Here is a 72,089-nt window from a genome sequence, read left to right as displayed (position 1 = left end):
AGTGGTAGATTGTTCTCACCACCGGTTACCCAAGCTGATAATGCTGATGCTGTGGCGAAAACCAAAGGCAAGCAAGCCGTGAATGGGGATACCTCTGCACCCCAGGGAAGTTCTGAGCCCACTTTTGCAAAGGATGTGGACGAGCTTCTGAGAATCATAAAGAAAAGCGATTACAAGGTAGTCGATCAGTTGATTCAGACTCCGTCCAAGATATCCATTCTCTCACTCCTGTTGTGTTCGGAGGCGCACAGGGAGGCACTTCTGAAGGTTCTTAATGCCGCATATGTGCCTCAGGAGATCTCGGTAAACCAACTAGAAGGGATCGTTGCAAATGTTCATATAGGCAACGGGTTGGGTTTTACCGATTCTGACTTGACACCAGCCGGACGCAATCATAACAAGGCTCTGCACATCTCGATGGAATGCAGAGACACCGTGCTATCGCATGTTCTGGTGGATACAGGCTCCTCTCTCAATGTGCTACCCAAGAGAGCCCTGTCGAAGTTAGAAGTAGAGGGTTTGGTCTTGAAACCTTCAGATCTTATTGTGAGAGCATTCGATGGTTCTAAGAGATCGGTGTTTGGAGAGGTAGAATTGCCAATTCTGATTGGATCACAAACCTTCAACACTGTCTTCTACGTGATGGATATCAGTCCTTCCTACAGTTGCCTGCTGGGTCGTCCTTGGATCCATAATGCTGGGGCAGTCTCTTCAACTCTACATCAGAAGATTAAGTTTCCGGTCAACGGACGAATTATCACCGTCTGTGGTGAGGAGGACATCCTGGTCAGTAACCTGTCTACATTCAAGTATGTAGAAGTAGAAGGTGAAATTCATGAGACTCTGTGTCAGGCTTTTGAATCAGTTCAAATCAAGGATGCAACTCTGGTGGAAGAGGTTAAGACGGGTGCCTCTATCTCATCCTTTAAGCAGGCACGAGCCGTGGTGGATTCAGGTATTGCTCCCGGTTGGGGGCGTCTGTTGGAATTACCAGTGAAAGAAGATAAGTTCGGGATTGGGTATCGGCCAGCTCTAACTTCTACAACTTCAACACTTCAGACTCATCAGGGGCCGATCACTTTCTCCAGTGCTGGCATCATTCAGTATGGTCAAGTCTCTGCAGTCAACGAAGAAGAGGGGGATAGTGATTGTGACATTGACAATTGGGTGCGTCCGAAGATCCCGGGTGAAGTCATCAACAATTGGTCTTCTGAAGAGATTATCCAAGTCACTCTTCTTGAAGAGTAATTTTCTTTGTTTATTCATGCATATCCAAGTCTTACGTTCCGCCCAGGGCGTAATGACTCATTGTAGGGCCCATCTATGTGACAATTGCATTTTTATCATAAATAAAGGACGTCTTTTTGCATTCAAATATTTCGTTCCCTGTCTTTCTATTTTTGCAATTTTTCAAAATAAAAAAAATGGCAATGTTTTGTTTAGTTTTCACTTCTTGTTCACACTCATAAGCACATACCATCACTCATGCAGATGCACAACACCGGATCCTATTGATAACGGTTCTGCTATGGCTCGTTTCGACTTTGAAAATCCAATCTTTCAAGCTGAAGAAGAGGGTGATGAAGACTGTGAACTCCCTGAAGAGCTTACCAGGTTATTAAAACAAGAGGAAAGGGTTATTCAACCGCATCAAGAGTCTGTTGAAGTGATTAATCTCGGCACCGAGGACACCAAGAGAGAAATCAAGATAGGGGCTGCTTTAGAAGACAATGTGAAGAAAGGGCTGATTGAATTGCTGCAAGAATACGTTGACATCTTCGCCTGGTCTTATCAGGACATGCCTGGGCTGGACACAGACATCGTGGTGCACCGCTTGCCTCTCAAAGAAGGTTGTCCTTCGGTCAAGCAGAAGCTCAGAAGAACAAGACCAGAGATGGCTGTCAAGATAAAGGAAGAAGTGCAAAAGCAGTTGGATGCAGGGTTTCTAGCAGTCACCAATTATCCGCCATGGGTTGCAAACATCGTCCCAGTACCTAAGAAGGACGGAAAGGTACGGATGTGTGTCGACTACAGGGATCTGAACAGAGCTAGCCCTAAAGATGATTTCCCATTACCTCACATCGATGTTTTGGTGGATAATACAGCTCAGTTCTCGGTATTCTCCTTCATGGATGGCTTTTCTGGCTATAACCAAATCAAGATGGCACCAGAAGACATGGAAAAGACAACTTTCATAACCCCATGGGGCACCTTCTGCTACAAGGTGATGCCGTTTGGTCTGAAAAATGCCGGAGCAACATATCAGCGAGCAATGGTGACTCTGTTCCATGATATGATTCATCATGAAATCGAGGTTTATGTGGACGATATGATTGCCAAATCTCAGACAGAAGAAGAACATTTATTGAATTTGCAGAAACTATTTGAGCGTTTGAGGAAATTCAAACTGAGACTTAATCCGAATAAGTGCACTTTCGGGGTGAGATCGGGAAAATTGCTGGGTTTTATTGTTAGCGGAAAAGGGATTGAGGTGGATCCTGACAAAGTAAAAGCAATACAGGAAATGTCTGAGCCAAGAACAGAGAAGCAAGTCCGTAGTTTCTTAGGGAGGTTGAACTACATTGCAAGGTTCATCTCTTACCTAACAACCACGTGTGAGCCAATTTTCAAATTGCTGAGGAAGGATCAGACTATCAGGTGGAATGAAGATTGTCAAAGGGCTTTCGAGAAGATAAAAGAGTATCTACAGAAACCTCCGATCCTTATACCTCCAGTTCCTGGGAGACCTCTGATAATGTACCTATCAGTGACCGAGAACTCGATGGGGTGTGTATTGGGACAGCATAACGAGTCTGGTCGAAAAGAGCATGCCATATAATACCTTAGCAAAAAGTTTACCGACTGTGAAATCAAATATTCGCAGCCTGAGAAAACTTGTTGTGCTTTGGCCTGGGCTGCTCGCCGACTGAGACAGTATATGTTGAACCATACTACCTTGTTGATTTCTAAGATGGATCCAGTGAAATACATATTCGAGAAGCCAGCTCTCACCGGAAGGGTCGCTCGTTGGTAAATGATTTTAACAGAGTATGATATTCAGTACACGTCACAGAAGGCCATCAAAGGGAGTATTCTGTCAGACTACCTTGCCGAGCAACCGATTGATGATTATGAGCCAATGAAGTTTAAATTCCCTGATGAAGACATCATGTTCCTCAAGATGAAAGACTGTGAAGAGCCAGTTGTTGAGGAGGGACCTGATCCAAACGAAAAGTGGACTTTGTTGTTTGATGGGGCTGTCAATGCTAGAGGTAGTGGAATTGGCGCTGTCATTACTACTCCGAAGGGTGCCCACATGCCTTTCACCGCTCGTTTGACTTTTGAGTGCACAAATAATGAAGCTGAGTACGAGGCCTGTATCTTGGGTATTGAGCAAGCCATTGATCTGAGAATCAAGACTCTGGACATCTTCGGAGATTCAGCTCTGGTGATCAATCAAGTGAATGGTGATTGGAATACTCTCCAGCCTACTTTGGTCCCCTACAGAGATTACACGAGAAGACTTTTGACTTTCTTCACAACGGTAAAATTGTATCATATACCTCGTGATGAGAACCAGATGGCAGACGCACTTGCTACTCTATCCTCCATGATCAAGGTAATTCGTTGGAACCATGCTCCCAGGATCGATGTGATGCGCCTTGACAGGGCCGCGTATATGTTTGCTGCTGAACTGGTAGTCGATGACAAGCCCTGGTATCACGATATCAAGTGCTTTCTGAAGAATCAAGAGTACCCTGCAGGGGCATCCAACAATGACAGAAAGACTTTGAGAAGATTGGCAGGCAGTTTCTTCTTGAACAAAGACGATGTGCTGTATAAGAGGAACTTCGACATGGTTTTGCTCAGATGCGTGGACAGACACGAGGCGGACATGTTAATGCAGGAAGTTCATGAAGGTTCCTTCGGTACTCATGCCGGCGGACATGCAATGGCTAAGAAATTGTTGAGAGCGGGTTATTATTTGATGACCTTGGAATCAGATTGTTTCAAGTATGCTCGGAAGTGTCATAAGTGCCAGATTTATGCTGATAAGGTGCATGTACCGCCGAATCCTCTGAATGTGATGTCTTCGCCGTGGCCGTTTGCCATGTGGGGCATTGACATGATTGGAAAGATTGAGCCGACTGCTTCCAATGGGCATCGCTTCATCCTTGTTGCCATCGACTATTTCACCAAATGGGTCGAGGCAGCGTCGTTCGCGAATGTCACCAGACATGTGGTTGCCCGTTTCATCAAGAAAGAAATCATTTGTCGCTATGGGATTCCCGAAAGAATCATTACTGATAATGGTTCTAATCTCAACAACAAAATGATGAAGGAGTTGTGTCAGAACTTCAACATTCAGCATCACAACTCTTCCCCTTACCGCCCTAAGATGAACGGCGTTGTTGAGGCGGCAAATAAGAACATAAAGAAGATTGTGCAGAAGATGGTCGTCACGTACAGAGATTGGCATGAGATGCTACCTTTCGCCTTGCATGGGTACCGTACTTCAGTATGTACATCGACCGGGGCAACCCCCTACTCCCTTGTGTATGGTATGGAAGCAGTCCTACCTGTTGAAGTGGAGATCCCTTCTCTAAGAGTCTTGTTGGATATCAAGCTAGACGAAGCTGAATGGATTCGGACAAGGTTCAATGAGTTGAGTCTTATCGAAGAGAAGCGAATGGCAGCCATTTGTCATGGGCAGTTGTATCAGAGTCGGATGAAGAGAGCCTTTGATCAGAAAGTGCGTCCTCGTTGTTTCCAAGTCGGAGATTTAGTTTTGAAAAGGATCCTTCCTCCTCAGACAGATCGCAGGGGCAAGTGGACTCCTAACTATGATGGACCGTATATCGTCACCAAGGTTTTTGATGGTGGGGCTTTAATGCTTGCAACTATGGATGGTGAAAACTTCACTTCCCCTGTGAACTCAGACGCAGTTAAAAAATACTTCGCATAAAATAGACCCGCTGGACAGTAAAAAGAGTAGTCCAGGCAAAAATGGGCATCCCGACGAACCAAGAAAATGAAAAGGTTCGGGCAAAAATTAGGGATTAAAAATGAAAAGATCGTACACCCGGTAAGTTGAAAACCTGAAAAGGCAACTTAGGCAAAAATGGGTATCCCGGTGGATTGAAAACCCGAAAAGGGCGATCCAGGCAAAAGTTAGGGATTAAGCGAATGACTGCGTTCTGAGTAGTTCTAAATCCCATCTCGTGCCAATGACTAGAAATTTTTGAAGGATAGGAAACAGTCCAATCACTCTTTCAGAAGGCTGATTATCTGGAGGATCTTGAAGATGAGCAAGTCATAGCAGAATTGGAACCCAATAGAAATCCATTTCACATTGCCATTAGATTAATTTCTGTTTTTATCTATTGTGCGATTACCTCTTTCCAGGGATTGCTTCCTAATGTAAATGCCTATTCAGAGGCCATTAAATCAATAAAATCATGTTATTCAGTATATCTCTGTTTTCATTTTCATTTTACTGTTTTGTTTGCAAAAATGACGTCCGAATTTTTGATAAACATTGCATCATGACACATAAGGGCTTTACAGGTACAGGCTTAATAAACATTTAAAATTGCTGTAAATTTTAAGTGCTTTGGATCGTCTATTCAGAACAGATACCCTCGGGGCATTTCCTTAAAATCTCCTGCAGATGGTCGTGAATATTTTCCCCGGTGAAGTCGCCAACAGACGAATTCAGTGTCTTGACCCTGCAGAGCTGATCAGAGTGTTGGATTTTTCAATCCCCAGCAGTTTCTCACCACCGTACTTCCCCAAGCGGTTGTTTCAAGACATACACTCCCCAGTAGAGTTGACAGTGTCAGACTATATATCCCCAGCGGAGTTGACAGTGCCAGACTGTATCTTCCCAGCAGAAGTGGCTGCTCCTTAGAGTTCGATGCCAGATCGATAATCCCAATGCCAGATCCATGGTTTCTTTCCTTGAAGCAGAACCTCGGTACCGTATCAGTGTTTGCTCCCCCTGCTGAGTCATCTCTCGCAAATCGTGGTTGCTAGAACCATTGTAGCTTTCCTCAGCAGCAGGCTTCCAATGCCATTCTTTCCCCGATCAGAGTCTCGGTATGGCCAGAACACCGCATGGCTAGTCATCTCCCCACAGAGTTCATTGTGGTGTGTATCTCCAGCAGCCTGGCCAGAGCCCAGAGGATGATAATCATTTCCCCAGCAGATCCCCTTGCCTCGGCTTGGCATTCTACCCAGCATTTCGCATCCCTGCATGTAGAATCATATTGCATTGCATCCTTCCAAATCGCGTAGCATTTCCATTTTCATGGAGCATTACGCTATTGAAAAATTCAAACATACGCATGTAAGCATAAAACATTCTCGGTATCCCAAGTGATAAGCTAGAAGTTGTTTCCAGTACTCAGACTGAAGATTGTTCATGACTTACCTTTGTTATCCCCAGCAAGTGTCATTGGCCCATGCGTCGCCTCTATTTATCATTCCCTATTTCTGCCAATGCTGACAGGCATGAAGTTTTCCGATGTTCAGATCGAAGAAGTTTCCGACGTTCAGGTCGATGCAACTTATGGCATTCAGACCAGTTTTCCGGTATCCAGACCGAAGTGGCATTCATGCCAGTTTTCCGGTATCCAGACCGAAGTGGCATTCAGGCCAGTGTTCCGATGTTCAGATTGAAGAAGTTTCCGACGTTCAGGTCGATGCAACTTGTGGCATTCAGGCCAGTTTTCCCGGTATCCAGACCGAAGTGGCATTTAGGCCAGTTTTCCGGTATCCAGACCGAAGTGGCATTCAGGCCAGTTTTCCGGTATTCAGATCGAAGTGGCATTCAGGCCAATTTTCCGATATTCAGATCGAAGTGGCATTCAGGCCAATTTTCCGATGTTCAGATCGAAGAAGGTTCCGACGTTCAGGTCGATGCGACTTGTGGCATTCAGGCCCATTTTCCGATGTTCAGATCGAAATCCTTTCCAGTATTCAGACTGATGAGCGGCATTCAAGCCATGGTTATTTCTGTGTTACCATTTATTTTAGTATCCAGTTTAACATTCTTTTTCGATATTCAGACTGACTCTCACCGTACCAGACGGATTTTTCTTTCAAGACCACCTCTTTGCCGATTCTGACAGACATTGTTACTTCACTTCACTTCAGTGCAAATTTTTGGGCTTTTATTGTATTCAATCCCTTGATACCTCGAAAGCACGAAAGCAGCTGCCATCTTCTTTCCGGGTCTCCAGTTGATTGAATAGGGGCAGCTGTAATACCCCAAAATTTACCCTTCATTTTTCCTGGAAAAAAAAACGAAAAAAAAAAAACGAAAAAAAAAACGAATAAATAAATAAATAAATAAATAATAATTTAATTAATTAATTAATTAATTAATTAAATAAATAAAATAAATAAATAAATAAAATATAATAAATTATTTTGGACTTGGGTCTCCCTCATTTGAGCCCATTACCCACGAAAATCAGTCTATAAATACTGAAGTTTCAGTAGAGGAAAACACACTTGGAGTTACACTTGGAGTTACACTGGGAGATTCACTGGAGAAAGAAGGAAGAGAAGCAAAACCCTGAGGAAAAGATAGTGAGAGAAAAGCCAACAGAGTTCAGAGCAACCTCTAAACCCTGAAAGGAACTCAACTTGTAAACCTCACGGGCGCAACTCAATCAAGCTCTCCAATCAGGTTTGCCCTATATCCATCATCTTTATGCCTTTTATTTGAATGCTCTAAATGTATGAGGTATTATGGGTGAATTTGATACCTCTTTGTGAGCCTTTTGTGAATTTTGATGGAATTATTCATGTGGTTACATTTTGATTTAGGGGCAACTCTGGGTTACCCTATTTTGTTTATTCTAACCTGTCTTGTGTTTCCATGACATTGTTTTCTCTTGATTTCATCCTACTACTCTAACCCTTTGTCGAGTTTTGTGAGGGCTCACATGGCTTTCGCAGAGACACTCGCGTGGTTTCCCACTTTATTTGTGGGATACCCCCTGGAGTTTTATTCTGATTATTCGTGTTGACTGATTTCCTTTGACGGTCCAGCTGGAGACATTTCAGGGTTTCTTGCCCCTTTAACTGCTATAGCTTCGGATCTTTATCCGTGTGGTAATTTTTTCCCTTTCTCATACTTTATCGCTTTCTTAGCTGGAAGACCTCGATAGGAGGCAATGTTTGAGCCCCTTGGTGGCATTTTACTTTGAGATACATGTTTTGTGTTTTGTATTCATATCCCTGCAGGTAGCGCGGTTCCTTCGTCAAGGACTGCCTTTTTGCCCTCGAGCATCCCAAACCCTAAAACCCAAAGCAACACGTTTACTCCTTCTACTACAGGCGAGTAAGTCTCCAAAGGTCGAGCATCCGGTAGATTGCGTAGTAACGTTGTTCGTCCAAAACCCAATCCATAACCCCGTAGTTAGCCGAACTACGGCTTGCTCTGATTCTCATTCCAGATGAGATACGTAGGCATAAGACGCGATGTCTTAGCGAGCACACATCCCCCCAACTCATAGGTCAGCCGAGCTACGAAGACTCTGATTCTCATATTCAGATGAGATACGTATGCAGTGGATGCGACATCCGCGCGAGTCATTTCTCTTAACCTTTTTAGTAAATAAACACGTTAGGTAAACCCACACCCTTTAGACAAAAACTACAAAAGTGGATCCCGTAGAGTACTATGGATGCGTAGGGGTGCTAATACCTTCCCTTCGCATAACCGACTCCCGAACCCAAGATTTGGTTGCGAGACCCCGTCTTGTCCTTTCCTTTTTCAGGTTTACTTCGAGCGTTTCCTTTCCCTCCTTTGGGATGAATAACGCACGGTGGCGACTCTTCTGTCATTCTCTTTCGCCGGTTGTTTTTTTCGCACACTGTATTTTTCAGGTTGCGACACTATTCAAGTGATCAAAAGACCCTTGGTCACTTGATAGGGCAAGTCCCTTATGTTCAAGTTGTATTGGACTTCAAGAGCTCAAGACCTCGAGATTCAAGATCAAGAGTTTAAGACTTCAAAGTAAAGACAATATCTTCACATAGCAGACTTAGTGGACTACTTCTCAAGCACAACAAAGGTCAATAGTTTTCAATCATTATTCAAGTTGTGTGTCATGAGCCTTAAGCAATAGAGAAGGAGTGAGAGTGGAGAATTCCTTAACTCATTCTGAACATCTTTGGGTACAGGGCAAATGACTCAGTTGCTCATCGTATTCACCTCTATTCATGGACTTTAGCATAATTTAAATCAAATGATTGTCAAGTCTCTCTTCATAAGCAACTTTGCATCATCAAGGTCAACAATCAGAATATACTTTTCAACATTTTCCAATCATGATAAGAGTTACACATCATGAGCATTAAGTAACGAAGAATGATGAGAGTGGATCACTCCTTAACTTGTCTAGGATATCCTTGGGTACGAGACAAATGACCTAGTTGCTCAAGGTATTCGCCTTTGTTCATAGACTTTAGTGCAATTCAACTCAAATGATTGGCAAGTCTTCATCATAAGAAGCAGCAAGGAGAGTCTTCTTCAGCAACTTGTAAGTTATGATGAGGATCACATGCCATGAGCCTTAAGTAACAAAGAATGATGAAAGTGGAGCATTCCCTAAGTTGTCTAGAATATCTTTGGGTACTGGACAAATGACTCAGTTGCTCAGGGTATTCGCCTTTGTTTATAGACTTTAGTGTTGTTCACATCCAATGACTACCAAGTCTTTTACATCTATCATTACCACCCTTCATAAGTATTGTACTATCTTTCTTTGGAACCAAATACCATTTTTATTTGGGATTCCATATATACCCTCTTAGGACAAATGAGCAGTGTCCACCTTTGTATCAAGAGTTGTTTGTCTCGTCGGCAAACATTTAATTCTCTATGTTTTCGGACCCACCATGCATTGGTTCATGCCACCTTTACCCTTTGGTTCGAAGTTTATCTTCCCTCATGGGTTCCTGCAATATTATTGTCCTTTTGTACCAAGTTATACTTTTCATCACTGCAGTCATACTTTATCGTTCTTCTTGTTTATCTTGATAATACTTGTTACCTACAAACTTTCTTTTCTTTGTTTCACTAAAGTTCCACAAACTATGGAGCTCTGACTTTCTCATTGCATGGTGAGAATACATAGACACGAAAATGTGAATTCTTGGTGAGCATAATTATTCTTTCTTCTGCCTTAGAGATCCATTCATATCTTTCATGATCCATCATCTATATTCAACCATAACCATTCATCTCAGTGACATACTGTCTCTCTTTGAAACCAAATATCATATCCCTTTAGAATTCCATATATACCCTTTTAGGACAAATGAACGGTGTCCACTTTTGAACCAAGAGTTGTTTCTCTCATTGTTAAACATTTAATTCTCTTTGTTTTTGGCCCCATCATGTATTGGTTCTGTCGCATCGCGCGAAAAACCGGCGGGAAAAGAAAGAACAACAGAGCCGCCACCGTGCGTTATTTATCCCAGAAGAGGGAAAGGAAACGCTCAGAGTAAACCTGGGAAAGAACATGGTCTCGCGACCAAAGAGAATGGGTTCGGGAGTCGGTTATGCGAAGGGAAGGTATTAGCACCCCTACGCATCCGTAGTACTCTACGGGATCCACGCACACTAGAAAGGAAATTGGTTGCTAAACACTGCTCAAACACACACACACACTGGCTGAAAGAAACGCAAGAGACTGACTGAAACTGAACTCGGCAGGATGTCACATCCTGGGCCTACTTAGTCTATCAGGCATAGACATCAGAGTCCAAGTAGTTCGGACTGGGGAAACGACACATGCTCGCTAGGATATCGCATCCTATGCATACGTATCTTCTCGGACGAGAGAAGAATCAGAGCATTCGTAGCTCGGCTGACACGCACACAAACAAACACAAATAGGCAAACGTGGAGCCCGACTGCCAATCACTGGACTTATGTCAGCATCCGAACCTAAACACACGCAAAGAGGCAAACATGGAGCCCAAATGCCAATCACTGGACTTACATTGACATCCGAACCTAAACAACACAACAGATAGATAGGGAGTCTGGGACTCGAGCCTGTAACTGTCAAGCACACACTCAAACAGACAGACGACAAATTGCTAAGGAGTCAGGCACTCGAGCCTAGCAACTGTCAAACAACACACACAAAAAAGAAAAAGGGCGCCCGGAGAGATCAGCTCAATCTCCTGCCTACATACTTCATCTGGTATGAAGATCAGGGCGATGTAGTTCCCCTACGGAGGGATAAAGGACCTAGCCTAACCAGATAACAGAGGGAGACACAACTAGGGAGACTACGACTCGAGCCTAGATGTTATCATGCAAATCATCCCTAAGTTATGGTTTCTAGCTAAATGGCACAAGGGCCAACCTATCCTAAGTATGGCTCACACAGGAAGCAAGCCACACACATACTTAACTTGCACAGGAAGCAAACCAAGCAAAACCTAACTTGCACAGGAAGCAAGTCTAAACTAATCCTAACTTGCACAGGAAGCAAGTCAAATAATCCTATCTTGCACAGGAAGCAAGTCAAACAATCCTATCTTGCACAGATAGCACACGCTATACACAAACAAGTGGCTCAAACAAGGGTTAGGTTTTAGTCAAGGGGTCATATCAACCTCGACAAACAAACCTCTGGAACTGGGTGAATGTTGCTCTTAACCTTGCCATTGAGGGGCTAAGGTGAAGCAGATGAAAGGATGAAGTGAGGATGAGACCTCACAGCTCTTATCCCTGGCCTGGGAGAGCTCAAGACAAGAATGTGTGGGTTCAGAAAGTGGGAACCCTTCTACACATTAAAACTGACTCAACTGTACAGTTGTGCAAGATCTTGGGTTTGTATCTGCAATGCATCAACACAGTGGTGTGAGCAAAGCAGATGACACACTGAATAGTGGGGGATAGATTGCATATCCCTACCTTCCACCAATTGCCTCTTCACTTAGGAGGACTTTGACTCTATGCAAGGACAAAAGTAAACAGTCACAAACATTGCCTCTTAAGGAGGACTTCAGACAGTTGCCTGGCCAAGTAACAGACCAGGTCTTCCAGACTACATGGAGTAAAAGAGACATACCTCAATGCAAATTGCTTATACAAGCAAAGCAAAGCAAAAAAGTTCACAAAGAACTAAGCAACTAAAGCACCTGAAACAGTCAAGCAGATGTTAGTATGCAACTTCAAACAAAACAAACAGAAACAGACAACCACAGTCCATTAGAGGCACATGGATGTGCAAGGCACAAGGCTTAGGGCATGTGAGCCAAGCCACCTACAAAACAAGGGGGTTAGATAACAATATTCAAGCAAGCTCAATCAAAAGAACTGGTCTCAATGGCCATTTGATGGTCAACCTGAAATCACAAACTCAAAGGTGAGTAACAGGACCACTAGGGCAAGCCTAGGGTCAAAAGTGGATGAGAAAGTCAAGACAGCAAGGGGTAAGTATCCTAAATCATGTTCAAACAATTAGGAAACAAAACCAATTAGGTTCACATTCATACCAATCACTATCATCATTTCATGAACCAATTAGGTCAAAGTAGGGCAAACAGAAACCCATAGAAGTCAACAGAAAGACTTGACTCAAAACCAATCTAAACATTTTCCAAAAAAATCAACCAATAAATCATGATCAAACCTAACACATAGCATGGTAAGCATGTCAAATTTCATCCCATTTGGGCAAGTGGAAGGCAGTCAATGAAAATCATGAAGTCAAACCAAATTCAAGCATGCACAAAGAAAGTCAACAAGCAGGGGTCAACTTCAAAAAATCATATCAAATTGAAAACAGATGAGAAATGAATGAGATTAACACCAATGCAAAGCTTGAGATGTCTAGTTATCACATGTCAAATTTCAAGTCCATCTAATAAAGTATGAGAATTTCACAAATGAAATGGGAACATGTGTCACACAAGGTCAACATTTGACTAGGCAGGGAAGAAAAATCTCAAACAAATGGAAAGTAGTTCAAATAAATCCAAGAAAATTCACAAGTCAACTAGACATACAAGAGGAGGCTCATGCAAAAAATCAAGTCATTTGGAGGTCAAGAAGCATGGTAATGAAATTAGGGAAAATGCATGATCATGTTGTGACACCAAATGTACACCTCAACTTCAAAAAATCATAACCCTCAATCCACACATGATAAATGCACAAACTTTATATGGAAATGAAGGTCAATGAGTCTAGTTTCACCACAAAAAGTTTCAAAGTCAAAGGATGCAACATGAGTATCTCACAATTGAAATGGCACAATGTATCAATTTGGCATACATGTTAGGAAACCAATTATTATTTAAAATCCAGCCAGTTAAAATTTAATTAAAAATCACAATAAAATAGAGGACACTCTTGTGAAGATGATGGAAAAAATCTCATGATTTTTGGGTGAAAATGGAGAGAGAAATTAATTGTTGAAGATGAGTGATTAATTGGATGCAACATGAACAAATAACAAGGCATGGCAAGTCAACATAAGTTGACCGATGGCACAAATGTAAATATTGCCTTCACTTATCAAAACGACACAGCATAAGGCACGGCATCCAAATATTTTCATTGGCTGTTACGGGAATGCACAGTAAATGGCCTTCATTCATTAACTAAACCCTAAATAAGCTACAGTAACACGCAGGGAAAAGGAAATTCTGGGCAGCTCAAACTCAAACACGATGAATCTCAGGTCATGAACAACATTCGTGAAAATCAGAAACAAACACACCAAACCCTAGTTCCTACTTCATACTTTATGGACTCAAGAATCAATTGCAACAAAGCGCCATGGTCAGCATGAATCGAAGCAAACAAACTTGATGTCACAAACATAAATCAAAGCTAACTCAACCAAATCTTAATAAAAATCGAAAACAAAAGGTCCAGAGTGTTCATGGCAGTGAGATATACATAAAACAAAACATCATTTCATGAATTTTGAAAATAAGTTTCTAACCTTCAATCCATGGCAGAACTGGGACGATGGTTTTTTAGCTACGAAAAGCATAAACAGCAGTTCCAAAGAGCTCCAGTTGAAGAGTGGATGAAAGAAGATGGCTCAATGGTATTCCAACTTCTTCTAATCATGAACTGTCATGTATGAGTTTTGATGAAGACAAATTCGAAAAGCTTCACAGTGGTCAAAACAAGCTTGCAGTGAACTCTATAATGATGGTATATGGTATTGCAAACAAAGGCAGGTCATGTTCTATGGAGTTTGGGAAGAACTTTGGAAAATGGCCAAAAAATGGATTTGAGAGAGAGTGAGGTTTTGTTCAGGCCAAGTGGTTTGTGTGGCTGCTAGCAGTTGGTTGTGTTGGCAGAAAAATAGTGATGCCAAGGTGTTCAAGCCAGCCTTAGTTTGTTGATTTAGGACTTGACAGGTTTTGTTTTTGACAGCCAGTTGAAAAATGCAAAGATGGATTTTTAGAGTACAAGGTTTTGTTGTGTTGGATGATAGTAGCAGGGTTTGACAGGAAAATTTCCACAGGGGCCAAAGCAAAGTTGCTAGGTTTAGAAGTTGGCAAGGCAATGTTGGAATTGGACAGGTTTTTTTGGTGAGGCAGTCCTGTTATTAAGCAAAGTAAAGTTGGTCTATTGTGGACAAGGTTTGGACAGAAAAATGCACAAACAAAGTGAGAGGTTTTTTTTGAGTTTGGATAGAGTGTGAGAGAGCCAATGTTGGTTTGTTGGTTGCAGGTTTTATGCCATGCTAGCAAGGCAAGGTTGGTCTGCTGGGAGTTTAGACAGATGAATCAAATGCAAGTGATCAAGAGTTTTGGTTGGAAAAATAAGTGAAGGTGTTGTGGTATGCTGCTAATGCTGGGCTGTAGGAACTTGTACAAATTGAGGGTTGCCTGAAGTTGCAGCTCTGTAAGCAGCTGCTGTCATTTCTGTTTTTGGTAGGGGCATTTCTAATGGGGTTGTCAGCTGCATTTGGTTGAACCAGTGTAATAGGGTTTGGAGGATTTTGGGGTCTACTCCAAGACATGGTCGTGGCAGAATCCCCTATATTAGCCTGCTGCACAGGAAGATTGTAAGCTTGTGGCTGTCTTGCAGGAACATAGTAAACCTGATGATGGGGCTGTTGCTGTGAAGGATATACAGGATAGTATGCAGGAATTGCAGGGTTATGATGAATGTAGTGTCCCCCATGTATAAACTGTTGCTGCTGCTGCTATCTTTTCTAATGACAGAAAAACCTGTTTTTAAAACCTGCTATTAACTGTTGTTTTTGGTGGCAAGGCATGGTATGGAGCTGTGGCATTGTGCAGCCAGTAGTCCTCAGAATGACAGGAAAATGTGATCCACAAAATCTGCTTTGTGATGTGGTAAAAGCATGGTTGTGGAAGTATGGTGTGGAATGGTTGCCAAGTACCTTCACTTTCCAAATTTTAAGCAATTAGGACATGGCCATATGTACAATTGATTGTTTGGCTGCATAATGAGGCTTTAATGACAGAAGAAATGCTGCATAATTGCTGTCCTTTTGAGGTACAAGGCAAGGCATGGACAAGTATGGACAAGCATGGTGCATTTGTACCTTTCTTATAATTCAAGCAACCAAGTATGATTCACATGTGCTGCATATTTTGACTTTACAAACACATTCTAAATGACATTTATGAGCTGTTCCAATTGGCCAAATGTTGAAAAAATGTTTGAGTCAAAAAGTCAACTCTTGGTCAAACTTACATTTAAATGAAAAAGGTCAAAAAATGCCATTTTGATTGGTAAAGTTTTGGCTCATGAAATTTATATTTTTGGAAAGAGGGGATCAAATGTGACTTGTAGGAAAAAACCCCACCAAAATTGGCCAAACGGTTTGGGAGATATGGCCCTTTGAAGTTCAAGATTTTCTGAAATCGATTCGATCATAACTTGCCAACCATACATGGGAATTGAGAGTTCTAGGACTTTTTGGAAATGGGAGAACAAGATCTTCAACTTTGATGTTGGGCAAAAATTCATTTGAGGCTTGTATCATGATGTAAGTTTGAGGATCAAAACTTTCCATTTTTGGTAAGTTTCAGTTACAGGCCCAGTTTCCGTTTTGGGAAATTCATGATCTGGCTTCAAATTCTTCCATGATGGTGTTTGGCATGATATATGATGACTATTTGGACATGAATGAACTCCCACAAACCAATTCCAATCATCAAATCTCTGATTAAATGGACAGTTGACCAACAGTTGACTATTAGGGTTTTTGTCTGATTATGCATTGACTGATGAATTCCAAACCCTAATTCCTTGAGAATTTGACTTCAAATGATGTCCTAAGTTGTATGAACTCTTGATTATTGACTATGGTGCCCAAATTCCACAAGAATGACCACCATCCACTGCTTTGACTGACAGTTGACTTTTCTAGGGTTTTTGACTGTCTGTGTATGAACTGCTGACCTCTGAGCCCTCAACCCTTGACCAAAATACTTCAAATAGACCTCCAAGCCATGTGAACTTGTTGCACAAACCTTAGGGCCTTGATTCAATGAGAAATTCCTTTGCTTGCTTGGTTGACTGATCAGGAGATTAGTTTGACCTGATTCTTGATTGCTTGCTCTTGAGGCAACTGAGGGACGATGCAAATGCTATGCAATGGACCATGATATGCTATGACCTAGTATGAAAATGTATGTATAATGGTAGGTGCAAATTTGAGGTGCTACAGCTGCCCCTATTCAATCAGCTGGGAACCCGAACGGATGATAGCAACGGCTGTCAGACTTTCAGGGTAAACAGGGATTGAATACCAAAGAACCGTAGAATTTGCACTAGCTGGATAGGATACAAGAAGAACCACGTCATTTACCGATGACGACTGCAATTGACAGCTTCAGAAAAGCAAAACCATTTACCGATGGTTGGAGAACTGGAAACTTGATATTTACCGATATCAGCTTCAGCACGAACATTTACCGATGGCGGCTGGGGAAAATAAACTTCTGAAAAGCAAAACCATTTACCGATGGTTAAAACTTGATATTTACCGATATCAACTTCAGCCAGACCATTTACTGATGGCTGCTGGGAGACAGATTTCTGAAAAGCAAAACCATTTACCGATGGTTAGAACTTGATATTTACCGATGTCAACCCTAGCAAGACCATTTACCGATGGCATGCTGCAACTGGGAATTCGATATTTACCGATATCGAAGAAAACTGGGCCATTTACCGATGGCGTCTCCACTTGGGGAGGAACAAAATCTTTGTGGTGATACCAGACAAGACGTTTACCGACGACTTCTGGGGATTTTGATTTTATTGACCAGACTTTTACCGATGACTGGGATGAGACTCGATGTTTACCGACATCGAAAGATGATGTTTACCGACATCCAAAAAATGACCAGGCATTTACCGATGACTGGGAATGAGAAATTTATTGGGGAGATACAAATATTTGCAACTGGAAACCAGGTAGGACATTTACAGATGACTCTACTGGGGATTTCTAGCTGGGGATTTATCAGACATTTACCGATGACTGAAAGAAAGACTCGATGTTTACCGACACCGAAGCAATGGCGTTTACCGACACCAAAAAAAATGACCAGACATTTACCGATGACTGGGTGGAGACTCGATGTTTACAGACATCGAAAGATGATGTTTACCGACATCAAAAATGACCAGACATTTACCGATGACTGGAGTGAGACTCGATGTTTACAGACATCGAAAGATGATGTTTACCGACATCAAAAATGACCAGACATTTACCGATGACTGGAGTGAGACTCGATGTTTACAGACACCGAAACAATGGTGTTTACCGACACAAAAAATGATGACCAGACATTTACTGATGACTGGGGAGAATATTCGATGTTTACGGACACCGAAACAAGGGTGTTTACCGACACCAAAAAAAGAAACACACGCGGGTGCTGGCATGACACTTACAGGTATCACAAGAATGACATCTTAGATATGTCAAGGCAAAGTTGACCACTTGATGGGGGTCTCACTGAGGAGAAATAAACTCTCTGTCACCAACGGGTGAGGAAATAAACCTCTGTGGGGAATAAACAATTCTGAATGCTGTCAAGAGCAACTGTAGCAGTCTTGGTGCTGATGTTGAATGAAATGATCCGCCTCTGCCGGGGATACGGTCTGGTGAAGTTAACACATGAATGCATATGTTTGAATTTTTCTATGGCGTAATGCTCCATTTACGAATGGGAATGCTACGCGATTTTTGAGGATGCAATGATTACTACATGCAAAATGCAAATGAACCCTGGCTAGGGAGCCAAAAGATCAGGTACTCTGACTCTGTGGGGAGACTCCTCTTGGGGAAATACTCTGCGGGGAACTCTGCTTGAGGAATGGTAAAGCGACTTTACACCCCTGTCGAAGAATAGTACTGCTGCTGGGGAAGGGTAAACTCTGCTAGGGATATCCTTCAGTCCACAGGTAGGATAAATACTGGAGATAAAATTCAATGAACCTGCCTCACTCGGGGAGGAAATGGCAAATACAGGCCTGCTGGGGATAGGCAATCCTCAGATCTGTTGGAGAATAGGAGGCACTATCCACAGACGTCTTCGCGGGGGAACATAACTACGATAGCTTCCAAACTTGCTTGGGGAAAATATCTGCTGAGGAAACGTCCTCACAGATGCCAACCTGAAAAACAGCACAACAAAATGCCCCCAGGGGATACATGGACAAGATACGCTCAAGTGTCCTCATCATTCAAAATGATTTTCAAATGTTTTATCTTTCTGCAAGCTATTGTGTAGCCTTCATGTTTTTTATATGCAATGCTTATCAAAAAATTCGGACATTTTGCAAACAAAACAGTAAATACAAAAACAGAAAGCTATTTATCTGAATAACGACTTTTATTGATTGAAAATGTGCCTGAAGAGGCAAATACATTGGGAAGCAATTCCTAGAAAGAGGTAATTGCGCACAAAAGGAAAAATCTATCCTAATGGCAATGTGAACACGGCATCCACTATTTCCCAATTCTGTTATAACTCACAGATCATCAGTTTTCCTCCCAACTCCTTGCTTTCTGAGAAGAATGACTGGACAGATCACATCTTTCGAGATGGCAGACGACAAAGCTCGATGAAGTACAGACAACTCAGACTGTAGTCTTCGCTTTATTCCCTAACTTTTGCCTGGATCGCCCTTTCGGGTTTTCAATCCACCGGGATACCCATTTTTGCCTAAGCCGCCCTTGCGGGTTTTCGACTTACCAGGTGTACAGTTTTTTTTATTTTATCCCTAATTTTTGCCCGAACCTTTCTTTCTGTTTTTTTTTGGTTCGCCGGGATGCCCCTTTTTTGCCTGGACTCTTTTATTCTTTTTGTCCAGCGGGTCAATTTATGCGAAGTATTTTTTGACTACATCTGAGTTGACAGGAGACGGAAGATCTTCACCATCCATAGTTGTAAGCATCAAGGCTCCACCGGAGAAGACCTTCTTCACAACATACGGACCTTCATAATTAGGAGTCCACTTGCCCCTGTTATCTGTACCGGGAGGGAGGATCCTCTTCAAAACTAGATCACCAATCTGATAGCTTCGAGGACGCACTTTCTGATCAAAGGCTCGCTTCATCCTTCGCTGATACAACTGTCCATGGCATACAGCTGCTAACCGTCTCTCTTCGATAAGGCTCAGCTCGTTAAACCTTGTTCGAATCCACTCGGCTTCGTCCAACTTGACATCCAACAAAACTCTCAGAGAAGGAATCTCCACTTCAACAGGTAGAACAGCTTCCATACCATACACAAGGGAGTAAGGGGTTGCCCCGGTCGACGTACGTACTGAGGTACGGTACCCATGCAAAGCGAAAGGCAGCATCTCATGCCAATCCTTGTACGTAACGACCATCTTCTGCACAATCTTCTTGATATTCTTGTTTGCCGCTTCTACAGCACCATTCATCTTCGGTCTGTAAGGAGAAGAATTGTGATGTTCAATCTTGAAATCTTTACAAAGCTCTTTCATCATCTTGTTATTGAGATTCGAACCATTGTCAGTGATGATTCTCTCAGGAACTCCTTAACGACATATGATTTCTTTCTTGATGAACCGGGTAACCACTTGTTTGGTAACGTTAGCATAAGAAGCTGCTTCTACCCATTTGGTGAAATAGTCAATCGCAACCAGGATGAAGCGATGTCCATTCGAAGCAGTAGGCTCAATCTTCCCAATCATATCAATGCCCCACATAGCAAACGGCCAAGGCGAATTCATGAAATTCAGAGGGCTTGGTGGTACGTGCACCTTATCAGCATAGATTTGACACTTATGGCACTTCCGAGCATACTTGAAACAATCGGATTCCATAGTCATCCAGTAATAACCCGCTCTCAACAATTTCTTAGCCATTGCATGTCCGCCGGCATGAGTACCAAAGGAACCTTCATGAACTTCTTGCATTAACATGTCTGCCTCGGGTCTGTCCACGCATCTGAGCAAGACCATGTCAAAGTTTCTCTTATACAACACATCATCCTGATTCAAATAAAAGCTTCCAGCTAGCCTTCTCAGGGTTTTCTTGTCATTCTTTGACGCACCTTCAGGATACTCTTGAGTCTTGAGGAAATTCTTGATGTCATAATACCACGGCTTTTCATCACCCACAACAGACTCGGCTGCAAACACATACGCAGGCCTCTCAAGTCGATTCACCGCAACATGTGGCACGTGATTCCACCAATGAACTTTGATCATAGATGACAAAGTAGCCAAGGTGTCAGCCATCTGATTCTCATCCCGGGGGACATGATACAACTCTACTTTCTTGAAGAACGTCAGTATTCTTCTGGTGTAATCTCTATACGGAATCAAATGCGGCTGATTCGTATTCCAATCTCCATTGACTTGATTGACCACTAGAGCGGAATCTCCAAATATATCGAGAATCTTGATCCTTAGATCAATGGCTTCTTCTATCCCCATGATACAAGCCTCATACTCAGCTTCGTTGTTGGTGACGTCAAACGTCAGTCTGGCAGAAAAAGGTATGTGAGCACCTTTGGGATTGATCAACACTGCCCCAACACCATTACCGTTCATATTCACAGCCCCATCAAACATCAGTGTCCACTTGTCATCTGGATCCGGTCCTTCCTCGACAAGAGGCTCTTCGCAGTCTTTCATCTTAAGATACATGATGTCTTCGTCAGGGAATTCAAACATCATAGGCTGATAGTCATCAATCGGTTGCTCGGCGAGGTAGTCTGACAGAATACTACCTTTGATGGCCTTCTGGGACGTGTACTGAATGTCGTATTCTGTTAAAATCATCTGCCAACGGGCAACACGTCCGGTGAGAGCTGGTTTCTCAAAGATGTACTTTACTGGATCCATCTTAGAAATCAATAGAGTAGTATGGTTCAACATATACTGTCTCAGTCGGCGAGCAGCCCAGGCCAAAGCACAGCAAGTTTTCTCGAGCAGTGAATATCTTGTTTCACAGTCGGTAAACTTTTTGCTAAGGTAGTATATGGCATGCTCTTTTCGACCAGACTCGTCATGCTGTCCCAATACACACCCCATCGAGTTCTCAGTCACTGACAGGTACATTATCAGAGGTCTCCCTGGAACTGGAGGTATCAGGATTGGAGGTTTCTGTAAATACTCCTTTATCTTGTCAAAAGCTTTCTGACAATCATCATTCCACTTGATCGCCTGATTCTTTCTGAGCAGTTTGAAAATTGGTTCACATGTGGCAGTTAGATGAGATATGAACCTTGCAATATAGTTCAACCTCCCTAAAAACCCACGGACTTGCTTTTCCAATTTCGGTTCAGGCATCTCTTGAATAGCTTTGACTTTTGCTGGATCAACCTCAATCCCTTTCTCACTGACAATGAAGCCTAAGAGCTTCCCGGATCTCACTCCAAACGTGCACTTGTTCGGATTCAACCTCAGTCTGAACTTTCTCAAACGGTCGAACAGCTTCTGCAAATTAACCAGGTGCTCCTCTTCTGTCTGCGACTTCGCAATCATATCATCTACGTACACTTCAATTTCTTTGTGCATCATGTCATGAAAAAGAGTCGTCATTGCCCTCTGATAGGTAGCACCAGCGTTCTTCAGCCCAAATGGCATCACCTTATAGCAGAACGTGCCCCAAGGTGTAATGAATGTCGTCTTTTCCATGTCCTCTGGCGCCATCTTGATCTGATTGTATCCGGAGAAACCATCCATGAAAGAGAATACCGAGGATTGAGCCGTATTATCAACCAATACATCAATGTGAGGTAATGGGAAATCATCTTTCGGACTCGCTCTATTCAAATCCCGGTAATCGACACACATTCTAACTTTACCATCCTTCTTCGGCACAGGAACGATGTTGGCCACCCACGGTGGATAACTGGTAACAGCCAGAAAACCTGCATCCCACTGCTTCTGAACCTCTTCTTTGATCTTAGTTGCCATGTCAGGACTCGTTCTGCGAAGCTTCTGCTTGACCGAAGGACACCCTTCTCTGAGAGGTAATCGATGCACCACAATATCTGTATCTAACCCAGGCATATCTTGATATGACCAGGCGAATATCTCCACATATTCTCTCAGCATCTCAATCAGCCTCCTCTTGACGGAGTCCTCTAAAGCAGCCCCAATCTTGATTTCCTTTTTGTCGTCCTCCGTACCCAAATTAATAGTTTCCAACTCCTCCTTATGAGGTTGGATGACCCTTTCCTCCTGCTTCAGTAATCTGGCCAATTCTGCAGGGAGTTCACAGTCTTCCTCACTCTCCTCTTCAGCTTGGTAGATGGGATTATCGAAATCATACTGAGCCATAACAGAACTGTTCATAGTGAATGCCGTAAGGTCGCTTCTGCATGTTTGATGCTTTGTTTTAGAAAAAGAGTTCAATAAAGTCACAAAAACAAAAAACATTGCCATTTTTATTGTTTTCGAAAAAGAAAAATGAAAACAAAAAAATAGAAAGACAAGGATCACAAAGTTTGTTCAAAAAAATGTCCTTCATTAATGATAATCATTAAAACATGATGAGGCCCTACAAAAATGAATCACTACGCCTTGGGCAGAACGTAGGATTTTCATGCAAAATGACAAAACAACAGAAAATTACTCTGTCAGAAGAGTAACTTGAACCACTTCTTCAGCCGTCCAGTTGTTGATTGACCCCCCTGGTGCACACGGGCGAACCCAGTTGTCCAAGTTGCAATCGCTGTCACAGTCTTCACTACCGGTTGCGGAAACATCGCCATGATTCATCAGCCCAGCGCTGGTAAAGGTACTCGGACCCGCTTGACCATTCTGCTCTGCTTGGAGAGGCTCATAACCAACGCCAAATTTGTCTTCTTTAACCGGCAAATCCACCATCTTGCCCCAGCCTTCAGCTTTTCCGGAATCAACGACCTCCTTAGCCTGCTTGTAAGAAGTGATTGAAACACCTGGCTTCCTCTGCTCAGCGTACGCCACTTTCTCAAGAGCCACAGTCTCAAACGCCTGGCATAAGGTTTCATGGATCTCGCCATCCACCTCAACATATTTGAACGAGGATAGATGACTCACCAGAATCTCTTCTTCACCGCACACAGTCACAATCTGACCATTCCAGACATACTTGAGCTTTTGATGGAGAGTCGACGAGACTGCCCCTGCTGCATGAATCCATGGACGCCCCAACAAACAACTGTAGGCGGGCTGGATGTCCATAACATAGAAGATGATATTGAAAACCTCAGGACCTATCTTCACAGGCAAGGTAACTTCTCCACACACAGAACGTTTGGATCCGTCGAAAGCACGAACGATCAGGTCGCTGGGGTTAAGCACAAACCCTTCTGCATCAATCTTCCTCAGAATCTGCTTAGGCAACACATTCAGCGACGACCCGGTGTCTACCAATACGTGAGACAACACTGCCCCCTTGCATTCCATGGTGATGTGCAAGGCTTTGTTATGGTTTCGCCCTTCAGGTGGTAAGTCCAAGTTGGTGAAACCTACGCCGTGTCTGGTGCTCACATTGGCCATCACGCCCTCCAGTTGATTGACAGAAATCTCCTGAGGCACGTAAGCCAGATTCAACATCTTCAGCAAGGCATTACGGTGTGCCTCAGAGCACATCAACAGTGAAAGTATAGAGATCTTGGACGGAGTTTGATTCAACTGGTCTACAATCTTGTAGTCACTCTTCTTGATTATCTTCATAAACTCCTCCACATCCTTTTCAAATGACCCCTCGGGCGCTTCTTTCTGGACAGGTTCTTCCTCAACCACAGCTTGCTTACCCTTTGCTCTGGCGAGAGCCTCAGCATTATTGTCCCTCAAAGGCTGCGGCGCGAACAGACGACCGCTTCTGGTAAAACCTCCTGGACCCCCTACATTATCCACAGCCGGACTAATAGTTGCAGGAACTCTATTCGGTAAACCAATTGTCACTGGAGTTTGATTCACTGGTCTTGTCTGACCTTCAGCCCTTCTGTAACTGCGGTGAGCATTATCATACTTCCACGGCACAGCTCTACTATTCTCAACAGCCCTTCTTCCAGATGCAGCGGTAGTAGTTGGAACACTGATGGTTACAGGCACGGGAATGGTAACTGGGGTACCATTCGTTGCGGGTGCACTGACGATCCTTTGTCCACGTTCTTCAGACGGTTTAAAGTAAATGGTGATAGTTGACGCTGTTCCACGATCTTTTACAGCCCTACTGAATTGCAAACAACCCTCATCCATCATATCCTGGATACCGGCCCTTAACTGGTCGCAACCATTCTCAGATTCTGCACAGCCCAAACAATCTTCATCACAGCCCGGGTAGACACCCCCCTTCAGCAGACGGCACTTCACAACTAGCAGAGAAGTCTGAACATCATCCACATTAACAACCAGATCTTCAGCTTCTTTCCCTTCAATATTGTTCACTCTATGCCCACCATGCTGAGGCATAGGGTTGTTTACGACATTAGGCACTGGAGCGAAGTTGATTGCCTTGGCATCAATCAAATCTTGAACCTTGTGCTGGAGAGCTCGACACTTCTCAGTATGGTGGCCTGGTGCCCCAGAATGAAAGTCACATCTAACATTAGCATCATAGCCAGGAGGCAGCACTGTAGGCGGAGCCATTGTACGCAACTCAATCATCCCCAACTTGAGTAGTTCGGGTAATAACTCTGTGTAAGACATGGGCAGAGGATCAAATCTTCTATCAGCCTGCAATTTCTGTCTGGGCTGATAAGGACGTTGCTGTTGTTGTTGTTGTTGCGGTTGTTGAACTCTTGGTTGTTGTTGTTGACGAGGTTGAGGTGCCGGAATAGTCACTGCGGCCACTGGACGATATTGATCTCTGTTAGCATTTGTTCTGTACACACCCCCTCTGTGCTGTACAGCATTGGTCTCTCCTTCTCTACGGCGAGGTGCCCCAGAGAAGGGTTTCTTTAATGAAGACGAGGAACCAGCATCATGGATCCTACCAGCTTTGATCAAACTCTCAGTCCTCTCTCCACAAATGACAACATCAGAAAAACTACCGAATGGGCAGCTCCCCATCCGGTCCATAAACACACCTTGAAGAGTACCGATAAACATGTCTGTCAACTCCCTCTCCAGCATAGGGGGTTGAACCCTAGCAGCCAGTTCACGCCACCTCTGGGCATACTCCTTGAAACTTTCATTGGATTTTTGACATAGACTCTGCAGCTGAGTCCGGCTCGGTGCCATGTCCATGTTGTGCTTATACTGTCTGAGGAACGCTTCACCCAGATCTCTCCAGCATCGGATCGAATCTCTCTTCAATTCCATGTACCAGTCCAAAGAAGCCCCAGATAGACTATCTTGGAAAAAATACATCCACATCTTTTCATCATCAGTATACGCAGAGATTTTACGATAATAAGCCTGCACATGGGTGCGAGGGCAAGAAGTACCGTTGTATTTGTCGAAGGACGGTGCTTTGAACTTGTGAGGGATTCTCAAACCTTCAACCAATCCCATATTAGTAACATCAAAACCAAGAGAATTTTGACTTTCCATAGCACGGATCTTCTCAGCAAGAGCTTCAACTTTACGGTCTCTCTCATTAACCCTTCCCAGAACGTCTTCGTCTTCACTGAGCAGAGAGAACATATCCTCTTGTCTGTCAACAATCGGAACAGGATTACGGGCCGGAGCACGGACTACTCTGGCATTAGCGGCATCTGGAACAATAGGTTGACCATTGATTCGAATACCCCCTAACTCATCACCTACAGCATAGTTGTTGACGGGTACAGTAGCAGCAACATTGTTATCATTGACCGGGCCTCCCTCTGGCGGAGCATGGTTGATCGGTGGATTTGCAGCCTCTTGTCTCTGAACCATAGCTCGAAGTTCTTCTTGACCTTGCGCAACCCCTTGCATCATATTCATAAACTGGGTCATGCTAGCCTTCATCTCAGCCAACTCAGCTTGAAATTGATCCATACTTCTCTGTTGATTCAGTCTTGTTGAGTAGCGGTGCGGACGTTGATCAGCTATCCTGCCTGAACAGGAACCAAGAGTGAGAAGTCACGACCAAGAACACCTGTTATGCAAAATGACATGAGTATGATGCAAATGATGCGTATGATGCACATGATATGCTCATTTCTCAGGCATTCAAAGAGCCTGACCCATCCTGAAAAGGTGGCAACCTGCAGCAACAAGGGGACAAACAGATACAGGGAAATGCTGACATCCTTATACATACATAAGGGTAAAAGGCATACAACCAATGTCAACAGAATATCTGAATAAACAACGTACAAAGAAAAAGAATCCCATCCAACAAGCCTGGAGGTGATTCTCAACAAAAAGATCCAAGAGATGGCCTACACGCAAATGAATCCCATCCAACAAGCCTGGAGGTGATTCTCAACAGAATACAATTAGAGATACAAACTAAGACAGACGGTCTTCAGGAATGAGGGTCTTCAGGTAATGGCACTGGTCGATCAACAGTGAGCATTCCGAACAATCTGGTAGAGGGGTGATCTTCTCCTTCAACTGTCTTCTGAGCTCCAAGACTTCCCCTCCAAGGTGGTCCTCTGATCTCTGTCTCAACTCCATCTCTTTCTTCTTCAACTGGATGTCTTTATCTCTGAGTTGCTTCTCCAAGTCTCTGATCTTCTTCTGATAACTGGCTTCTGCTCTCTGCAGCCTCAGACATTCCCTATGCTCCGCATCTAACATAGACTCCATCTCCTCATATGACCTCTTCTTACCTCTTGCCCTGCTAGCATCCTCTCCTTGCACCTCCCTGAGTTGATGGGCCAAGTGCAGCTTATCAGCCTGAGCTGTGTACAACTCCATTTGAGTGTCTTGCTCCTTCTCTCTCAAACGACGATTCTCCATCAGGGCTTGCTTATAGTGCTCAGCAGGTACACTATCAGCAAGGATCAAAGGTGGTTGCTCTTGCAACGGCTCCATCCTATCGTAGGGTAGCAACAAAGTTTCCACTCTCTTCTTGACCCAATCAGTGTAATCGGGCATAGCAACGGCAAACTTCTTCCCTAAGACAGATCCATCCTTCACACCAATAGACTTCCAAGCTCTTCCGATCTGCTCCAATCTAACAAGGTCATCCTGCTTCTCAAAATACACACTTTCAGCTACCTCAGCCTCAAGTGGTCTTCCCTTCATCACAAACCCCAACTGGCGAAGAGAAAGAACCGGGTTGTAATTGATGCAACCCTTAGTCCCTACGAGTGGCACATTACGGAATCCTCCACAGCTCATAATGACATCCTTCACATCCATCCGGTACGACTGCCATCTGATGTCATAGGAGGTGAGTGACATGACCCTCTGAGTCCACTTAAGAGTGCTCTGGGTATCTACAAATGGTCCACTAGCTGGCAGAAGAGACATGAACCATTTGAATAGGAGAGGTAGACAGCACCTGATGGCTCCTCCCTTACCATGCCTGCTGTGAATGGCATAGTAAGTATCTGCTAGAAGAGTAGGGATTGGATTCCCTCTGATGAAAATGCTGATAGCAGTGAAGTCAATGAAATTTGGCATACTGGGAAATAGGATGATACCATAGATCATGGCAGCTAACTGTGCGTGAAAAACTTCCCAATTCCCCTTTTCTGCTTCAACTCTGGCTATTCTCAGAAGAAACTTCAACGGCAGACCCACGACTCCCCCACTGGGCTTCCAATTCTTACCAACCTCCTCAATACTCAACTGGAGAGCTCTGGCAATCAATCTGAAGTCGACCTCCTTTGGGACGTCCAAGAAGGGAGTCTGATGCTGTACTGGGATACTCAACAGGATGGAATACTCTTCGAGAGTAGGTGCAAGCTGGTAATCCTGGAATGTGAAGCATCTGAGCTCTGGATCATAGAACTGAAGTAGTGTCTGCAGCGGTACTGGATCCACTATCGTCTTCAATACTGTCAAGATGTCTCCATACCGCCCAACGAAACTCTTCAATCGATCGTATGTCACGAGGCTACCCAACTCTACTAGTGGAGTCAATGGCTCACGGTGGAAACTGTAGGAACAGGTCTTCCGCTTCAACTCGGGAACTGTTGCCATCTCTATCAGTAGACAAGCTCGGGAATGTACCTGAGAAATGATATGCATGCAGAGATTAGTTTCTTTTCTTTTTTTTTCTTCTTTTTTTTTCTCAATATTTTTTCAATTTTTTTTTTCAATGCGTTTCTTTTGAAAAATAAATATGCTATGATGCACATGATGCAGACACGGCTGGCTGGTTGTGCAAACTCTGATACTAGGTCGAAGCTTCAGTCAAAATCAGAACATAAATCCAACTTAAGGTCAACTGAACACTGTCTGAACACAAAGTCACCATCAGAACCAAGTCACCAACAGAACCGAGTCACCAACGGTACCTATAATGAAATAACCCTTCCCCACTCACGGGTGTAGTCTAGGCCAGGGTAAAGCTTGAGAGAAACGCAACATAAATAACCTTTCGCAGAATACTGTCATATACACACCCGAAGTATGTAACGACAGCATCCCACCAGGGTCTGAACTGCTCGTGATATCAATGTTCCGCTAAGTGGCGCCATACCACCCGCTTCCCATGAATCACTCTATTCCTAGGTATCCTAGATTGCACTCATGGTCTGGGTATTGGACCTTTTACCTCAACTGACTCTTCCCCCCACACAGAGAGAAACAAACAACCAGCCAGGTGAACAGATGAATAAATGCAAACATTAATGCAAACATAGATGCAAACAATAAACAATGAATGCAAACAGTAAATAATGAATGCAATAAATAAACACAGCACAAAGCAACCAAAACCCTAACCTAGAGAGCGCTAGGAGAGACTCGCTTAGGGAAGATGGACCAGCACAGGTCAACTTCTCTATATTCCCCAGCAGAGTCGCCAGCTGTCGCATCGCGCGAAAAACCGGCGGGAAAAGAAAGAACAACAGAGCCGCCACCGTGCGTTATTTATCCCAGAAGAGGGAAAGGAAACGCTCAGAGTAAACCTGGGAAAGAACATGGTCTCGCGACCAAAGAGAATGGGTTCGGGAGTCGGTTATGCGAAGGGAAGGTATTAGCACCCCTACGCATCCGTAGTACTCTACGGGATCCACGCACACTAGAAAGGAAATTGGTTGCTAAACACTGCTCAAACACACACACACACTGGCTGAAAGAAACGCAAGAGACTGACTGAAACTGAACTCGGCAGGATGTCACATCCTGGGCCTACTTAGTCTATCAGGCATAGACATCAGATTCCAAGTAGTTCGGACTGGGGAAACGACACATGCTCGCTAGGATATCGCATCCTATGCATACGTATCTTCTCGGACGAGAGAAGAATCAGAGCATTCGTAGCTCGGCTGACACGCACACAAACAAACACAAATAGGCAAACGTGGAGCCCGACTGCCAATCACTGGACTTATGTCAGCATCCGAACCTAAACACACGCAAAGAGGCAAACATGGAGCCCAAATGCCAATCACTGGACTTACATTGACATCCGAACCTAAACAACACAACAGATAGATAGGGAGTCTGGGACTCGAGCCTGTAACTGTCAAGCACACACTCAAACAGACAGACGACAAATTGCTAAGGAGTCAGGCACTCGAGCCTAGCAACTGTCAAACAACACACACAAAAAAGAAAAAGGGCGCCCGGAGAGATCAGCTCAATCTCCTGCCTACATACTTCATCTGGTATGAAGATCAGGGCGATGTAGTTCCCCTACGGAGGGATAAAGGACCTAGCCTAACCAGATAACAGAGGGAGACACAACTAGGGAGACTACGACTCGAGCCTAGATGTTATCATGCAAATCATCCCTAAGTTATGGTTTCTAGCTAAATGGCACAAGGGCCAACCTATCCTAAGTATGGCTCACACAGGAAGCAAGCCACACACATACTTAACTTGCACAGGAAGCAAACCAAGCAAAACCTAACTTGCACAGGAAGCAAGTCTAAACTAATCCTAACTTGCACAGGAAGCAAGTCAAATAATCCTATCTTGCACAGGAAGCAAGTCAAACAATCCTATCTTGCACAGATAGCACACGCTATACACAAACAAGTGGCTCAAACAAGGGTTAGGTTTTAGTCAAGGGGTCATATCAACCTCGACAAACAAACCTCTGGAACTGGGTGAATGTTGCTCTTAACCTTGCCATTGAGGGGCTAAGGTGAAGCAGATGAAAGGATGAAGTGAGGATGAGACCTCACAGCTCTTATCCCTGGCCTGGGAGAGCTCAAGACAAGAATGTGTGGGTTCAGAAAGTGGGAACCCTTCTACACATTAAAACTGACTCAACTGTACAGTTGTGCAAGATCTTGGGTTTGTATCTGCAATGCATCAACACAGTGGTGTGAGCAAAGCAGATGACACACTGAATAGTGGGGGATAGATTGCATATCCCTACCTTCCACCAATTGCCTCTTCACTTAGGAGGACTTTGACTCTATGCAAGGACAAAAGTAAACAGTCACAAACATTGCCTCTTAAGGAGGACTTCAGACAGTTGCCTGGCCAAGTAACAGACCAGGTCTTCCAGACTACATGGAGTAAAAGAGACATACCTCAATGCAAATTGCTTATACAAGCAAAGCAAAGCAAAAAAGTTCACAAAGAACTAAGCAACTAAAGCACCTGAAACAGTCAAGCAGATGTTAGTATGCAACTTCAAACAAAACAAACAGAAACAGACAACCACAGTCCATTAGAGGCACATGGATGTGCAAGGCACAAGGCTTAGGGCATGTGAGCCAAGCCACCTACAAAACAAGGGGGTTAGATAACAATATTCAAGCAAGCTCAATCAAAAGAACTGGTCTCAATGGCCATTTGATGGTCAACCTGAAATCACAAACTCAAAGGTGAGTAACAGGACCACTAGGGCAAGCCTAGGGTCAAAAGTGGATGAGAAAGTCAAGACAGCAAGGGGTAAGTATCCTAAATCATGTTCAAACAATTAGGAAACAAAACCAATTAGGTTCACATTCATACCAATCACTATCATCATTTCATGAACCAATTAGGTCAAAGTAGGGCAAACAGAAACCCATAGAAGTCAACAGAAAGACTTGACTCAAAACCAATCTAAACATTTTCCAAAAAAATCAACCAATAAATCATGATCAAACCTAACACATAGCATGGTAAGCATGTCAAATTTCATCCCATTTGGGCAAGTGGAAGGCAGTCAATGAAAATCATGAAGTCAAACCAAATTCAAGCATGCACAAAGAAAGTCAACAAGCAGGGGTCAACTTCAAAAAATCATATCAAATTGAAAACAGATGAGAAATGAATGAGATTAACACCAATGCAAAGCTTGAGATGTCTAGTTATCACATGTCAAATTTCAAGTCCATCTAATAAAGTATGAGAATTTCACAAATGAAATGGGAACATGTGTCACACAAGGTCAACATTTGACTAGGCAGGGAAGAAAAATCTCAAACAAATGGAAAGTAGTTCAAATAAATCCAAGAAAATTCACAAGTCAACTAGACATACAAGAGGAGGCTCATGCAAAAAATCAAGTCATTTGGAGGTCAAGAAGCATGGTAATGAAATTAGGGAAAATGCATGATCATGTTGTGACACCAAATGTACACCTCAACTTCAAAAAATCATAACCCTCAATCCACACATGATAAATGCACAAACTTTATATGGAAATGAAGGTCAATGAGTCTAGTTTCACCACAAAAAGTTTCAAAGTCAAAGGATGCAACATGAGTATCTCACAATTGAAATGGCACAATGTATCAATTTGGCATACATGTTAGGAAACCAATTATTATTTAAAATCCAGCCAGTTAAAATTTAATTAAAAATCACAATAAAATAGAGGACACTCTTGTGAAGATGATGGAAAAAATCTCATGATTTTTGGGTGAAAATGGAGAGAGAAATTAATTGTTGAAGATGAGTGATTAATTGGATGCAACATGAACAAATAACAAGGCATGGCAAGTCAACATAAGTTGACCGATGGCACAAATGTAAATATTGCCTTCACTTATCAAAACGACACAGCATAAGGCACGGCATCCAAATATTTTCATTGGCTGTTACGGGAATGCACAGTAAATGGCCTTCATTCATTAACTAAACCCTAAATAAGCTACAGTAACACGCAGGGAAAAGGAAATTCTGGGCAGCTCAAACTCAAACACGATGAATCTCAGGTCATGAACAACATTCGTGAAAATCAGAAACAAACACACCAAACCCTAGTTCCTACTTCATACTTTATGGACTCAAGAATCAATTGCAACAAAGCGCCATGGTCAGCATGAATCGAAGCAAACAAACTTGATGTCACAAACATAAATCAAAGCTAACTCAACCAAATCTTAATAAAAATCGAAAACAAAAGGTCCAGAGTGTTCATGGCAGTGAGATATACATAAAACAAAACATCATTTCATGAATTTTGAAAATAAGTTTCTAACCTTCAATCCATGGCAGAACTGGGACGATGGTTTTTTAGCTACGAAAAGCATAAACAGCAGTTCCAAAGAGCTCCAGTTGAAGAGTGGATGAAAGAAGATGGCTCAATGGTATTCCAACTTCTTCTAATCATGAACTGTCATGTATGAGTTTTGATGAAGACAAATTCGAAAAGCTTCACAGTGGTCAAAACAAGCTTGCAGTGAACTCTATAATGATGGTATATGGTATTGCAAACAAAGGCAGGTCATGTTCTATGGAGTTTGGGAAGAACTTTGGAAAATGGCCAAAAAATGGATTTGAGAGAGAGTGAGGTTTTGTTCAGGCCAAGTGGTTTGTGTGGCTGCTAGCAGTTGGTTGTGTTGGCAGAAAAATAGTGATGCCAAGGTGTTCAAGCCAGCCTTAGTTTGTTGATTTAGGACTTGACAGGTTTTGTTTTTGACAGCCAGTTGAAAAATGCAAAGATGGATTTTTAGAGTACAAGGTTTTGTTGTGTTGGATGATAGTAGCAGGGTTTGACAGGAAAATTTCCACAGGGGCCAAAGCAAAGTTGCTAGGTTTAGAAGTTGGCAAGGCAATGTTGGAATTGGACAGGTTTTTTTGGTGAGGCAGTCCTGTTATTAAGCAAAGTAAAGTTGGTCTATTGTGGACAAGGTTTGGACAGAAAAATGCACAAACAAAGTGAGAGGTTTTTTTTGAGTTTGGATAGAGTGTGAGAGAGCCAATGTTGGTTTGTTGGTTGCAGGTTTTATGCCATGCTAGCAAGGCAAGGTTGGTCTGCTGGGAGTTTAGACAGATGAATCAAATGCAAGTGATCAAGAGTTTTGGTTGGAAAAATAAGTGAAGGTGTTGTGGTATGCTGCTAATGCTGGGCTGTAGGAACTTGTACAAATTGAGGGTTTCCTGAAGTTGCAGCTCTGTAAGCAGCTGCTGTCATTTCTGTTTTTGGTAGGGGCATTTCTAATGGGGTTGTCAGCTGCATTTGGTTGAACCAGTGTAATAGGGTTTGGAGGATTTTGGGGTCTACTCCAAGACATGGTCGTGGCAGAATCCCCTATATTAGCCTGCTGCACAGGAAGATTGTAAGCTTGTGGCTGTCTTGCAGGAACATAGTAAACCTGATGATGGGGCTGTTGCTGTGAAGGATATACAGGATAGTATGCAGGAATTGCAGGGTTATGATGAATGTAGTGTCCCCCATGTATAAACTGTTGCTGCTGCTGCTATCTTTTCTAATGACAGAAAAACCTGTTTTTAAAACCTGCTATTAACTGTTGTTTTTGGTGGCAAGGCATGGTATGGAGCTGTGGCATTGTGCAGCCAGTAGTCCTCAGAATGACAGGAAAATGTGATCCACAAAATCTGCTTTGTGATGTGGTAAAAGCATGGTTGTGGAAGTATGGTGTGGAATGGTTGCCAAGTACCTTCACTTTCCAAATTTTAAGCAATTAGGACATGGCCATATGTACAATTGATTGTTTGGCTGCATAATGAGGCTTTAATGACAGAAGAAATGCTGCATAATTGCTGTCCTTTTGAGGTACAAGGCAAGGCATGGACAAGTATGGACAAGCATGGTGCATTTGTACCTTTCTTATAATTCAAGCAACCAAGTATGATTCACATGTGCTGCATATTTTGACTTTACAAACACATTCTAAATGACATTTATGAGCTGTTCCAATTGGCCAAATGTTGAAAAAATGTTTGAGTCAAAAAGTCAACTCTTGGTCAAACTTACATTTAAATGAAAAAGGTCAAAAAATGCCATTTTGATTGGTAAAGTTTTGGCTCATGAAATTTATATTTTTGGAAAGAGGGGATCAAATGTGACTTGTAGGAAAAAACCCCGCCAAAATTGGCCAAACGGTTTGGGAGATATGGCCCTTTGAAGTTCAAGATTTTCTGAAATCGATTCGATCATAACTTGCCAACCATACATGGGAATTGAGAGTTCTAGGACTTTTTGGAAATGGGAGAACAAGATCTTCAACTTTCATGTTGGGCAAAAATTCATTTGAGGCTTGTATCATGATGTAAGTTTGAGGATCAAAACTTTCCATTTTTGGTAAGTTTCAGTTACAGGCCCAGTTTCCGTTTTGGGAAATTCATGATCTGACTTCAAATTCTTCCATGATGGTGTTTGGCATGATATATGATGACTATTTGGACATGAATGAACTCCCACAAACCAATTCCAATCATCAAATCTCTGATTAAATGGACAGTTGACCAACAGTTGACTATTAGGGTTTTTGTCTGATTATGCATTGACTGATGAATTCCAAACCCTAATTCCTTGAGAATTTGACTTCAAATGATGTCCTAAGTTGTATGAACTCTTGATTATTGACTATGGTGCCCAAATTCCACAAGAATGACCACCATCCACTGCTTTGACTGACAGTTGACTTTTCTAGGGTTTTTGACTGTCTGTGTATGAACTGCTGACCTCTGAGCCCTCAACCCTTGACCAAAATACTTCAAATAGACCTCCAAGCCATGTGAACTTGTTGCACAAACCTTAGGGCCTTGATTCAATGAGAAATTCCTTTGCTTGCTTGGTTGACTGATCAGGAGATTAGTTTGACCTGATTCTTGATTGCTTGCTCTTGAGGCAACTGAGGGACGATGCAAATGCTATGCAATGGACCATGATATGCTATGACCTAGTATGAAAATGTATGTATAATGGTAGGTGCAAATTTGAGGTGCTACAGGTTCATGTCTTGGCTCCTCCATATGTTGGTTCATGCCACCTTTACTCTTAGATTCAAATACCATTTCCTTTATGGATTCTAACAATACTATTATCCTTTGGTTCCAAATTATACCTTTCTGTCAATTTTACCAAATCTTCTAATTCTTTCCATATTAATTATTTATCTCTATCACTCCATTCATTTCCATTATTCATTATTCACTACCTTCATTCAATATCTTCTACCAATCATTCACTCAGTGTGATATACCCTTCTCTTTGAGCCAAATACATTATTTATTTGAGTTCCATCATGTATCTGCCTTTAAACCGAGAGTTATTTGACTCATTTCTAAACACTTAATTCCTTTTTTTCTTTCGGTCCCACCATATAGTGGTTCATGCCTTGGCCCCACCACATATTAGTTCATGACACCTTTACTCTCTGGTTCAGACTTCATCCCTTCAAGGGTTCAAACCACATTATCCTTTGGTTCAAACCATACCTTTATCACTCTTCTTTCACCTCCCACCATTAGTTCCATGAACTACGAAGCTCTTAATTCCTTATTGCACTATAAGGATATGTAAGCGCGAAGGCCCTAATCCTCACCGAGCACTCTATCTATTCCTTTCTTTTCCCTTTATTTTTCCGCGAGTAATCTTTAGATCACACCCATCCGAGTTTAGAATAATCAAAACAGTTTTTGTTGAGTACAACAGATGTGAGGGATGCTAATACCTTCCCCTTGCATAACTGGCTTCCTTACCCTTTTTCTCTTCCCCGGGGTTTTATCGGTGTTTTTCCTTTACTTTGGTAATAAATAAAGTTTGATGGTGACTCTGTTGTATCTTTGAGTGTGTGATGCATTCAGGCATATTTCCGCTTGCTTCACTGACCAGGCAGAACCCCTACTAATTTTGTTAAAAGCAACAAACAACTCCCAAGATAATAAGTTAGTCCATCCAGTCATATCAAATATACGTAACAACCCCCCTTTAAATAAAATAAAATTTCTATAAGACCACAGTCTAAAAAATTGCTTAACTAAAAAGCTAATGAGAGCCAACATTGAATCTCCTAGTTGTCTTCAAATTCAAGAGCTTGAAGTGTGAGATTAACGAATCTGGTTGATTCTCCAAGCCCCCTTCAAACTAACCATAAATTTCCTGTCAAACCATCTTAGTGACATAGAAAGAATGAAATAAATGTTCCACATCCTTTTCTTCAATGACGCAAAGAGGTAAGACCAAATTATGGACACCTGGAATTTTATTCTATTGATAACAAGATATCAGACAGAATGTTGGAACAATATGTATGACAAGTATAATGTGTAACAGATAGAATAAAGTCATAATATAAATAACACATAAATTAGTAACTCGGTTTAGTGCAAACCTATCTACGTCTATAGGGCATTAACCCAATGAAAGGAAATTCACTCTTAATAGTCAAAAGTACAAATTGGTCTTATTTGAACTCTCCTAGTTCAATGCCTCTTTTCCTAATACTACCCGTGAAATTCGATCCAGGCTACCCCTAATTCTGAGACCTCTCTCACGTTCACTCAAACACTCTTCTAAGTGTTTGGACATTTACAAAATTATATGAGTGATGAAACAAAATTTACTCTTAATAGTCAGAAGTACAAATTAGTCTGATTTGAACTCTCCTAGTTTAATGTCGATTTTCCTAATACTACACGTGAAATTCGATCCAGGCCCTCTGATTCTGAGACCCCTCTAACTTTCACTCAAACACTTTCCCATGTGTTTGGATATTTACAAAAGTATATGAATGATGGAACAAAATTATAACTTAAATACTCTATTCACCTAACTTATAATGAAGGCAAGTGAGTATTTTTTACATAAAAACAAACACAAGACTCAAAAATAATATAACACGCCAAGCTTAGTAGTGTAAGGTTTTAGTCTTCAATACAATGAATGCCTCCTTAAATAGTAACATAATTCTAACTCCAAAGCATAATAGGGTTTAGGTCTTGAAAGTGGATGAACCTTTAAAGTGCAAGAGATTAATCTTCAATAATGTTGATTGCAAAACTTTGATAGATTGAATCTTAAACAAATCTGAATTTCTCAAATCTAAACTTGCTAAAAACGATTCTGAATAAAACTTTATCAAACCAAAACACCCACAAAAAGTCATATATGTGATTGTATATAAAAGGAAACAAATCCTCAAATGTGCGAGAATTACTACATCCAACTTACGTGTGAAGCAACTAAGAGCGAGACAAGATGTCTTACACAATATAAGACATTATACTTAACATGTTTCTTTCTACTTAGAATATCTTGATTACTTAGAAACAAGATGTCTCACGACTTGGGAAAACATATTACTTCACATGTATCCTATGAAATATTGCCAATCATGTGTAATAACAAACTCCCCCATTTAGAAGAAGTTGAGTTTAGAGTGAAGTTAGTCCTTCTCTCTCTAGGTCATCGCGTAAATCAACCAAATCAAACCCTTCATAGTAACAAAACATCACCATGAACTTTGACAAGCACATGAGCGGGTATTATGAGTAGATATAAGTTAACATGAGAGGAAAAAGGCATCAAGATAGGGGAAACATGCATGGGACACTAGTAGTGGAAGGAACAAAGGTTCGACTGAGGATAACAAGATGAGTACTTTCTTTTTCACTAAAATTCCCAAATATTTTGGAGCCAAAGTAATGTATTTAACATTCGAGGATTTTGGAGAGATTGGGGAAGTTATCATCCCTCAAAGAAGAGACAATGGAGGTAAACTATTTGGTTTTGCTAGGTTCAACAATGTCATGGATGAAAATATGATGGCCATAAAACTCGATAACATAATCATCGGCACAAGGAAAATCTATGAAAAATATTCCAAGGTTCAAGAGGGAGATCAGAAGAGATTCAATATAAGGGAAGGTTCATCATCAAAAAAACCAATTGAGAAGGAGATGGAGATACAGTACAACCAAGATAAAAGGAAGAAGGGCTTCAGGGAACACATGCAAATGGAAAGAGGAAGATAAAGGAAGAAATTTGCGCAGATTGTTATGAATAATCGAAACACACAAGAAGTTGTTGATAATATATCAAATGCAAAAAGATATTGTTTGTTCATATGAATTACAAAATAAAGGAAGAAGAAATGGAAAGATTTCAAAAGGCATACGCAGGTGTGGTCGAGACCACAGGGATGACGTACAACTTACAGGAGTATTTCAACATGGAAGGGTACTTTGCAGTTAAAGTAACACCACTTGGGGATACCTTATGTTTGTTAGAAAAATGCAATGAAGGAGAATTAAAAGTGTTGGTTGAAGAAGTGTGAGACTGGATCATGCAGTGGTTCATAGAAACCAGACCATGGTGCCCTGAGGATGTGTACAATGAAAGATTAACCAGGTTGATATGCTATGTAATTCCATGTCATCCATGTTCACCAAATATTTTTAAGTTTATGTCAAAACCGGTGGGAACCTATGTTTATTCAGATGATGACACAACAAAACATATAAAAATGGATGTAGCAAAACTCCATGTAAGGACTAAGTATAGTATATTTTTGAATGAAACATACAACTTAGGGAATTCATATCAAAGTGGTGAAAAATTCACATGGGCATATGTGAAACTCAATGAGGAGTCCTAAAATACGGCCTGAAGGGAGTGTTGATTCATGGATGAGTTTAGACAAAGATGATGGAGTCTGGAAGCAACAATCATAAATTGAGGATCAAGATGGTTCTTTTGTCCAAGGGACAAAAACCAGTGAGAAAAACAAGAGCAAAGGAGATATGGACATTGGAAAAAAGGAATTAATTATCTTTATGAAAGATTCGGCGTCACAATAGGAAGTTAAGAGGGTAGATCATTAGGTTACACAGAAAGAAAAGCAAAACTATGAGCACAACTTTTTTCCTTCACTCGGGGTTTGCCAAATAGAAGAAAAGTCAATTGTGAATGAGAAGATATTGAATGTTTAAGATGATTCCTCAAGCGTCTTCACCCTTACTCACTCTCTCTTGGTACTTCTTATGTCCTCTTTGACATTTTGATATGTAAAATATATGATATCGCTAAGTTACATATGTTGTTTTCTATTTACAAAGGTTGGGTATGTGTGATTTCTTTAGGCAAGCAATATTTTTACTTAATAAATCAAGTTTCCCCATCCTAAAGCAATTATCTGTTATGCTAACCACCTATTGAACCAACACAATCTGCTAGGAAGATTTTGTACTTGTTTGATGAATTTTGATTGTCTTGATTTTCGAGGCAAGCAAATCTACTAATTGGGTGATTCTGACCATATTTGTTTCTAAAGATTTTTTCAATTCAACTTGATTATTTTTCCTCATGTGTTTCTTTTTCACTAAGTTATATAAGTAAGGGAATACATACACATTGCAATTTTTCATAATTAAATTAACAAAATACAATACACATTACTATTTCTCATATGTTTCCTATCAATTTAAATTAACAAGTGTCTTGATTACACTATATAAAATCGCACATTTTAGTCACTTATATCAATGATCATACCTCAAGGTAAACTTCCTGTTCCGGGCCGGTCAAAAGGCTCAATCCACTCCAAATGACCCAATATATAAAAGTCATCATATAACACTCTGACTTTAGTTATTTATTTTTAATTGAACTTACATTAATTTATTTTAGTTATTTTAGTTATATATGTGTCTTATTTGAATTATTGGTAATTTATTTAATTTAATTAATATTAGAGATATTTTAGAGTTGGGAGAAAATATTATTTTTATTAAAATTAAGGAGTGTGAGAGTGAATTGAGTAAGAGCTGAGGGTATGGTGAAAGTTGAAGAAATAATTAAATTAGAGTGTTATTTATTTAAATTAAATAATAGAATTTGGAATTTTAGAAAAATAGTAAAAATAGGGTGTAGGGAGATTTGAGGGGTGAGAGAAGCCATTGATATATTTAGGTTAATTTAAATAGTTAAGTTGAGAAGACTTTTGTATGGTACGTGCAAAAGTTGGAGAAGATGCATAAAGACACGGATCTAGGAGAAACCTTGGAGAACAAGGAATAATCCCCAAAAGCCTAAAGTTTTCATTGATCCTCAAATTTGAGGTAACGGGGGAACTATTCACGTGTGGGTGTTTAGGCTGACGGATAGTGAGGGATTCTTACCCTCATATCTTCTTCTTCTCAACTTTGTATATATGTTGTATGTTTGTGGCCAAATGGTTTGTCCATAATATGGAACAAGTCTTGCAAGTAATTCCATGTAGTGAGGAAGAAAAGGTAGTTTTCTGTTCATATGCTATGAGGTTCATAAGCGGTATGGTGTACTGGTGTCTCAGCTCGTATGGCCATCCAGAGTACCTCTAAGGAGTAGAAGTATTTCATGGAAGTATTAATGAGAAATTATTTTTCCTAATAGTTTGGAGGCTCGAGAGGCATTGAGATTCATCAACTTCGTCAAGAGTTTATGGCAGTGGTGGAGTATGTGGAAAGGTTTGAGGGAATGACTTATTACTCGAATGAGTCATCTATGCACTAGAAAAAGGGTAGAAGATAGACCAATTATACCCAATTTTATAAGGGAGGTCAGGTTTAGGGCAGTCCATCATAGATTATGTGTTAGTGCGAGGCCGTTTGGAAATGTTGAGTTGCCCAAGGAACAGTTGAAAGATGTTCATGTCGGAAGAAGGAGCTATACCTTGGAGCCAGAAAAGAATGTGTTATTCGTATCTTGGTCATAGGTATGTATGATTGATTATCTTATGTTGTATTAGTTATGGAGTATCATACTCCTTTGTTCGAGCAAGCAAGTTTTGTGTCTTGAGAGTCCAAGTATGTGGCAAGCAACTGTGAGCGATCCAAGCTTGGGTACATAACTAAGTGTGGATTGAGAGAAGAACTATATCGCATGAACTCGTAAGTATATGGAAAGAGTTGTCTAGATATGTAACATATGTGTGATGAAGCATATATTAGATGTTTGGTTTGGAAGGGAGTCTAAGTCAGTAGTTATGTGGGGATGTCAAGGTCATCTTGAGTGTGTATTATTTGGTTGTCAAGAGTGGGTACGGCTTATTGAAAGTCCTCTTATTGTTTATCTCCCGAAGTAGTTTTGGGTTGTATGAACCCGGAGCCTAACGTTCACACATTATTGGAACTAAGTGCATCCTGAATCCCATTTTGTATGCCATCGTAGATGTGTGAGTTTGAGAAAAGAGTTGCAAGTTGGATTGATAGAATTTCCTTTGAAATTCCTATAGGTGTGTTTCATAGTTGATCACTTGTATAGATACCAAGGAAGTTATACGCTTGGGGAGCTAACTTATATGAACGATACTCAATGTGAGTGAGTCTTGGGTGTATCACTCTTATGACTATTATAGCCATAATGAGGGAAGTTGGACGAGACTTACCGAGTGGTGATCTCAAGGAGATCAGTTCAGTATCTTACTGATGTGTTGATAAGGTATGGGTGGATAGTCGTAATGTGACATCTGGACAGTTCACTCATATACATGGCATCAGAGATAGACCCCCATGTGAGTAGTATCCAATGTATACAACGCTACCACACCCTAACGGCAGGATATGTGAGTTATCTTCCGATGCAAGAGTAAGGATGGTATGTTCCTAAAGTTTAGCGTATAACTCATATTGAATATTCGTGAGATACAAGTTAGAGTTCTTATATGGTGTGGAGCAGGAGGATCGAAATCACGAATGTTTTATACTTTTATGGTTGTAGTCATATGACTTCTACATATCTATCATTATAGTTGGTGTTGGATTTGTTCTCAACCTTATGTATTGGCGAGAGTGTTATTCCATCAATGGATATTGGCAATGTGTTAGTACTATTTTAGGTGGTAGGCGCTCTTGAGGACAAATATGGTTTTCTATGGAGGCCGTCAATATTGTCTGTGAAATCCCATGTGTTCCACGTTATTAAAGTCAGAATAACACAATGGAAATTGATGGATGGAAGAGCTCAGTAAATTTCATGGAGAATCAAAGAGGTGATTGCTCCTAGGATCATAACTAAGGCGTTTCTGCACCAAGTGGATGATATCTTATTCGAGTCGCGCGAAGGAAGTGAGGCATAAGGTGTGTGCATGCTTAGTATGCAGTATCAGGCAAAGTGAAGTTTGATAAGAATATCAGTAGTTGGGTAGTAAGGTCTCTTAAATTTTTTGAAGAATTTATAAGATAAGAGTCGTCGGTATCACATGTAGGTAAGAAATTAGTGGTTAACACCATGAAGATTTGAGAATGTTGGCTATCCAACCAGAATAAGTTGCAGTGATTATGAAATTTGGTTAACTCAATGCAAGAAAGCGTTAGTCACGGACTCCAGGTAAAACTGTGACCAAACATATCATAATGGCGTATCGAAAAAGGTAAGATGTCAAAATGTTAGAAGTTAATCAAGGATTAGAAATGAAAGGATGGTTAGACCAATAAGGATTTGTGAAGTCACGAAAGAACGAAGATTACCAATAAAGAGGGTTGGAAGTTCGAGTATATCATAGATTTGTAAATCAAGCAATGTCAAGTGTTAACTCAAGTCGGAGATGCAAAAAGTATTTTCATCTTATTACTTAGAAGAAATTCAGGGACAAATTTCAATTTAAGAGGGGGAATATAATATCACATATCCTCTTAATGCTCTATTCCTTACTATTTGGGACAAGTTGGGTTTCTAAATGCTATATTCTTTGTCAGTTGGGAAAAATGAGTAATCAGTAAGCTCGTATGAGACTAGTTGGTAAGATAATACAATTTGGTAATGTTGAAGAGTGACTTTTTGAAGATTTTAAAAAGGGAAAGATGGTTGTTTGTCCACTAGATGACAAATAACCATTCTACATCTCATTATATACTCTATTTTCCATTAATTATCATTATTGGTCAAAGTTGGTAAAGATAAACAGAGAAATAAGATAAGGAAGAGAAAGTGGAAGAAGAGAAAGAAACTCAAGGAAGAAGAAGAAAACTTGGAACAAGGAAGAACTTCACATATTTTCATCTCAGTTTACCATCATCTTCCTTATTTGCGGTGATTTATTAGATAGTTGTATATTTGGGGGGAAATTGAATGAAATTGAGAGTTAGGGCTTTGTGAATCCATGCTCTAATTGAGAAATTGGTTTTGATGCATGATTATCTTGTTGTTTTGCATGTGTATGTGTGTTAAACCATGATTTTGGTGTTATTTAATGCAATATGACGATACATGACGAAGTAGGTGACTTGTTTTCCCTTCATGTTACGCTTTTTCACTTACTAAGTTATGTCATTCTCGCTAAGCAAGAAAACGGCATATTAGGTGAGCGTATCAGTTTCCATTGCAAAAGTTGTTCTACTATACTCGCTAGGCGAGGATATATCTCGCTAATCAAGATAATTTTTTTGAGAGGAATACCATTTTGTTTGACCTCACTTGAGCCTCGTTGGGAGCTTACTAGGCGAAAGCTAGCTTTGAAACCTCACCAGGGCTCGCTAGGCGAGAGTTCTGAAACATTTTATTAATGATAATGAAGTGTGGTTGCATATGTGTTCTAGTATAATATTAAATTCACGGTATGAAATGCTTGGGTATGGTTTGGGTGGTTAAAGGTTGAAGAAAATGGGTTTAAAAGTTCGATTTTGGAGATTTTTTCATGTCGATTTCGCTGAGCAACTGAGATTCTCGCCTAGCAAGATCTGTTGATATGAAATTCTAACAGTATTAAAAATAGTGTATCTTGAATTTCGTAACTCAAAATGAGATCCAGTCGGATGTGTTGGAAAGCTAACCCATATATGAAATAGTATAGTCTATATGTTCTTATTCCACACTAATTACCTTTGTTGGGACCGGTAACCCCCACCATAGGATGATCGGACATGCGCTTACTATGTGGCGTGTAAATGAATTAGCTTAGGCTGAAACATATTGCGTAAAAGATTCATCTAATGCTTATTTAGAAAGTTAATTGAATAACTTGTGATGAAAGCATATCCGAATGCCAAATATTACTTGATTGATGATGTTATACTATCATGTATGCTTATGACTTGTTTCTCTGTTTCCACCATAAAACAGGATTTATAACTCTAATTTATGTGAGGTCGGATACATTGGAAAGTGAGTCAAATGCTCTACCTTTTGGTAAAGAGAAACCATGATTATGTTCCAGTTATTGGTTGGATAATGGTAATGAAATATTATGTGTGGTTCATGTATCATATTATGATGTGTATATGTTGAATGAATAATGAATGAAGCAAGTTGCATGATGATGAGGGAGACTAGACCTAGAGTTATAGCTAGGTGAATAAAATTAGTAAAGATAAAGTAGGTTATGGTAATTAACTTAAGTTGGGATGCTCAAATGTAAGAGGTACATCAGTGTGTACCCGTGAGCGAGTAGTCACGTGAGATGAGTCATCCTATCTATGAAATGCCAAAGGCATGGATGAGGAACAATGTAATAGTTGTGATTCAATGAGATTGTTTAGAAATGCATTGTGATATATTGTGATTGTGCTATAACCACATGAAATTTGTGTATAATACCATGATGGTGGTGATATAATCACATAGAGATTGATGAGAATAAGCATGTGGTGCTTAAAGAGAATAATTGTGTATTTGGGAATAACCATTATTTGTGTGTATCCCAAGTTCGAGACTTATATAAAGTAGTAATTGGGAAGATGAATCATTAAATTAGATTTTGTGACTCGTGTCCATAGTTCGTGGATTTGGATCGGCAGGGGATAAGTATTCCATGCTATGGGAAAGTGTGTGATATGTGACCCTGTTTTGTGGATTCCGATTGACGGGGGAGACAATCCTTATTGTGCAGACAATAGTGACTCGTGTCCATAGTTCGTGGATTCGGATCAGTTGGGGAGAAATTATATGAGGAAGTAGAGATCCGTGACCCGTATCCATAGTGTTAGACGTAGGATCAGTAGAGGAAAAGTAATCTATTGTGCATTCCTGAATAATGATTCATTGAGTTTATATAAACTCATGTTGTGTGTTTTCCATGTGAAGCGTAAATTCATTTAGATGCTTAAGTAATTGTTTTATTATGTAAGTATGCACAAGTAGGATGAAGTTAAATGGCTTAAGTTAAGAATCGATAAAAATTCCATTTAGAGCCGAGTGGACCCATAAGACAAGAGAACTCACTAATATCATCATCTCACCCCACTATTATTGTTGTTGTTTTAGGTAGTTTTGCGCAGGGTAAAGGAAAGGATAAGCTTGCTTTATGATGTTTTTGCAATCAGACTTTTTGGATTGTGATCTTCCGTTGTGGATCATATGGACCATGTCTTTAGATCTTAGTTTTGTTTTGGTACCTTTGTATATCATGTGCCATTTATGTATATTATTTATTTTAGACATGTATATATAACATTTTAGATAGGCTCTTATGTGTATTAGTACCAATTACACGATGTATAATGTATTTTCTAGATGTATATTATATGTAGGTGTTATAATTGGTATCATAGCTTGTTCATTCTCGACTCAACCATGAAACATCATAAGTGAATCAAATCATGCCTCATATCTGTAATTGTCATCATTGTTCTTAATATCATGTGTATTAAACTTATGAGCATGACTGACAAACACATGGGTCTTGGAAAGCCCTGAGCTCTGAATGATGAATTGGAACCAACGCTTGAAAAGAATGGGAATTCGTGGCCACCTTAGTTCTTACAGTTTATGTAGCACGTGATGCAACAAACGAATGGTGGTGTTCAACCACAAGCCACTCTGCAAGTTTCCGCGACTGTAGTTTTCGAGATTTCTTCTAGATGAAACCTCATGGGTTCCAAGGTAGCCTAAACCCATTGAAGGCCCATGATTATTTGTCCTACATGGATAAAGTGTTTTAGATTGTGCCTTGTAGTTAAGATTACAATGTGATTTTTTCTTCGCAGATGATGAAAGGTTATGTCGTAAGGTGGTGGGAAAGTGCTTCAACTCTCATGACTAATTAAGGAGTTCCAAAAGATTGGGATCACTTTAAGACTAATTTTATGGATAAGTATTTTCCAAGTAGTTTGAGAACTCATAAAGACTTTGAGTTCCAGTAGCTCAGACATGGTAACATGTCAGTGATTGCATATGCCAAAACGTTTGAGAACATGGTTGTCTACTCCAGGAAAGTTATGTATGCTCTGGATGAAAAGTGGAAGGTGGACCAGTTTATGTTTGAGTTAAGAGCTGAGATTTCTCACAGTGCCTCTCAGAGAGACTTCACTACTTATGTTGAATTATTAAGGCAATGCTAAGTTGCTGAGGATAATTTAAAAAGATTTCGAGAAGAAGGAAATCAGTATAGGTTTGGTCACAAGAACCAAGGGAGACCAAACCACCAATTTAAGCCTAAACCCTAATCATTTAAGGGAAAGCAGGGACGAAATGCAAGATCTGTTAAAATTGTGTATAAAATTTTATAAGGTGTGTGGTCGAAGGGATTCAGTGTTATCGGTGTCAAGGAGAGGGTTACATAGCTCGTGATTGTCCCTGGAAGAAGGTCTAGGTGCAAGGAAAGGGTATCAGTAGCTACTATACCTTCGAAGCTAAGAAGGACAAGGGTGATAATGATTTGATAGTTGGTATGTGTCACTTGAATAACCACCCTGGCTTTGTATTATTTTATTGTAGGGCCTCAAACTCTTTTATATCAACTCAATGTATGAAACGTATGAGTTTAGAAGTAATTTCGTTATTTCTTCCAATGGTGGTTACTACTGCTACGAATAGTGGTGTTGAGACGCAGTGGTAGTGTAAAAACTATTCACTATCTATAAACAGTTGAGTCTTCCAAATTGATCTTATATGCGTACTGCTTAAGAAGATTGATATGGTATTGGGTGTGGATTGGCTTTCCACCAATTTTGTGTTTATTAGATGCAAGGAAAAAGTAATCTTTATTATAGTCGATGGAGTCACTCCAAATTATATGATAACCATTATGTTAGGGGGTACGATTAGCATGATCAATTTGTTGTTCGATCGTGAAAAGTCCACTCTCTTGATTCTCACCAAGGAGTCAAGAGAGGATGTGAATGTTGCATAAGCTCCTGTAGTCTGGAATTTCCAGAAGTTTTTCCCGAGAATGTCACTTCTCATCCTCTACAAAGGAAAATGGAATTCTCTATTGATATTGTACCAAGAACTGCCCCAATATTCGTCGCCCCTTATCATATGTCACTAGTTGAACATAGAGAATTGAAGAACCAATTGGAAGAATTATTAGATAAGCATTTTGTTTGCCCGAGTGTCTCACCTTGGAGAGCCCCAATGTTATTGGTAAAGAAGAAGGATGGTGAGATGCAGTTATGCATTGACTACAGTCAGTTGAACAAGGTTACCATTAAGAATAAGCATCCCTTACCATGAATAGATGATTTGTTAGATCAATTAAAAGGAGTTTGTGTGTTCTTAAAGATTGATTTGCAATCGGGCTATCATCAAATTTAAGTTAAAAGTTCTGACACATCGAAGATTGCATTTAGAACTTGATATGGTCATTATGAGATCCTTGTGATGCCTTTCGAAGTGACGAATGCACCTGCTGTTTTTATGGATTATATGAACTAGATATTTTAACCTTACTTGGATCGGTTTATAGTGATATTCATTGAGGATATCATTATCTACTCTCGCACAACAAAAACATCAGGAACATTTAAGAATTGACATATATATACTACAAGAGAAGTAACTTTTTGCAAAGCTCAGTAAGTGTGAATTTTGGATGACCGAGGTGAGGTTTCTTGTCATGTTATCTCGCAAGGAGGAGTTGTTGTGAATCCATCTAAGATTGAAGCAATTATTGATTAGGAAATATCATATAATGTCTCTAAAATAAGAAGTTTCTTAGGATTGGCGGGTTATTATAGAAATTTTATCCAATGATTCTCGCAGATTGCCTTGCTGATGACCCGACTCACTCGAAAGGAAATTCCTTTCAGATGGGATTCAGAGTGTGAAAAAAGTTTCTCCAAGTTAAAGGAAAATTTAATTACCATGCCTGTGGTGATAATTCCAGATCCTGGTAAATCACGTGAAGTGTTTTGTGATGCCTATAAGAAAGGGTTAGGAGGAGGTATGCTGCAAAACAGCCAAGTAGTGGCATATGTATCCCGACAACTAAAAACTCATGGAGAGAACTATTTGAAGCATGACCTTGAGTTACTGGTTGTTGTTTTTAACTTAAAGGTGTGGCGTTATTATTTGTACGGAGAACATTTTGAAATGTTTAATTATCATAAGATCTTGAAATACCAGTTTGATCAGAAAGGGCTGAACATGTGGTAGAGAAGATGAATGGAATACTTGAAGGACTTTCATTTTGAATTAAAGTACCATCTAGGTAAAGTGAATACAGTGGAAAATGCATTAAGTTGGAAAGAAATGCATAAAGCTATATTAATGATGTTAGAGTATGATTTGAGGGAAAGGATTCATCAGAGGCAATTGTGTAGATGAGGAGTTGCAACCAATATCAACTCAACCCGGTTTTACTCAGACCACAAATGGGATTCTTTTGTTTAACCAAAGAGTATGTGTTCCAAAAGATATAAAGTTGAAAAGGACAGGCTTAGAAGCATTGCATAAAAGTATGTTTACCATTCATTCGGATTCAACCAAAATGTATCAAGACCTGAGGAAGGATTGATGGTGGTTTGGTATGAAGAAGAGTATCGCCGAGTATGTAGTTGAATGTGTAGTATGTCAACAAGTGAAAATTGAGCACCAAATACCAGGTGGATTATTGCAACCATTATAAATCCCTGAGTGGAAACGGGGTAGTATTTCCATTGACTTTATTGTAGGATTACCGCGTATTCAAGGTGGTTACGACATAATTTGGGTAGATTAACTAAGTCAACTCACTTCCTAGTCGTGAAAACTATGTTAAAATCTATTCCTCTTGCAAGATTGTTTGTTGCGGAAATTGTGAGGTTGCATGGTATTCCCTATAGTATCGTATCTGATAGAGACCTGAAGTTTACTTCAAGATTTTGGGGAGCATTCCAACATGTTATGAGTTCAAATTTATGTTTGAGTATGTCTAATAATCCTTAAACGGGCGTTCATACCGAGAGGATGATTCAGACTTTGGAAGATATGCTTAGGGCGTGTGTGCTTAAAAGTGGAAGAAATTGGAAAGATCTTTTACCGTTAATTAAATTCGCATATAATAATAGTTATCATGTTAGCATTGGTATGACCCTATATGAAGCTCTTAATGGAAGGAGATTTTGAACACCTCTTTGTTCGGCGAAGGTTGGCGATAAAGGAATTTTAAGAACAACAATTATCTAAGACATCGCTGAAAAGATAAAGATTATCTAAGAGAAAATGAAGATGTATCAAGATCGTCAGAAGAGTTAGGCAGACAATAGACAGAGGCCATTGGAATTTGGAGAAGGTGAGCGTGTATTTTTTAAAGTTATTCCAAGATTGAAATTGAAAGGACCTTTCAATTCACAGAAGTTGAGTCCAAGGTATGTTGGGCCATATCAGATCATTGGAAGGATCAGTGAAATAATGTACTATTTAGCCTTACCACCCTCACTCTCCAGATTGCATGACGTGTTCCATGTATCTCAGGTTCGAAGATTCATTCCTAACTCTCTGCAGTCTATTCTTCGAAATAGTGTTGAGGTAGAAGCAAATCTTTTGTTCAAACCTCAACCCCATCAGATTATGGATCGTGAAACAAATATATAAAGTAACAAGTAGATTCCTCTTATCAAGGTTCTTTGGGAAGGATCGCACCCGGGTGAAGCTACTTGGGAGCTAGAGTCCGGGATACGAGAAGCTTATCCTTATCTATTCCAGGTAAATCTTTAAAATTCGAGGCATGACAACATAACTCGTACCCGCGGGTATCCACCCAAACCCGCCCCGAAGTTGACGAAAAAACCCCGCTTTGACTGAGTTTGGATTTTCACCGATTAAAAAATACGGGGACGGGTCGGATAATGGGGACATTAATACCTACCCCGGACCCACCCTTAAATTTGTCCCGTTTATTTTATTATGTACATTATTATTTAGTTTTTATAATTTAGAATATTAAATATGTGGTCAATGTTCTAATTTTTTTATTTGTATTAATTATTTAAAATATTTGAAATGTATATATGTAATTTTTTGAGATTGTTTTATTTTATTATTTGTAATATAATTTGATTTTGGAAAAAATAAACATTTCTATAAAAAAAATTGATTTTACTAAATGGATGGTGGCTAGGCGAGGATACCTTAACCCAACCATACCCGTTAGGAACGAGTTTGGGTTTTAATTATCCATCCCCGTTGGAGTTTGGGGCAGGGAACTATTATTGTTTGGGGATTCGGGTGTGAGTTTGGGGGAGGTAAAAATCGTCCCCGATCCTTGTTAGTTGAGACAAATTGAGTTCCTAAATGCTCTATTATTTGTTAGTTGGGACAAATAGGATAATTAGTGAACTCAGATGAGTCTAATTATTACTCAATTTCATTGAACTTTATTAACTTGTGAAAGAAATGTCATATTGGTAATATCTATAATTGGTCAATTGCTCACTAGAAGAGAAAAAGATAAAGAAAAAAAGAAAAGAGAAAGAGAAGAGAAAAAGAGGAAAATTTGGAAGAAGAGGAAGAAAGCTTGCATTAACAAGGATTTCAACTCAATCTCATCATATTTTTGTTTCAAGGTGGGTTCCTAGTTAGACATATCTTTGGTGGAGAAAATCCATGAAAAGGAAATTAGGGTTTGTGTGTTTTGTTATGAGCATGAAATTAGTGCTAATGTTTGAAGTTCTTATATTTTGCATGCTTGCTTGTGAAAATCTATGATAGTTGGTATTGGATTGTCTATCATGATATTATGTGTTATTGATTGATGCTTATTTCTCACTCTATTACGTTTTCTTACAAGTTATGTTTTGGCATTCTCGCTAGGCGAGGGAACTGCTCACTAAGTGAGCGTATCAGTTCCAATGCAGAAGATGTTCTGCAATTCTTGTTAGGCAAGGAAAAGTCTCGTTAAGCGAGACAAGCAGTTTTGAAGGAAAATGACATTTTAGATTCTCTTGCTTGAGGATTGTTGAGAGCTCGCTAAGCGAGATCTTGCATGGACGCCTCACATGAGCTCGTTAAGTGAGGAAGAGTGAATTTGCAGCTTTAGGCTTTCTACCTCGCCTCTCTTGGAACTCGCTTTGAGCTCGCTAAGCGAGGGTCCTGATGTTTTGAAAAGTACCTTGTTTCCCTATTTCCGCCATAAAATGGGAATCGTAACTCCGATTGATGCAATATCTGATGCATTGGAAAACTAGACTAATGATCTACCTTTTTGGTAAAGAGAAACCATGCTTGTGCTCCAATATTAATTGGATAATGGTAACGAACTTTATGTATGTTCCATGACTCATGTTATGATGTGTATGAATTAAATGATTAATGTAATGAGAAAGTTCCATGATGATGAGTGAGAGTAAACCCAGGGTTATAGTTAGGTGAATGGAATTAGAAACATGACTTAGGTTATGGTAAATAACTTAGGTTGCGATACTCGAATGTAAGAGGTGCCTAAGTGTGCATTCATGAACGAGTAGTCAATAGAGGTGAGTTACCCCATCTACGAGAATGGCGAAGGCATGAGTGGAAAACAATATCATAGTTGCGATTTAACTAGCTTGTATGGAAACACATTGTAATATTGTGATTGTGATAGAATCACATGGTATTTATGATATCAACCCATGGTGATTGTGATATGATTACATGGTGTTTGGTGATAAGATTCACACGGGATTAATGAACTAATTGTGTATTCGGGAATAACCCTTATTCGTGTGTATCCTGAGTTTGAGAGTCATATAGAGTAGTAACCAGAAAGACAAATGATTATTTGGTGGATATCGTGACTCGTGTCCATAGTCCGTAGATTCGGATCGACCTGGGAGAAGTATTCCATGCTATGGGAAAGCCTGTGAACCATGACCCTATTCCGTGGGTTCTGGTCGATCGGGGAGACATTCCTTGTTGTGGGGACAATCGTGACTCGTGTCTATAGTCCATGGATTCGGATCGGCTAGGGAGAAATTGTCCGAGGAAGTAGAGACCAGTGACTCATGTCCATAGTCCTAGACATAAGATCGGGCGAGGAAAGATATTTTGTTTTGCATTCCCGAATAACGATCTATTGAGTTTATGTGAACTCACGTTGTGTATTTTCCATACGAAACATAAACTCCCTTAGATGTTTAAGTCTTTGTTCTATTGTGTAAGTACGCACAAGTAAGACGAAGTTGAATGACTTAAGTTAAGAATCAATAAGAAATCGCTTTAAAGTTGAGTGAACCCATAAGATAAGGGAACTCACTGATATTATTATCTCACTCCACTATTATTATTGTTGTTTCAGGTAGTTTTGTTCAGGGTAAATGCAAGGATAAACTTGCTTGATGATGTTTTGGCGATCAAATTTTTTGAATTGTGATCTTCCGTTGTGGATAATGTGGACTCTGTCTTTAGATTCTAGTTTTGTTTAGGAACCTTTATATATATCATGTTTCCTTTATGTATATTATTTCTTTTGGACATGTATATATAACGTTGTCGGGATGATCTTTTGTGTATCAATATCAATTATAATATATATATATATATATATATATATATATATATATATATATATATATATATATATATATATATATATATATATATATATATGAGATTAATTGCTATGCACTGTCAGTGTAAAAAAAAATTACACCGTAAATACATCGCAATCATCCGTTTGTGTTATTTTACATGTGATTATAATAAAAGTCAAACTTCTCTAACATATCAATGGTTGTAATTAACTGACAGTGTAAAATATCTTTACACTGTCAGTGCATTTCAATTAAACTTTTATATATATATATATATATATATATATATATATATATATATATATAGAGAGAGAGAGAGAGAGAGAGAGAGATAGATAGAGAGATATAGAGAGAGACTAATAACATATTGTGGTTAATGATGATATTAGTTAATAACACAATCTAATATTTGTGTAACAAATAAATATTTGTATTTTTAAGAAAATATACTCTTTATTATAAAATAGTATATTTTGGGGGAAAAGAATTGTTTGTGGTTATTTGTAAACGGCGTATTATACGGTCTAAGTGTAAAATATTGTGTCAAGCACTACTGAATAATAATAGCATAGAACTGCTTATAAGAATCATACAAAAATAGAATAAGACCTTATGTGTAGCTGTAAGTAATGTAAGGATAACATCATCTTTACTAAAATATCCTCCTCCCAAACATTATCTCAAGCAAACTAGTTGAACACCCTGAACCAAAACTATCTTTCTGAAGATAAGTTTTCCACAGTGAAGAACTAGGCTTCACCATGACTTGCCTCCACCTCCACGCTTCATTGTTTCCCATGCATGCAAAACTCAAACAGCAGCAACAACATCATGTAGGGATGGAGCATACTACAAAACTACTCTGGGGTGAGCCAAGCATGACTAATCCACATTGCAAGAGCTTTTCTTCAGCAAGTTCATTGAGGACCAAGGCAATTCCAGATTTCATTGTTGTTGCTGCTACTTCTCCGCCCAAACCCCGTGACCCATCTACCTTTCTTCCAATAAGGTTCGGGTTTTTCTATCCCTTGTTTATGGTGTCACAGTTCATTAATTATAGAAGGTATAACAAGGTGAAAACTTTAAGTTGTTTTGTGCTCATGCTTTTGTTTATACATTGCAGTCTCCTGCTTGTATCAGTATACTTCATATCAAATTTCGTCGTGCCGGATATTCTTACCAAATATTTTGGATTCGATAAAGTGAATGAAGAGAAGAAGGTTGAGGTTGATGATGTAGAGGATGAGTAGACAGCACTACTGATATGAAGAAAAAATTGATTACTCTGTACCAAAGATGCTAGAGAACAACAACTCTGTAGTTGTATGAATTTGTCTCTGTATCTTTAGTTTGCATTAAGATAATAAAAGGAATGTGTGTTGTTCTAAACTTTGTAATGATTACAATCTTGTGAAACCAAAATGTTCTTGCACCATTGCTTCGGAGAGGCAGTCTTTAATGGACGTGTATCCGAAAGAGAACTTCATAATCACTAAGCCGCGACTATAAGGACTAGTCGGGTTGCCAGTGGGACACAAAAAAAGGGAAAGAATGCAACTAAAATAACACTTTAAAAAATGAAAAATATCCAATTTTGTCAGATTTAAACAAATAAAGACACAACATTCATTAAACTTTGTACAAAATTCACCAACCAAGTATTGGGAAAAAGAATAAAGAAACTTTACAGTTATATGCTTAAAAGGGGAGAGTAGGTGTATATATATACAGGGAGAAGATGAAATTTGTTAAACAATTGTCCAATCGGTTTCGAGAGGAGGATTCTCGGAAGGAGAAGGGCTTCCAGACCTAGGAGGCTTCTTTGAAAATAAAGATGACTTGTTTTCAAAGAAACTTGAGAAAGATTGTCGAGTTGACTTTTCTTCATCGTTTGTTTGATCTTTTGACGGGTTTTTTTTGGATACTTTATCTTTGCTGCTGAAGATAAGGCTAAGCCGCTTAAACCGGCTCTTTGGTTCATCAGTAACCGTATTTGATTCTTCTGTCTGTTTCATCATCTTCAATGCTTCTTCAGGATTCAGTAACATTGTCTCCAATGTGTCATATACCTAGGCAGGAATATGAGTTGTGACCATTAATATCTCAATGTTTTTATAAACTGAGTCTAATTAGAGAAATAATTTGATGCTATGTAAGTTTATATATCAGCCACTGTCAAAAAGTACCCACCTGGACAAGGTCATCAACTTTTTCACTCCATTTGTTGTTTTGGCAAGTAGCAACTATGTACTCCTTGCAGTCACTGAACAACTTTGAGAAATCCTTGCTACTGGACAGCATAGGTTCAGCAATCGCAAATCCTAAGCCAAGCTATACAATCAAGACAAAAGGTTATCGTTAGAAAAAAGCATAAGTGTAGGATAGAATCAATCAACAATAGTTATCAAATTTTCACAGTTACACCACTTAATACATTGTGAATCAATAAAACAAAAGAGTTATCTATATAACGGTCCAAAAAGAAAGAACTTACTAAAGAGACAAACAACTGTCCAAAAAGCTCTAAAGGATGGATGTCTTCAAATGCATTGAGTATGCCCTCTCTACAAACGAATGCAAAGTGAGATTCAAGGAATGATATTAGGGAAGAACATAAATACAAAAATTGATTATTTACTTACACTGCCAAATCCTCATCGAAGAGAGGTGCCTGCTTAACAGCTGGTACTGGTTTAGATGTTAGCCACAATTCACGCCACAAATTACCTATCATCAACATCTAATGAAATTCAGAAGAAAAAAAATCTGATATGGAATCAAAACAACTTAAGTGCTCAACAATGCCATGTTTCCTACAGGTTGTGCTACAATAAAACTAAGCAACAATCTAAATTCAGTTATCTGCATATGCTTTACCATATATGTTATATGATATTCAATTTAGGCAATATATATTTATATAGATGCCATAAAGATATAGACGTCACACATAAGAAGCAAAGACTTTCAAACCAATGGTTTGAACAATGCAGTTGGGAATACGAAACTCCAATATCAGTGACAAAACAACTTAGTGCTATGAGCTCCTGCTGTGGCAGAGGTCAGGAAAGAGGGGAGCCCATTGTGACTAAGTCTATTGTAGGTAACCCTACCTACTTGATATATGCAAGAGGTTGTTTCTACAACTCACAATTCAAATTTGTGACCTCTTAGTCACACGGCCAAAATTCCAACCATTACATCATAGTATCCCCTTTGAGATTACTAATTATAAGTTCAACATTAAAAATACCTTCCTCAGCCTAAATCCTCACAGTTCTAAAGCCTATATCCTCGCAGTTCTAAAGCCTAAAATACCTTCCTCAGACGTTCCAAAGCCTAAATCCTAGCAGTTAATCACAACAGATTTTCTGTCAGCCTGCATTAAACCACTCATGCTTTATATAGTGTATACTCCATGCTACCTTCCTAACAACTCACCAAATTACAACCGCTCTGTAGATCAAAGCCACAAAAAACTAAATGATGGCAAAATTTATAACCATAGAGCAAAAAATTTCTCAAGATTGGTGACAAGATACATTGAATAAACTATATTTGCTTCAAGCAAATAAAATCCACAATTCTATCAAATGCTGATGATCCAATAACAAAAATAAAAACAAGAAATTGTGTAGCAGCAGATTTTAAGCATCAATATAGGATAAAAAAGACCATTAGCAGACCTTCTTTTTGCATACGCCGGCTTAGCTGGCCTCTGATAGACAATGACTCGCCGCTGTCAAAAACATCACTGTCCTCAATACTAGCCTCATTGTCTGTCCAATCAGGAGGTGAGTGCCATCTTACAAAATCCTCCAAAATACATCCAGGATTCGCTGCCTAAAATATGATGAAAAACAGAACGAACGCAAGACACAAGATTAGGCATATTAAAATCTGTTAGAGCTTAGAAGCATTCATAATGGAAAGAAAAGTTTCCAAGGAAGAGTCTGACCTTGAAAGCCTGCATATCTGAGAGAAGTTGCGAGCAGCCAGCCCCAACACTGACCACAAAAAGTAAGTCGGTAATCAAGAAATGCATAGTTGATACATAAAATAAGGTATTACATAATGGATGCATATCTTGCAGTCAAATGAACCCAGCATTTGCAATACTAGTCACATGAGAAACAGACACACGGTCATCAATGAATTTCAAAATAACATTAGGTGAACATTATATTAACAAACTAGTTCGTTAATTCAATTTATATAAATTATTTTAAAGCAGATCTAAGTAAACACAGGCCATATATTTAGATTCCCAGACATTGGTACTGGAAGTAATAGATGTAAGTCATCAGGTGATAGGTTTAGATCATGTCAAACAATTCAAAAGGCACATTTAATCAAAAAGCAAGATGAGGTTGATGACTCAGTCAGAAGGTTTGTGACATAAAACAGTGAATTGGGATTTGTATAAGGAAAACATGAAAACAGATATATACTGTAAGGTAACAAACTGGGTCAAAGATGAATCTTAGTTGTTCTACAGACCTCCCAGTCCGTAGCACAAACTCCTCTGTTTCTCTGATTAAATCTTCTGTAAGCAAAGGTCCTTCCTACATCAAATGATCACAAATATCTCAAGTATAATAACAAGTTCAAATAGCAATTATAGAGAACAATAAATGAATATAGCAAACCTGGGTGACAGGAGAGTACACGGGCTCGCCAGTTTCCAACAATGTCAAATCACCAGACTGGCAATCAGCACCAAGTCGAAGAACACGCTCCCCGGTATTTAATCTAGCATATAAAACCGGGCCTGCAGGAGCTCCATCATCATCATTGGCTGATTCTTTAATGTTTGAACTAGCTTGCATCATCATAGATTCTAGAGATTCAGTCGCAATGATACGGAGCCTCTTCCGAGAAATACAACAATTAATTACTTGAAATTGTTGATACAGAAGACATGTTTTCAGATCTGGAATCTCGTTCTGGGGGACTCCAGGTAAATATTGTTCTTCAGACCAAAATTTTCTCAGCTGCATCAATAAATAAATAAATATTCTGCTTCAGCCATTACTAAAGAAAGAAACTTAAGGAGTAGCATTAACAGTCAAAGTTAAGTTCAAGTTACAAATTCTAGACCAGAGTTGACATAGTATTTATATCTTTTCTTTTCTTTTCTTTCAAGGACGAGCAGATTTGAAGAGGAAAGAAGTAAGGCAAACAACTTTACAGGATCAATCAAGACTCATGTGATTGAGGTGTATTCAGAGCATTTCTAAGTTTCCAATAAAGCAGAATATGAATAGTTTGCTGCTTTTCCTTCACTTTTTTTTATTTAATTGCTAAGGGGAGAAAGGAAGTAACTGGATACAGATTTATTAAACCAGGATTAAAAAAAACATATAACAAGAACAATAGCCAAAAACATAATGGGAAAAGAAAAACCACACCACCACTAGAACAAAATAAAAAAGATCACTAACTTCTACAATAAGTACCAAAAAAAGGAGGAAAAGAATAAATAAACTTAATATGGTGATCTAATATGAAGATATTAATTGTCCAAATCATGTCATCTAATATGAAGATATTAATCTTGTAATAACGATGCACTCTAAGATTGTAAGTCGTTAAACAAGAGTTATTTGATAGAAATATATGTCAAAGAAAGTGTGATCAAAAACATATATCAAAACTAGATTCCTAGATTAACAATTTGGTATTTATATGATATCATAACTAAAAATTATTTTTGCGTTAAACATACTTCAGCAACAACCCTGAACCAGAAGAGAGCCATTTTTCGGAGGGTCTTGTAGTTTCCAATAACTTCAGCCAACTTTATGACAAGAGTTTCAGGAGGAGCACCGTGAATATCTCTTGGCAAAGATGTTATGTCATTTTCCTCTGAACTGGAATTGATCTTCCTTCTAAGGAAATCTCCCTCTGCGAATATCTTGCAAATATTACAATGAAAGTGAAAGATCATCACAGGAAAATACGTCAAAGGAAAAGTATAAGCATGAAAAGGTTGTTTGGCGCAATTACATTGTCACCAAGCCTCCTAAAATGCACATACCTGGATCAAAAAGAGAATTGACCAAATGCACAACTTTCTCATCGCTACTAAACTCAGAGGTAAGTTTATCCTCCTTTTCTCGCAACACTAAAGCCTTAACTGCAGAGAGACTTAAGCCTACCCTCTCTCTGGCAGGTGAAGAACTTCCTGATGAAGCTATAAAATCTTTCATGGACTTGGCCTTAGTTCCAGCCCTAGTCAAAAGGTCAAAATAATTTAAGGAAGAGGATAACATAATTGTATCATTGTACCATTGAGCTGAAAAAAATTCTGAACAACAGAAACAAGATTCTAATTTTGTTTGATTTATACAGACTGGCATTCAATAATTAAGTGCCTAATAGAATAGGATCATCTCTACCGCAGAAGTAGAACGTGACAACTTAGAAAAGAACTTTTGAGTAAGTAGTTCATGGTAAGTGGCAGGGAAAATGAGCAAGAAAAAGGCAAAAGAATTGCAAACAATACTTACTCGACAGCTATAGACAATTGCTTCAACACAGAGGATGGAGGAATGGGATCTTTAGTCGCAGCAGTTAGGCCTTCTACAGATGGCATTGCTTCAGAAGCCTAAATCAAAATTTTTACACACGAATCATTAAAACAACCCATTTGTATAATTAAATTAGCTAATCAATGAGAAAACCTCAGCTAAATCTTTAATCAAGTTATTGGAAAGATGAAATCAGCCATGAGATTCTTAACAAGCATACATTACAAATTCACCACAAGCATACCATGCATTCCTATCTTACATATTAATTTACTCAGTTTGACAAAAACTATTTTGAAAACAAAAATCATTCACATCCCACATTATCAAACTCCGCTAACATCACAGTATCCTAGCCTAGCTTATAGACTAAAATTATCAGTACATTATCAGAATCCAAACTCTTGAGTTAAAATGTTACATATTTTCTTACCTTTGCCTCAAGATCATTCTTCACATTCAGGATATACAAATTCTCATCATAAAATGGAATTGCCATGTTTGCATCCCCAGTTTTATCTGTATCTTCAGCTTCTTCTTTTCTCCCTATCCGAATGTTCTTAAACTTATCTTGCCAATCTTGCTTTATCCCTATATGCGGAGGTCTCCACTTTTTAGGCTTAGTTTCACTGCGAACCTGCAATAATAATATCCCATTACAAATATCAAATTTTCAACTAATTAACAATTACCACCCATTACATGGACAAAATGGTGCTTAACAAGTACCAAAAATATTATCCAATTCTAAATTTCGCTTTCTTTATTAACCTTCAATAAGAACCTAATAAAACAAACTAATACACTTTCATTTCATAATCCAAATCCAAATGCATTAACCCCAAACTGCAATAATATTATCCCACTACAAATATCAAATTTTCAAGTAATTAATAATTACCACCCATTACATAGAAAAATGGTGCTTAACAAGTACCAAAAACATTATCCAATTCTAATTTCCCTTTATTAACCTTCAATCAGAACCTAACAAAACAAACTAATACACTTTCATTTCATAATCCAAATCCAAATGCATTAACCCCAAAAAGTGCATACATTTTCATCATATTCAATGCAACAATATGAATAAGAAAAATACAGAACAAAAAAAAAAAAACTCCAATCGTAATTACCTTGCTATCTTTCTCGCTGCTTGGAGATTCAACTTCAGATTGCCTCGTCAAGCTATTAGGAGATTGTTTCTCTTGATCTTTTTCAACAATCAACAAGTCAATGACAATTCCCAAAACAAATATCTCAACAAAAAATTGAAACAAAATATCCCAAAAAAAGACCAAAAAAATTGAAAACAAAGCATATCCATTGAAAACGAAATAGAAAAAAGAGAAAAAAAGAAAAATCTATGATGTGGCGTGAAGAGAACCTCGATCCGATTTGAAGTCAAGGAGAACACGTTCCGCTTTCGCAGCAGCGGAATGAAAGGCTGTCCTCGCTTTTGAAACAAAAGTAGGTGATTCCATTCCCGATGGTGCGCGCGTTAAGGGAAAGAGTTAAGTGCTTAAATCACGGTGAAGAAGTGATTATTTTGGGACGTGGAAAATAATTGAATTATAGCTTAAAAAGTGATTTTAGTATTTGTAGTGTGTGGGAGAAGGAATAGATAGTAGAAGAAGTTGATGATGATGCTTCCTACAAGGTAGTGGAAGATCATGAACTCAGTGGTCTGCGCTGAAAAAATATTCCGAAAAATGGGAATAAAAAATTAATTAGTCATAATATATTTTTATTAAAGTTAATTAATACTATAGGTTATATTAATGTGAAAATATTATTTTGTTTGCCAAGTGTAATAAATTATAATGGCCGGCCTTTTTTATGTTTGTTACTCTAAATTCCCGGCGGACTCTCCTTTTTCCCTGAATCCAAAACATAGTATATAGTTGAAATTTGAAAAGAAGGAAATTCTGTTTTATTGGTAAATTCAAAGTTTTTAAATGAATAAAGAGTTTAATTGTTAAAAAATTTAAATAAAAACCGTGATTAACAATATAAAATTGTTTACATCAATTAATGCATAAATTTATACTCCATGGTTTCATATATATAAACAACTTTGTAAGAAAAATTCACTCTTTAAAAAATATATATAAATAAATTTAAAATTACATTTACATTCTTTTTAATTTGACTCATACTTTTTATTTTGAAAATAATTTAAAATGTAAAACAAAAATAGGGTATATTTGAAATTATGACATTGTTATAACTTATATAGACAGTTTTACTTCTATTTAAAATCATGAAGAAAAAAAAAATTGTCACTTATATTTGACACCAAAAAACTATTAAATTAGAATGAGAAGTTGCTATAATTAATTTTTTTAAGTAGTATCGAGTTATATAAATCTTAATTTTATTTAGTATAAAAAGATTGGAATTAAGACAATAATGATAAAATGAAAAGATTTATAGAAATGATAGATAAGACGTTGCTATTTAATTTTAGACGGTGAATATGTTGAAAAAATTTCAATAATTTTGTTTTATATTTTCTTTTCTTTTTTATAATTTTAACATTAAGATTTAAGATGAATTTTATTTTTTTTTAAAGATGTATCTTTTATTTTGCATTTTATTCCTCGCTACAAATATACATGTCTAATAAATACTTTAATATCAAATACTTAAATCATTAACTTGTGTGAATAAATTTTGTTAAGATGGTGTGAATAAATTTTGTTAAGATGGTGTGAACTACCTTGATGGAATAAGCGATCCTTTCATTTTAATCTTTTACGAATTTGTTCAATTGGATTTTGTGAAAATTATAATTCATAATTTTAGAGAAATTCTTTCATTAATTTTTAATGTTTATTTTTTTTTAAATTGTTTAATACTTAATACATATTTTTATTATTTAGTTTAATTTTTTTTAACTTGATACTTTGTTTTTCTGTCTTACTTTATAAGTTCATCTAACATAGTAATTGTATTTTTTGAAACAAAACTTGTATTATATTGACTTAAGCAATTTAACTATATTAAGTAAATTGATATAATCGATTTTCTCTTTTAAATATATATTAAAAATGATGAAATAGATGAAAACATTACAAAATATATATATAAATTATTCTATAAGGTTTGTAAAATTAATATATATTAAATTTATAAGTAATTAATTATTAAGTTAATAGATTTTTATATTTAGCGGGTGTTGAACTGATGACCTATAATGGATAAAAAGCTTTTTGAAAAATGAATGAGTTTTTAGATGTGACATACATATAAATTATGTGGCAAAACATAGATGACATGGTTGATGAGGTGTTGTCGCAAGAATCTCCGACTCTGATTTAATATATTATAATAGATTATAATATTTTTGGAATGTTGTGTTAATGCTCAACCATCGACATGTCTCATATCAAATACTCGAAAAAACAGGACATCTGAAGAAGAAGAGGTGTGAAATTGTTTTCGTACTTTCACAATTAACAGCATAACTTAATTCATGTTAGTTCAGAATACCTCTTTTAAAGAGGTTGTCTTTTGAATCAATTTTGTTCTATAACATCAAAACCTTTGTTGGAATCTCTCTATGTCAAACTCTCGTGAGGCTTGAATTATAACTGATATTGATTGTGGTATCCAACATGAGAATTTTATATACATCTTTTGTTGAATATTGTTAAATGTTTCAATCCACTCAAATCCATTGACCTTCTTATGTGTCATTCAGCTATAACCCTTCAAATATGTTTAACAAGTCTCTCAAATCTTTGTAATCATTTGGATTTAAATCCCTAATTCAATTAAGACTTCACCTTCTCTCTTTATCTCCCCCACTGAATATTCAACAACTTTCATGTTTTAATCACTAGATAGTGCATACACATGAAAACTTTTTTAAAGTCCCTTTATCACTCGACTAAACACTCTAAAATATGTTTTGCTTACCTTTATAGATAATTTTTCGTAATCTTGTAGATAGACAATAACCATTAAAATCTCACACTCCATAGTCTATTTGATTCAGATCTAGAAAGGAGAAAAAGAGCAAGTATTATGCATTATGTCCAGATGGCGTTCGCCATTTACTCCGTTGTCACATCATTTAAAATATGGAAGGAATGGCGTTTTCCATTCCCCTAATGGCGTTCGCCATTATCGCGCAGTAACAGAAATGCGCTAGTGGACAGTTCTGAACCGTTTTTTTATCCACTATTTTTCCTTCACTTCCCATGCACGATCCAAGGGAGTTACCAGGTCTTAAAATCTCTTTAAATAGGATTGTGGGAGACTTTTGAAGGTATCCAAGTAGTGCGGGAGCGCTGCCGAAATCGCGTTTTAGAATTAAGCATAAATTACTTGTAAAAGTGACAATAACTCACATCGAGAGATTGTCACACCTGTTATATTTTATTTCTCATTGTACTCTTGGATCAAAGAACAAGCCTGTCGTTATTTTATTTTAAAGTTAATTCAAGTTCAAATTAATTCCAGTTTTATTTTACGCAATTTCATGTTCTTTTTACTGTTTTTGATATTTGCATATTTTATTGTTTCAATTACTTGTATGCCATGTTGCTCTTAATTTAGAATGTTTTAATCATGTTGTTTTCAAATAATATCATGTCTTGCTAATTTATTCTAAGTCTGGCGTATGAGGACCGCTGTTACCAGGGACGGAGGCATTCATTGGAGTATGTAGGCCTATGCCCCCACTATTATCCCACACATACATGCACTACTAATATGATTAATATTAGTATTAATATATAAATTAATATTACACAGTATTATAATTGATTTAATTTTTTAATATATAATTCAATATTAAAATAAATGCTAATTACAATTAAAATCAATGATAACATACTAGTATTTGGTGTCATAAAATTAATATTAAATTTTGTATTAAATATATTAAATGTTTATATTGAATTTTTAGTTAAATTTTATTAGATAATATGAAACATCTATTACTATGACATATAATTAATGGAGGTTCTTGGTACCTTTAGTTTTTGTTGGATAAATGTATTCTTAGTGTTATTTAATTTAAAATTTTAATTTTTTTAAAATTAAAATAATATGGCATTGTATATTTTAATTTGATTGAAGGAAGATATCAATATATTTAATATTAATTGATTTAAAATTTTAATTTTTTAAAATTAAAATAATATTAAAAAATGATGTGACATTGTATATTTTCATTGTAGAGTTAATTAATGACTCTTAAATCCAAATTAAGCTTTAGATCTTTTACTTGTGTATTTTTTATATTATTGTCATTACACTTAAAGACTAAAAAGCTATTATATTAATAATGATATTTATTTTTTAAAATAATATATACTTTACATTTAAAAATAATACATACTTTACACTTAGAGCCTAGCAGTCTCGTACTACTTAGAGTGTTGTCGTGCCTATGTTTCAGACATTGTGTTTAATCGTTTATTATGTGTGTTGGGTTATTGCTTTAGGACAAGCAACAATCTAAGTGTGGGGGAATTTGATAACGAGAAATCGTATCGTGTTTTTAGGCTCATTTCACATGCTATCCGTCTTTGTTTTATTGCATTTTATCGTCTTTTACTTTCGTTTTATGTGTTTTGCAGTTATTATCCGATATCATTGAAGTTTTGGAAGCCTCGCGCAAAAAGGAGCAAAATAGGAGCTAGAAAGGAGAAAAAAAGCAAGTATTATGCATTATGTCCAGACGGCGTTCGCCATTTACTCCGTTGCCACGTCATTTAAAATATGGAAGGAATGTCGTTCGCCATTCCCCTAATGGTGTTCGCCGTTATCGCGCAGTAACAGAACTGCGCTAGTTGGCAGTTCTGAATCGTTTTTTTATCCACTATTTTCCCTCCACTTTCCATGCACGATCCAAGGGAGTTACCAGGTCTCAAAAGCTCTATAAGTAGGATTGTGGGAGACTTTTGAAGGTATCCAAGTAGTGTGGGAGCGCTGCCGAAACCGCGTTTTAGAATTAAGCATAAATTACCTGTAAAAGTGACAATAACTCACATCGAGGGATTGTCACACATGTTCTATTTTATTTCTCACTGTATTATTGGATCAAAGAACAAGTCTGTCGTTATTTTATTTTCAAGTTAATTCAAGTTCAAGTTCAAATCAATTCCAATTTTATTTTACGCAATTTCAGGTTCTTTTTACTACTTTTGATATTTGCATGTTTTACTATTTCAATTACTTGTATGTCATGTTGCTCTTAATTTTGAATGTTTTAATCATGTTGTTTTCAAATAACATCATGTCTTGCTAATTTATTCCGAGTCTGGCGTATGAGGATTGTCGTTACCGACGGGACTCGGTAGAAATAATAGGTGCGAATTTATGATTTAACTATGTTATGCCTTTAGTTTCCAATTATATGTTTTATTATTTTGGCACGAGAGTGTGAGACAAGTTAAGGTTCAATCTGATAACGCGAGAGTGTGAGGAAGGAACCGGATAGTGGAAACTAGGCATCGATCCTAAAAACAACGAGAGCGCTTTAGGCATCATTTAGGATCTCATTTACTTTCAAAATACACTTTCTAATTAGAACGAGCGAGCGAGAGCAAAATCATATGGTTAGGAGGTCTGATCTTTGTCAATAGCGCGAGAGTGTGAGACGAGACCTTTAAGTCGATATTTTCTATATAACACAATAGAATCATATTTAGTGCTCAATTCTACCTAATCCCTTAGGTACGTGGAATCTATATTCCGGACTCATTTTCTATCATAACTTTCAAACCGTTAGAATTTAATATTCTCATTTCCATTCCTACCCTTATAATCTTTAGTCTTAGCTTTGCACTGCAACAATAGATAGCATTAGCTTAACCATTAGTCTATGTGAGTTTGATAATCTTTTAAAACTACACGATAGGATGTGCGCTTGCAGTCATAATCCGACAGACACTCGTCGCTCATCACACCCTCATCTCCCAACATGTATTTACATTGAATGATTCTCTGCCAGAGTATATTAGTGTCAGTTTTTAATCTCCAAATCCATTTTGCTAAGAGTTCTAAATTAAAATCCCTCAGATTTTTAATACCTAATTCAGCCTCATCGATATGTTTGCACACCTTATTCCAATTAGTCCAATTAATTTTTCTCTCAACCTCGTTTCCACCTCACAAGAATTGTTTAAATAAAGACTCTAGCATAAATAATATACCTGATTGGACCTTGAAAAAAGAAATAAAGTAGTTTGGTAATGATGAAATAATTGATTTAATAAGCACATCACAACCTCCAATTGAAAGTTGAGAATTACTCCAACTCGATAATCTAGACTTTACCAAGTCTATCACTGGTTTCCACGTGTCTTTTCTTCTCGAAATTATGTCAATAAGAAGCTCTAGATACTTGAACATGGAAACATCTATTACATATTCCATATAGTTCCAATCAAGCGATTTGTATGCCTTATCAATGTTTACCTTGAATAACATTGTATTTTTCCTTCTTATTCTAGCATCCTATATTATTTCATTTGTAATATGTCGTCTAGAATATACCTGGGCTCAATAAATGTATAATGAGATTCATTTATAAATTTTTCGATCACGTTTTTCAACCTATTATCCAAGATTTTTACAACACCTTATAAATACAACCAATAAAGGATATCGGTATGAAATTTGATATTTTCGTCGTATTTTTCTTCTTTAGAATTACACTACAAAGGACGCATTCAACCCCCACCTTCTTACCACCTTTCCATTTACTTAAAATCACGAGAATACCCACAAAGTTCTAAATTCATATCCTTCCAAAAGTCTTTATTAAATATGAAATTTATTATGACTGGTCTTAACCTCTTACTACTATCACACTCCCAAACCGTTTTTTAACAATTTTTTAATCTCTTCTTCTGTGAAGTCTCGAACAAGACTTTTTATCACGATTATGTAGTCTTTTAAAATTCATGTTAACAGAAATTGGTATATTCCCTTTTCCTATAAATTGACTTTAAAAATAATCAAATATCACATTGGCATCCTATTAAGCCAACTAAGTTGGTGGTTGTGCAGGGACAACCGATTGCAGGAGGGCATGATCAAAATCAAGACATTCTACTTATTCAAGTTTAAGAGAAGGGGTTTTAGATACTAGACGAAACAGAGTTTTCCATTTTCAATTCATTACAATCATTATGAACATGACTTTAAAAACAATTAAGTTACAAGTCAAATATTTCAAAAAAAACTAACGGTGGTGATTCACTAATAACTATACGAACAATCTCTCTCTTTCTCTCTCTCTCTCCCTCTCTCTCTCTCACACACACACACACACACATACACACACATACACATGCACGCGCACACACACACACAAACACACTAGCATGCGCACATACGCACACAAACGCAATGGGGTATTTGCGGTGTGTTTTGGATTGGTTTTGAGGTAAAATATCATTCAATCCAAATATAAAGTATATGGAATTTGGTTTGGTTTTGGATGACATCTTAAAAAAATATCATCTGAACTGATTCAATTTAATGTTATTTATATTGGATCGATTTTTGAATATACAATTTTATAAAAATAGAAGTTATAAATATTTGATAAAACAGTATACTTAATGCAAAATATAATATGTAATATATTAAGATTTTATATTACGAATTAAAATTTATCAATTATGTTTCAAGAATATAAAATAGTAACAAATGATTAAATTAAACTAATAAGTTGTATTAAAAAATTAAAAACCAACTAATAATAGATTAATATAATACATCATATTAAAAAAATGTATTAAAATGTACGCAAGCGAATTGATTCAGTCCAATTTTATTTTGAAAATCTAATTAAAAGATGCACAAAGCGATCTACAACAGATGGCTTGAAAGTTTGTTACAGCTAAGCAGTGGCTAAATATAGTTTTGTTGCAGAATTTGCATGGTTAAAATGTGACTAAATAGGACGGTGTGAGTTTTATCATTGTTGAACTATGACTAAATTAAGAGCTCAACTTATATATATATATATATATATATATATATATATATATATATATATATATATATATATATATATATATATATATATATATATATATATATATATATATATATATATATATATATATATATATATATATATATATATTGACATCAAAGTGTCGAATTTAACAACATGACACATTTATGTTTGTACCATTGAATTGAAATTTATTATCATATAGATTACACCTATAAAATTTCACATCAATCAAAAATAATTTGATACGTTAAAGAGGATGATAAAAGTTAACGGCTTTCATGAAGTTTTGTAAGATGTTCGTTTTTATGTATCTTGTTAATATAACAAATGATTTCCGATTGATATTAAATTTTATAGACATGGTCTATATGATAATAGTTTTCAATCCAATTGTAGATTTTGTTATACGAATATGCGATAAAGAGTTATTGGAGTTGTCATGTTACTAAGTTTGGCACATTGGTGTGAATGAAGTTTGAATTCAAAATGTATCAGAAAAATGACGTGTTTTGTTTTTATATAGTAGATTGGTTATATCATTTTGCTAATCTTTAGGCGTGCAATGCGGGGGATGCGTTTGATGGATCTTGGATTTAGATCACCTACATCCTGGACTAAGATAGAATACCTGCTCTGCAAGTAACATGGTGGATCAGTGTGCTCTCTAGGTCGTAGCTATTGGGCCTTATGGCAGACTCATAACAGTTGCCCCCAACCATATCCACTGCTATGTAGGGCGGGGTTTAATAGTGTTTTTCTTCTTCTACCAGTCATAGCCCTGTTCTTTAAAACCTTCACTCGTCTGAATCCAAGTTGACAAGACTTGTGCAAAAACGTCCAAATCAACCCTTGTTCTTGGAGTAAAAAACCTATAGGTTCTATCCTTGAATCCACCAAAGAAAACCTCAACCCAATTTGATTACACAATCCTAAATTAGACCTTATCAATCTATTATTTCCAATAAACAATAAAAAATGATTATGTGTAGTTGTTGAATGTGTCAAAAAATATTGAAGATGATGAAAATTCTTTGTATCTTTCAGGTTTCAATGCTATTAAAATATGCATGAATGCATATTCATATGTATGTGTATGTGTAGAAAAGAAATGAGTAAACAGATTTTTAGCCTAAATGCAATTTTTGAAAGTTAGTTCATAATGTATTGACTATAAACTTGAATGAGTCAATGCATAAGTTGAATGAGTCAATACGAGACCAAATAGAGTTGATACATTTGAGGAAGTAGACAAGTTGTAAAGAAAAAATTCCAGGATGAGTCAACTCCTAGCACGGGTGAGTCGACTCATTCGCTCAATGTATCGACCCATTTCTTGATTATAACGACCCATTAGAGGCAGTGGAAGATCTTTGAAAAACATCTTTCAGATTGAGTCGATACAAACAAGAATGAGTCGATCCATTTGCAGGATGTATCCTCTCATTTCTCATTTGTATCCACTCATTAGAGGTAGACCAAAATTCATTTAAATTCCAGAACGAATGTATCGACCCATACTTAACATGTATCGACCCATGCATGTCTTTTTGTGAAAAACTCATATTCTGGCATGTGATGACTTATGTAATCTAATCTTACATGTTCTATGATGATGATATGATGCATATTCAAGATTGTAAGATCCAAATACATAAAGATCTAAGCTGGCTAGTTTTGACATCATTCAAAATATATTAAAAGCATATTGCACTCACATCAACTTGGTGAATTCGTGTATTCTATTCAAAAAATGATTTGGACAAGTTTCAGCTTCCTTTGTAGAATGAGTTGTTCACTCTGGTGGTATCATCGCTATAGAACATCCTGATTTTAAATAAACCTGAACAAAACACATTGACTTAGAACCACCCAATACACATAATTCGATCAGTTGGATTTTAAGGTGAGACACTTCGAAATGGAAAAATAATTCCAATAAACCGTATATTGTCAAATCAATACACATCATATTATATGAACTTTATATAAGATTACCTATTTCAAGAAATCACATCCATTTTTTCTCTTGTGCAGGACCGCTAACACAAGGAATGAGAGATTCATGAATTGCATCGAAATGTTTTTTCCCGTATAACATTGTGTATGGTTCTTTATGCGCCTTTAACTATTTGATTAGTTATTGGTGGACAAATTTATGATTCTCCCCTCCTTTACTAAGCAAAGCAGAAACAACTTGATAACTGCAGTATGTATTTGTGCATAAAAACCAACATCTCTTCAATATATTTGATTTTTGGTAAATATGGTGTAGAAGATGATTTGCTAATGTGAGCACCTTTGAACAATTTTTTTGTTGAGATTTTGAAGTTGGAGAATCTGGAATGAATGTGTCAATATGATTAAAATAGGAAGATGTCACACTGTTGATTTGGCACTCGATGTTGGCTTAACCTTCTTAGGAGCACCCTTTATTTTTACCGGTTGCGATGGTGTTTTCAAATTTGTGGTTTATGGATAGGCAATATTCCACAATTTCTCTTTGATGTGGAGTTTCATGTTGTCATCGGCTTTTAAAAATCTCTCTTGAATCACTTCCCATTCGTCCAAGATAGATATATTCGATTTATCGTCCTTCATCACATCATCATCATCATCATCAAAGTGACGCCTTTTCCAGTGGGTGTAAACCTTATTCATTCATATTGGGCTATTAAGTTTCACCTTTTTTTTATAAATTAAACAGGTACATGGAATATTGTACGTCTTCCTAATTATACAACAATACTTTGAGCTATATGAACCTACTTTCACAACTCATTTGGCTTCGTGAAAAATAAAGTTAAATACTTCTCAAGATATATTGCCCACCAACTGTGAATAAAGATTGTTGTCTATGAATATATGTCCCCACACTATAATGTTGCGGCCAAGTGATGTATATATCTCATTATGCTAATTTTGGATCATTTGGTTCACAAAGTCCCAATCTCTATACAAATCACCTATTTCCCAACCAAATTTTCAATGTAGCATGAGCATATTCTACTAGGTTAGTTGTTATATTTCCAAAGTGTCTAACCTGATCGGTCAAAGCACAAACAATCTTCTCTTTTACCTGGTCTAAAATTGTACTTTCAACATATTTCAAGAAATCAAAATATTTCTCACACACCTTCCTAAAAAGTATAACAAAATTGACATATACCTCTTATGTAGAATAATTAGGCATTCATTATTATTTCCAGTATCACACTAACTT

The 72,089-nt window shown here is 38.3% G+C and overlaps 2 protein-coding genes across 2 annotated transcripts; one reads left to right on the top strand and one right to left on the bottom strand.

The window, feature by feature from the left end:
- Positions 1-53,938: 53,938 nt before the first annotated feature.
- On the top strand, positions 53,939-54,779 carry LOC127117668 (uncharacterized). The gene is made up of 2 exons (XM_051047756.1): positions 53,939-54,353; positions 54,468-54,779. The coding sequence occupies exons 1-2, from the start codon at positions 54,106-54,108 to the stop codon at positions 54,592-54,594; spliced, it is 375 nt and encodes a 124-aa protein (XP_050903713.1). The 5' UTR covers positions 53,939-54,105; the 3' UTR covers positions 54,595-54,779.
- Positions 54,780-54,922: 143 nt separating this feature from the next.
- On the bottom strand, positions 54,923-61,596 carry LOC127117667 (uncharacterized). The gene is made up of 14 exons (XM_051047755.1): positions 61,265-61,596; positions 61,014-61,090; positions 60,311-60,514; positions 59,857-59,954; positions 59,385-59,578; positions 59,073-59,251; positions 57,994-58,338; positions 57,845-57,909; positions 57,303-57,351; positions 57,031-57,187; positions 55,987-56,071; positions 55,839-55,908; positions 55,535-55,675; positions 54,923-55,413 (listed from the first exon to the last, which is right to left on the bottom strand). Exons 1-14 carry the CDS (start codon positions 61,359-61,361, stop codon positions 55,093-55,095), a joined length of 2,082 nt encoding a protein of 693 aa, XP_050903712.1. The 5' UTR covers positions 61,362-61,596; the 3' UTR covers positions 54,923-55,092.
- Positions 61,597-72,089: the final 10,493 nt, after the last annotated feature.

This window comes from Lathyrus oleraceus, chromosome 2 (assembly GCF_024323335.1).
Source record: "Lathyrus oleraceus cultivar Zhongwan6 chromosome 2, CAAS_Psat_ZW6_1.0, whole genome shotgun sequence".
Classification (NCBI taxonomy): Eukaryota; Viridiplantae; Streptophyta; class Magnoliopsida; order Fabales; family Fabaceae; genus Lathyrus; species Lathyrus oleraceus.
The sequence above is the reverse complement of the archived record's forward strand: the minus strand, read 5'-3'. Positions and strand labels throughout refer to the sequence as shown.

Coding starts and splice junctions, on each gene's coding strand:
- LOC127117668 (XM_051047756.1), top strand. CDS start 54,106: ATGACTTGCCTCCACCTCCACGCTTCATTGTTTCCCATGCATGCAAAA. Junction 54,354..54,467: donor TCTACCTTTCTTCCAATAAG/GTTCGGGTTTTT, acceptor TATACATTGCAG/TCTCCTGCTTGTATCAGTAT.
- LOC127117667 (XM_051047755.1), bottom strand. CDS start 61,361: ATGGAATCACCTACTTTTGTTTCAAAAGCGAGGACAGCCTTTCATTCC. Junction 59,955..60,310: donor AGAATGATCTTGAGGCAAAG/GTAAGAAAATAT, acceptor ATTTTGATTTAG/GCTTCTGAAGCAATGCCATC. Junction 57,188..57,302: donor CAGATATGCAGGCTTTCAAG/GTCAGACTCTTC, acceptor ATCATATTTTAG/GCAGCGAATCCTGGATGTAT.